Here is a 72,089-nt window from a genome sequence, read left to right as displayed (position 1 = left end):
TCTCGGTCGCTGTCCCCTGAGTCTTGTATTGCTGAAACATATGTCTTAACATTAGCAAGAATCCTTCACCCAGGCGTCCTTTGTCTTCCAAGCTTTCGTATCGCATCCTCTCGATTTTCTCCTTGATCCAGGTATCGAAATCATCATAACCACGCCTCAAGTTTTCCACCTCTTGAGTCACCCTCTCAAGAGTATCTTTGTTATTGACAAATTTAGCGTACACCTCTTGGGCCTCTTTCTTTACCTCTTGTAGCTCGCCCACTATTTTGGCTTCTCCGTCTGTTACGCTGCGAAAGCTACGCAGGGTTTGAGATGAGACGTTTTGTATGTCCTTCTTCAGCCATTCTTTGTAACCCTTGTCATATCCAGCATTGAATCGGTCAGAGGCGATGGTGTCTTTATCCATACACTTCGCATTTTTCCATTCTCTGAACATCTCAGTCGCGTCGTGCACTCTATCATCTCCAATATCGTATACATAAGCGCGAGTACGCTTCTTTGGGTACAGTTTGTCTCCTCCCGAACTGTCGCAAGACTCAAAAGGGTGCATAAGGGTGATTCCCCGAATACCTGGGAGAGGAAGAACAACTTGTCTGCGGCTTTCCACGACAACTTCTTTGGAGATAACGGTCAAGCATCCATTGGAGATCCTCTTCTCTCAATTCGGAGAAAATTTGAGCCTATCTCCCCCTTGTTCTCCGATTGTCCCAGTACAACATGTAATTTAAATCTCTAAGGGTGTTCTTGTTGTCAAGCGTATGCAGCTCCCGAGTCCCAGCACCCTTCGCTAAATGGCTAAGGATCCACCACTGAAGGATCAAGTTGCATCCTTGGAAGTATCGATGTCCCTCTTTACATTTTCCCAGGGCTCGATACATATCGGATAGGATGACCGGAGCTATAGGATAATACTTTGTTGTCCCTTGGTTCTCATACCCTTTGAATAAAGTATGCGCGAGTGTTATAACTCGGGTATTGATTCTCAGACTTGGACCATGTGGGAATACCATTGTCCCCAATAACGCTACACCAAATGTTAAAGGACGAATTTCATTCCACTCTCTATAGGAGATCTTGAACTCTCTATTGTAAGTGGCGTAGAAGCTTGCATGTTCAAATCGGGTATAAAGATCTCTGAACGCTATATGGGATTCATGGAACCAGTAGGCAAAGTCTTTTCCCAATTCAAACCAGTCCGCAATATTTTCTACCGAGGGCTTATTAGGGATAAAGATGTCTTCTTGTTTTCTCGCTCTCCTTTCTATCCCAGTGCCTACTGTGTCTATACAGTCTCTTATCTCCTCCAAAGTCGGGGTAATTTCAGCGGTTATGAAATGGAATCCCATTCTCTGGCTATCCCAATATCCCGTGAGGACCTCAACCAGTTCCGGTCAACCATTCTTGTTGATTAATTCCGTTAGAGCACTCACGTATTTGTTGAGGGTTCTTTTATGATCCCCGTCCAGATTATCATACCACATCGTGAGTTGCGGTGACGCTGATACGACCATGTCAAACTTCGAGAAATGGTCCATATCTACAAAACATAAGCTGATTAGTTTTACCCACCCCAAATTGATTTTCACACGTACATCATTTAAATGTCAGATAAAATAATGTGTCGTGAGGTCGAAGACCTTACACGCGGTTTTGGTGTTTTCTACTAAATGGACTTAATACACCTTGGGTATTAAGCCATCTTAGGCTAATGCTTAATTCTTGGTTTTGGTTTCGCTCTAGCCTAGGCTTACTAGAATAGGTTTCAAGTTGACGGTTACCCGAGTCGGACAAACATCGGGGTGAAGCTACCAAACAACGTCGGATGACCGCATTCCAACTATTTGTTTGATAGTCCCAAACGAACTTTTGTGTATTTTCTGAAAAAATCCATGGAAAGCCACGTAACTTTCATTTTTCTAATGTAAACTAGTTGCCAATTGGCGGAAATATGCCATGAAATGCAACTATTCAAAAATATAGGTAAGTAAACAAGTAAGCAATTAATACAAACAGCCAAATAAATTTAATTTTAAGGTTAGAATCCTCCTATATCCCCAGCGGAGTCGTCATTTTTGTTTTAATAAAAATATAAGTGAAGTAAAAAATGACTAAGTTTTGAAAAATTGATAATCTTATGATTTAAGAAAAATCGACCTTCCAAATTAAAAGAGTCGCCACATGATTTTTTAGTAAAAATCAAGAAAACTTAAAATTATTTTTTAAAAGATTTAAAACAGATAAAAATCAGTTGAAAATATTTACAAGGGTTCGGGGATTCAAATTAATGTTTTAGGAAGGTGTTAGGCACCTAAAACATCCGTTTAAAACGGTTATCCGGCAACTAACTATTTGATTAAAAAAATATTTAACTCGATTGAAGTTTATTGGGATATTATTTGAAAGTGAGTTCTTAGTTTTATCTTAAGCGAAACTTATAATTTGAAAATTTATTTAAACTTAGTCCGATTTTAAATTATTAAAACATTATGGCATTCTATGGGGATTTGGAGTTTTCTAACTTTAAACTAACGACAAATGGAAACAGATAAGCAAGTAAAGTAAAAGAGGGAAAGAGGGAGAGAGAGGGAAAGAAATTTGGGTCCAAATCCAGGTTAGCTGTCTGTCTTGACCGGAATTCGGACCCACCTGTTTTGGATTTTGACCCATTTGACTTTCGGGTTTTTCAACCCATTTTTCTTTTGTACCTATCCTAGTCTAAACAAATGATAATACAAAGTAAATACAATAAAGTAAAAGACAACAAGGGCTTATGCCCAAAATAACAATAAGAGATATAAATAAAGTAGGCTTCTTTCAGCCCTACTTCTTCGAATATTTCGACTTCTTGGATTGCTGCGAATTTTCCCACTTTAAACCTGTTTGTCAACTCCATGGTTTGGCTCGACACAAGAAATTTCAAGAATTTATGGCTCTCCGGCATGCAAAGGGGGAGATGAGAATTCTTGTTGAACTCGGACGAATTTCACATGTGAGACGACAAAATAAAATACATTTACGCTAGATTATGATAATAAATAGTGAAATAGTAAATCATGTAAACCTTCTGTAGCTATAAGTCTATAATGACACGACAAAAATAAAAATACAAACTATTGGTGGTAATGTCAAAATGGTTTACAGGAACAAACACTTACTACAGGAAAGTAAAATATGAACCATGTGACTCCAAAAAAAAAGAAAAAATAATAATAATAAATAAATAAATAAAAATAAAAAGAGTTGCAGATTGTGTAAGTGTCATTAGGATAAAATGTAGAATTAAATCCAAGAATAGCTATCTAATACTAAAGAATAAAGCAATTTGATGCTCATCAAGCATCCGACAATACAGAGCAAAACATCCGGCTTAAACAATCAAATGAAGTCGACTAAACAAAGGGGGCGGGGAAGCTCTTAACAAGTGCACATCCTAGTTGATGCTAGCAAAAGATGAGAATTCCCACATACTTCGGAAAAAAATATTCCAAATGTGATACCTAGCTCAACTGATATTAAGAAATCCAAATGAATTTAAATAATTAGTTATTGATGAATAATCCTTTAAGCAGAAAACATTATACAACTTAACTTGGTTTGATTAGGCGCTGAGCCAAAACAGAGATTTAAATCCAACCTCAATGCACATCAAAGTAAAAATAGGACATGTTTTGCTTACAAAACTCAACCTTGTGCTCCAAATACGATCACAGATATACAATCAGCACGGCTCCAGTTTAAAGAAGAGAAGAAATAGCAATGATAAGAAAGTGAAAGATTTAACAGGTTCCTATCTTCAGAATTTCGAATGAAAGGAAATCATGAGAAAACAGCGCCTCAAATGAACATATAGGTGTGATTAGATTAAGACTATGAGGGCTGAGAACAAAATTAGCTAAGTGACCACGAATGATCTTAAAAACATAAAGGAAAATATGTACGAGAATAAGCATACAATGGCTGAATTGGAGCTTGAAAAAAAATACACAGTGATATAGTCTATAGAAACAATATTAAATGTAAATAAAAATCCACATTAAGGCATGCCGAAAACAATCAAACTCGTAATACAAGGGAAGGTGAAGTTAGCAAAGCTATGAACGAAATCATCAGCCACAAATTTAAGACTACAAATACAAAACACCAAATGAACTCAAAAAGATGATGTCTTGCTTCATCCTTCAACTTGAAGTGAAAGAATGAAATCAACATCAAAATTATAACGCAAGATCATGCTAAAACATGAACTAATTGAGACTAAAATAGTCAACTAGCCACACGACTATACTATGGGAACTAAAACAGCAATGACAACCATGGTTTGATATCGACTCTCCAAACAATCAAACAAGCACCTTTGAATCAAAATTATTCTCAAAATTTTGGCCTAGCAGAGTGTTTGGGAAAAAAAAGGAAACCCAAATTTCATAATGTTCTTTTCCAAGGAAAGGAAAGCGAGATGCATGACTGAATCCCAATACACGCTCAAACAAGACAAAAATAGCCTATTCCGATTTCCGTCGAATGGCGACTATGAAGACACTAAAATGCAACAGAATGTAGATGCGAATTTCAAGTCAACATGCTTATCAACAGGTTTCAAATAATGACAAAATCTAGAAAAATCGATATAGGCATACTTTAACAAACAAGGCGCATTAATAGGTAAAACAAACGAGTTACAATGAGAAGGTAACAATGTCTAAAATAATTAGTTTTTTTTTTGTGATTCTTTACGAAACAACACCCACAACGACAGACCCGGCCTTAACCGAGTCCAAGGGCAGAACATAAGAAACGAGGAGACCAAAGTTCTCTTCCGAGGTAACAACGCTTCTAACACCACAAGAGATGAATGGTAATCCAAGAAAAGGATACAACACTAAATAAGCATATCATTACTTCCACAGACAGTCAACGACAAACTTCTGCCGAGAAGAGGAAGAAGCTAAGCACCTTAAAAAGCAAAAACGCAAGCAACTGGAAATTTAAACAGGGAAACAGAGATGACAGATTTTTACCTCTTCTTGATGCGGCGAACTGAAAGCTCAAGCGAGAGAACGATTAAACAAACTCTAGATATTTCGACGAACCTCAATGAATCCCAATGAATCAAAAACCACGAATAAAGTAGAGATAAATGTGTCAAAGGCTTATTTTTTAGATGACAAATTTCTATATCTTTTTTCAATTCCTTTCTCTGTAAGCCCCAAAAGTTTTTGAAAAAAAAATCTCTCTTCTCAAGAACCATAAGAATGTATTTATTAAAGAAGAAATAGGATTTTTGGCTTGAAGGAGAGAGAGGGCAAAATGGAGAAACCCTTAACCCAATTCAAAATTCAAATCCCATTGCAAAGATAGGAAAGTTGTCCTCCGTACCAAAACGCGTCCACATCCCACAAAAATCTAAATTTGGCAGCAACATGGACGGCTCAAATCTCCTTATTCATCCTTGAAGACAACGTGTCGTCATCTTCGGTCGCGCAAGGATGACGTTTCGCAGCTGGAAGGACGAAAACTGCAGGCTTTTCTGCCTTATGGTACGAGCAAAATAAAAATGAGTCGTTGGAGGAAAGCGAGCCGTAGTTGACACGTGTTCTGATTTTCTTTGGAAAGAAGACGGAGGTTTGGACCGCGTCTTTTTTTTTTTTTTTGAATTGGGCTGGCTGAGTGTTGGAGTGCTAGAGATTGCAAAATAGGAAGTCCAAAATTGATTTTTATTGGGTTTAAGGTATTTGGGCTAATAATTAAATAAGATGAATTATAAATTAATTCTTGAGCTTCTTAATATTGACAAAATAAGATAATCGACTTAAATTATATAAAATAATCAATCCAAAAATGTAAACTATAACAAAACTAATTTAGTAAAAATAATTTTTTTTTAAAAAATCTTTCTTTTGAGGTGATTTTTGAATAATCATAAAATATACTAATTATATACATAATCATGTAAAATACATATATTATTCAAAAATAAATAAATAAATAAATTAATAAATAAACTATTCAAAATAACGCAAACTTTATATTTTCCCTTAAAGTTTATATAAGTTAATGTTTTGAATTGTTTGAGAAATTAAGAAGCTCATGAATTAATTCCTATCTAGGAGAGTCAGAATTTGGTGTCAACAATTCGTAGTGAACACTTTGTCATTTACCTCTCTCTCTTGAATCTCGCTCACGACTCTCCCTGAATCTCGTTCACCACTCTCCTTAGGCTCTCTCACTTTATACTTATACAAATGTATAAATTGTGTTTATGTTTGTATAAAGCAGGAGAGAATTGTATATACAAATACAATTGCATATCTCTTCGTCATATACTTATGAAGTTCTCTTTTACCTTTCTCTCTTTTTCACTTTATACAAATACAAGTTATACAATACAATGTATGATTTGTGGTCGTATAAAGCGAGAGAGAGATTTAACATACAAATACAATTGTTTTAACTCGATTAAATTGTATATAAATTCAAATTTTATGCAGATATACAAACACAAATAACATATATATATATATATATATATATATATATATATATATATATATATATATACACAAGTGTAATTTTCATAGACACAGACACCCATTTATACAAATCGTTGTTATTTATACAAATCAGATGTCTGTGATTTTATACTATTAAATGTTGCTGTGATTTTATATATATATGATGCTCCATAGCAAATGCATATGTTTGCTATGGAGCACAAATAGTCAAATTGTAGCTATAGAGCGCTAATTTAATTTTTATGTTTTCTAAATCTAAAATTTACTCTATTTTTGTGTTGCAATTTATTTCTATCAATTTAAAATATATGGCCAACAACTATATTTTAAATAACATTCAATGTTAAAGTAATATTGTTTTAGATTCTCATTATCTAATAATCTCCAACTTTTATCATTTTTTTATATTGAATACTTGACTTTTAAAAGAAAAAAATAATACATAGTTATAAATTTATTACTACTAAAAAGTGGAGCCTCGGAAACTTTTGAGGCCTTAAACCCTTAACTTCACCACCTTTATCCTTTAGCCGGCTTTGTTTTTATTTTTCCTTCTCCCTTTTGAGTCATTCAATAATTTCTTGTTAATAATTTTGCTTTTCAAAAAGATTTATAAGAAAAGACCTCCTTAATGTGGATATGCCAAAATATTATTATTATTATTATTATTATTATTATTATTATTATTATTATTATTATTATTATTTTTCTTTTATGACCTTCAATATTTCAACATGATTATCATATACATGTTTTGAGAACGATAGAGACGTACCAATTTATATGGTTTGTAAACTGTGGCAATAACTAAAAATGATATCTTGGCCAAAGGGAATGCATAGAGTGATAATAATCTCTCATCTTTAATAGTAAGTTTATGAATTTGATCAATTAAAAAGTTAAAAAAAGATGAAATTTTCTANGGGGGGGGGTAAGAATAAAAATATAAAAAGATATGTTGCAAAAACAAAGCCTAGACACATATGATGATTACATTGTGAATAGTTGAAAATTCAACTATCATAATTGAGAAAAATAATGAATATATATGAAGTACTATCCCTTTTCTCTCTATTTCTTTACCGCTTCCTTCGTAAAGATAAACTTACAAAATGTAAGGTTAATCATAATAGCGTGTGACATAGAAAGTTACATAAAGAAGGTCTGATGGCTTGTTATAGAGCACATAAAGATAGATCAATATTGAAAAGCAAAGGCTCAAATGGCCAAACAAAAGAAGAAGAAAAGCTTACAGAAATCCGGGCTAATTATATTTTATTTCGAAAGTTTCTCCAATTATAAAAATATTAAAATTTTTATTGCTCTCGAATATATTCCTTGATTATTCGATACATTACAAATGATATACAAGTTAATGGAGGGATGTATCTGAGAGATCTATTCGAGAGCGGATATATAGATGTATTTGAGGGGGATAAGGCTATAACCGAGAGGGGATAAGGATGCATTTGGGAGAGAATAAGGATGTAACCGAGAGGGGATAATCATGTGTCCAATAGGGGATTTTTGTAATTTTAAAATTTTTTTAGAGATTATGATATTATCAATTGTGTATTAATGTAATTTTTCAAAAAAAGAAAGAAACAAAGAAAAAAGGAAGGTGTTTTTAGGCTCTCCTATTTCGAAAAGTGCTTAAATTATATATTTGCCTAGCATTTTATATATGACAAAAAAGATAAATTCAGTACAAAATATCGGACTTGTACTAAGAACTAAGAAAAGAAATAATCAACGTTCTACTAAAATAACTCTTCAAAAAAATTACGTTGTGTACTACAAAAGTACATGGAGATTACACGTTATAGTTGTTATGTTTGGAAAAATACTAAAATATTATTTTACATCGTGATCTCAGTTTTTATTAATTTTAAGCAAATCAAAGTGTCTCATAGAGATGAAAGAAATATATCGGGGGGAGGGGGGGGGGATAAAATGAAGGTAGGCATAGGAATTTGAGCAATGTAGTAAGAGTGTTAAGGGAATCAATTTCCTAAATGGTCACTCAAGTTAAGATGGTCACCCAAATTAAGAGAATTGTCTTGAAATATCATTTATATTTTATTTAGGAGCAAATTATCACTCAACTATCACTATTTTCCTCCAAATATACTTGGCATTTTAAAAATCATTACTCTCGTTGGCATGACATGTCATTAAAGCTTTTTTAATAGTAGACTAATTTAATTCATTCAACCTATTTAAATAAAATAGTAATCATATTGTTTTTACTTTATTTTTAATCTATTAAGAATAAATTTTCATACTTAAAATCTTTAACCAAAATTAAACTTTTTGTTTTTTATGTTATAAAGAATACAATTTAAAAATGTAGTATAATTTTATTATTTTTGAATACTTATAAACACATATATTCAAAAAAAATATTGGTATACAAATCACTCATTAAAGCTAATTTACATCAATTAATCATAAGTTGTATAATAATTCAATAACTATTACAATAATATTACTTGTATATTTTGCAATTCATGCTTCCGATGTTGTTTTTTTTTAAAAAAAAAAGAAGAAGAAGAAAGTGAATGATATGATATTTTTTGTCCATTAGAAATACTAAATACCTCAAAAATCTCCTTAAATTCTAGTTGATATGCCCTGTCATTAAATAATCATTTAAAAAAATAGTAGACCTATTTAATTCATGAAACTTATGTCTCTACAAAATAAATATATAAATTATATGAGAATTTATGAAGATTATAAGAAAAAGTAATTTAAAAAGTCTAGTAACTTTATATATTATCACCAAACAAAATTCACTGAGAAAATTTCTGTGTTCAATTATTACTTGATAATTTTAAAATTCCTAACTAAATTATTTAAAAATTTTAAACAATTTTTTAATAAAAGTATTAAGATAAAGTTTTAAGGTTGACAAAAAATTGTAAGAAAAAAAATTATAAATTAACTTTTTTTAATTTTATTTTTATTTTTATTCTTTTATTCTATATTATATTATATTATATTATAACTTTTCATACAATTAAACATCAATAAATGAACTAATAACTAATTGAATTTACTAATTTAATTCGATAGTATACATATTAATGAGATTGATATACTGATAAATAAAGATCAAAATTCACTTACTATTTTCTTTTACAAAAAGATATTGTAAGTATATATGGATTTTAAAGCACCCAAATAATTATTTTTTAATAATTAATCGATCTTTAATATTATTGATTTATTATACCATTTATGATTAATTGAAGTAAATTAGCGTTCATGAGTGATTTGTGTATCAATATTTTTTGAATCTATGTGTTTATTAGTATTTAAAATTGATGAGATTATAGTACGTTTTGCATAACATAAAAAAATAAAAAGTTTGATTATGATAAAAGATTTTAAGTATGAAAATTTATTCTTAATAAGTTAATTAAAAAAGTTAAAAACAATATGATCTTTTTTTAGTTAAATGAGTTTAATGAATTAAATTGGTCTATTATTAAAAAAAAAACTTTAATGACATGTCATGCCAACTAGGAGAGAGTGATGCTTTTGAGTTGTCAAGTATATTTGGAGGAAAATAGTGATAGTTAGGTGATATTTTAGTCCTAAATAAAACATAAATGATATTTTAAGGCAATTTCCTTAACTTGGGTGACCATTTGGGGAATTGACTCGAGCGTTAGGCAGAACCATGATTTAACTAATAAAGTTTAAAATGTATTTAATAAGTATAATATAATTTTAAGCATGTATAATTAGGATAATTTATGGGCAAAAGTAGGGGTATGCAAAAATCGAATTGATAGATAAATCGAATTGAAAAAAATGTTATTAGGTTATAGAGCCGTCAATATGGGCTAGGCATGTTGGGTCGGCCAGACATAACCCGAGATTTAATAGGGTTGGACTACGATTTTTGAAATCCATTTGAGAAAAAAGCTTTTTAGCCCGGTCTGAATAAATCTGCTGATTTGTGGGGCTTAAGATATATTGGTAGGACTGGCCCGTGGGCCAATAAAAATTAATTTTAAAATATAATATAATATTAAATTTAAAATTAAGGGAGTCCATACTCAAAAAAAATAATTAGGTTAATATTTTTATTTAGATATTTATACTTTTACTTGAAAAAAATTTAATAAATACTATAAAAATAATTTTATTTGTGGATTTGATTAAAAAGTAGTAACATTAACATCATGTAATATTGTTTTGTCGATATTTGTGATAATATTTTTAAATTATAATTTATAATTTAATTTAATAATTCTAAAAATAATATAATTTTTTAAAAAGTGGGCTGACCCAACAAGCCTGTAGCCCACGTACTTGTGGGTTGGGCTGGCCATTTTCTGGCCCACACAAAAAATGGGCTAGTCGGCCTGACCCATAAAATGTCGAAGCCTGTATTGGTTAGCCCGAATAGGGTGGGCTAGCCCATATTGACAGCTCTATTAGGTTATTGTTATGGGAAAATTGTATATAATAGCAAACTAATAACCTAAATTAAATGGAATAGCTAGGGTTTGATTTAATTGTGCTCCATAGCAAACGTTGGCAAAAATTTGCCAGGCGTCTCTCTCCCAAAAGTCTCGCTCGCCACTCTCCCATTCTCGCCTCTCTCGCTTTATACACAGAAGTGTATAATTTCTGTTTATGTTTTGTATAAAGCGAGAGAAAATTGTATATACACATGCAAAAATGTATATCTTCGTGTTATACACTTAATTATACAATTTACAAACATTTTACTTCAAAAATTGCAGAGAAAAAGGCCAAAGAATTATACAATTGCGAATTATACAATTGCAGTGAAATACATTTTTTTCTAGCCTTATACAACAGAAGTGTATATATTGTGTTTCTGTTTTTGTATAAAGTGAGAAAAACATATATATCTTCTTGCTATACACTTATAATTATGCAATATACATACATTTTAATTCGATTCAACTTTATGCAAAGCTAATTATACAATTGCAGCGAAATAGGCCAGCGAATTATACAATTTAGGCCAGCGGATTATACACTTGTATATGTATAGCGAATTATACAGTTTTTATGTTTGCTATGGAGCGCAATTATGCAAAGTTTGTTATAGCATACAAATATGAATTTTTTGTTTGCTATATGTGAAAGTTGCCCTATTGTTATTCGGTTATTGAGTTTTTAATGGGTTTATATAAAATTATTGAATTATTGGTTGGGTATTAGTTTTTATTATTGGGTTATTGGGTAAACCGATAACCCAATAAGACAATAATAATTTGTTATTTTACCATTTCTAATTATTAAATATTAATAATTTAATATATAATTAGACACTATAACTATATCAAATTGTTAGTATTCTACCAACTTCACACTAGACCGCTTTACTAGCTTAGACAGTTTACTCAAAACTTAAAGATTAAAGTAAGGAGTTCACAATTGTAGCTGTTTGATTTTAGTTTTAGTTTTAGTCTTCATCTCGTTGAACTATTTTATTTTAGTTTTAGTTTCTAATTGTAGGTCGTAGCATTTGCAAGTTTATAAAGGTCCGTAATCTGATAAACACAAAAAAATTCATTCTATATTTTGGTGGTAACATATAATTATAGCCTTTGTGCTATATTTTGTCTTATTGATGCAATTTCTTATTATATTTCTTGTTTCACTATATCAAAACATTTAGAGGAGTGAGAAGATATGTAATACTTTATCAATATTTTCTTATTGATAAACCGATAATATCTTATTAATTTATTATTGGATTAACATATTCAAAAATAAAAAATCGAGTCGATTGATGATAGACAAAAAAAAGGTAGTGTTGAGTGTATAACATATGGGGCTAAATACGAAATATAGAAACTAAAGTATTGGTAGTGTAAATATATATATTCATAGGTAGAGGAGTGAGTGTGACAAATACTCTTCTCCTCTTCCAGTCGTATCGTATAATTTTATAATTTTGAAAGAGAGAGAGAGAGGGGAAGAAGGAGTCCTCTTGAGCATCGCTTACTCCTCTGGTAAGAAGTTGCTCAATTATTTTGACCAACTTTTTTTCTTAGCTTTAGTATTTTTTATTATCTAATTTTGATTCAGACGCAATTGAACTAATCTGATCCGGGTCGGTGAAAGAAAGACTTTCTTGTAATCTCTATTGTTGAATTGTATTTTCAAGATTTGATTTTGGATTGTGGGTAATTTTTAAATTGTGTTATTTTTTATTTTTTTTGTAGAGAAGAATGGATTCTAGGAAAAAAATTCCTGGAAATGGCAAGTTGTTGAATGATATTGAAACTATAAGTAAAGCCCTATATTTGGATAAAACCCAACCTAGGCTTTTGATGTCTACGGCCAGTAGTCGTTCTAAGTCTATTGGGAAAGCACGTTTACCGGAGCCCAAGTCCAAGAATAAAGACAGTGCTAGAGATTTATTAGACAAGGATAGTAATAACAAGTCCATGTGGAGTTGGAAGAGCTTAAAGTCATTAACTCATGTTAAAAACCAAAGGTTCAATTGCTCTTTTTCGCTTCAAGTCCATTGCATTGAAGGGATACCTGCATTTTTTAATGACCTTAGTCTTGTCGTGCATTGGAGGAGGCGACATGGTGAGTTGATGACATGTCCTGTGTTGGTTTCTCAAGGTGTAGCTCACTTTGAGGAAGATTTGAGCTATACATGTTCTATATATGGCAGTAGGAATGGTCCTCATCATTCAGCTAAGTATGAGCCAAAACATTGTTTGTTGTATGCTTCAGTTTACGCTACTCCTGAACTTGACTTGGGGAAGCATCGGGTTGACCTTACCAGGTTGCTTCCTCTTACACTAGAAGAATTGGAGGATGAGAGAAGCTCAGGTAGGTGGACGACTAGTTTCAAATTGTCAGGTAAGGCTAAAGGGGCTACCATGAATGTTAGTTTTGGGTATCATATAGTGGGAAATGGGAACACATCTGGCACACTTCCTAGCAATAGGAACGTTCTTGAGGGGCAGAACAGTGGTGCTGCAAAGCTTCTTGCACAATCCCAGAGAAGTGATGAGCTGAGCATAATAAGGCGAGCTGGAAGCCTTCCTGCTTGGTCTTCTTATTCACCGCAGTCTGCAGAAGATGTAAAAGATCTTCATGAGATTTTACCGCTGCCGAGTTCTGACCTCTACAAATCTGTAGAAGTGCTGTATCAGAAGTTTGAGGAAGCGAAGTTGGAAGCTCCATTTGAGTTCAAACCAGAGATTGATGTGTTCTCTTATACTGTTGATAACCTCAAACCAGAATTGGCCTTGTTATCAGATCCTGTGAAGGGAAATGTTGAAAATGAGTGTGAAATTGGTGATTTTTCTGTTATAGAGCAAGGCATAGAACATTCCTTGAAGGAACTGGAGGGAAAAGAAGACGATTTTGTGGAATCTGTTGATGATGCTGTGACAGAAAGACTTGTACCTGATAGTACCTTGAAGATGCCCATTGAAGAGGCGGCCCAGCCTGTACTATTGGCCGAGGGTCTTGACAGTGAGAATGAAGACCTTGCAGTGAGTGCCAACAATTTTGAGACAGATGAGTCAGCAAAAGAATTAATTATGAGAGAATTGGAGTCTGCATTAAACAGTTTCTCTGACTTGGAAAACGAGGGATTATACTCTCGGGAACATGAGAATGAAGTTATAAAGAATGATGGTTACTTGGACGCTAAAGAGAACTATAAAGAGCTTAGGAAGGGAAAATCCCTCAGCATGGATTACGTTACTGAATCCGTGGCTAGTGATTTCCTGGATATGCTAGGGATTGAGCATAGTCAATTTGGCCCAAGTTCTGAGAGCGAGCCTGATTCCCCACGAGAACGATTATTGAGGCAATTTGAGAAGGACATTCTAGCTGGTGGGTGTTCTTTGTTTAACCTTGATATGGACATTGAAGAATTTGCTTTTGATGCTCCAAGTGTATCTCAATGGAGGAACATCTCTGAGAATTTCGGTTACTCATCTTCTGCACAATTGTATGAGGAGAAACCCAAGATAGCAATTGAGGAAACAAGTAACAAAACAAGAGCTTCCATGTTGGAGGACTTGGAGACAGAGGCTTTGATGCGTGAATGGGGCTTGAATGAGAAGTCATTTGAATGTTCTCCTCCAAAAAGCTCTTGTGGTTTTGGAAGCCCAATTGATATGCCTCTAGAAGACCCTTACCAATTGCCTCCTCTTGGAGAAGGCCTAGGAAATTTGCTACAAACTAAAAATGGAGGATTCTTAAGGTCAATGAATCCTGCAATTTTCAATGATGCTAAGAGTGGAGGGAGTTTAATAATGCAGGTATCCAGTCCATTGGTGGTGCCTGCAGAAATGGGGTCTGGTATAATGGACATACTGCAGCACTTGGCCTCCATTGGAATAGAAAAGCTCTCGATGCAGGCAAGTAAATTAATGCCTTTGGAAGATATAACTGGGAAGACAGTGGAACAAATAGCCTGGGAAAATGCACCGAGTTTAGAAGGACCTGAAAGGTTTGTTGTTCTGTTTACATGTTGCGTTTTAGAGTTGGGTTGCTGTTCCCTTACTGCTAATATACATATACTTGCACCTACTTATTTCTTTTATGAAATTGCTCTGCAGACAAAATTTATTCGAACATGAGTTTGAATTTGGGCAAAATTTGGAAAGCGTTCAAAGTAAAAAGGCAAAATCGCATGGACCAATGTCCAGTAAGTTGGAAACAAGTTCTACCACTCACATGGACACCGAATATGTATCCTTGGAAGATCTTGCTCCTTTGGCAATGGATAAAATTGAAGCCCTTTCAATTGAGGGTTTGAGAATACAGACAGGCATGTCAGATGAGGATGCACCTTCAAACATCAGTGCTCAATCTATCGGCAAGTTTTCGGCCTTTGAGGGACAGAAGGTCAATTTGGGTGGAGCAGTAGGTCTGGAAGGGGCAGGTGGATTGAAGCTTCTGGACGTTAAAGACAATGGTGATGACGTTGATGGGCTTATGGGCTTATCTCTGACCCTTGATGAATGGATGAGGTTGGACTCGGGAGAGATTGACGATGAAGATGAGATTAGCGAGCGAACCTCCAAACTGCTGGCAGCTCATCATGCTATCAGCACAGACTTGTTTCAGGGCAGGTCAAAGGGAGAGAAGAGACGCGGAAAGAGTAGGAAATGTGGTTTGCTGGGAAACAACTTTACAGTGGCACTAATGGTGCAGCTCCGTGATCCCTTGCGGAATTATGAGCCAGTTGGTACACCTATGCTTGCCCTTGTCCAGGTAGAGAGAGTGTTTGTACCACCTAAACCTAAGATATACAGCACAGTTTCTGAGGTTAGAAACAACAATGAAGATGATGACGATGAATCTGCACCTCCCAAAAATGACTTAAATGTGGACATCAAAGAAGAGAAAATACCGCAGGATGAGCCAATCGCACAGTACAAAATAACCGAAGTGCATGTTGCAGGTCTGAAGAGTGAACAAGGTAAAAAGAAATTATGGGGTTCCACAACTCAAGAACAGTCGGGCTCTCGTTGGTTGGTTGCTAATGGAATGGGAAAGAAAAATAAACATCCATTTATGAAGTCAAAGGCTGCTAACAAATCTTCAAAGGAAGCTGCTTCATCAGCAACAACCACTGTGCAGCCTGGTGATACACTATGGAGCATATCCTCTAGGGTTCATGGTACAGGCACTAAATGGAAGGATATAGCAGCACTAAATCCACATATTCGGAATCCAAATGTGATACTACCTAATGAAACTATCAGACTGAGGTAGTGGTGGAAACTTTGGTATTTATGGGAACGACGAATTTTGAATGTGACCACCCAAATGCAGGTGCAAGTTTAAATTGAACATGAAAGAGCTTGTGAGTGGTGCAGGAGACAAAGGAGTGACGTGCTCTGCCTAAATGTCTCTGTACGTCCATAGCGATTGTGCTGAACCAGTATATGTTTGTGCAGTTGTCAAGGAATATATTGTTATGTTATTGTTCTCTTCTGTAAATGTGTTTGATTTTGTACATGGTTAGCTGTTGTCATGTACTGAGAATCGTGTGATTCCTGGTAATAATAGAAGATCTGTTGTTGATGTTGTGATTTTCCTTTGCATCATATTTCTATTAGCATAATGAGTCATAACCTATTTCAGCATATGTTTTATGTTATTTGTGTTCAGGGAGCTACTCATTTGGTTTAAATACTAGAGACGAGTTGTTTTTTATTCACTCTTTTGCTTTATTCTATTCAAACAAAAATAATAATATTAGCTTCAATATTTTGTGTGCGCGCATTCTCATGATTATACTGTGTGTTTTAAAAATAAAACTTACGTCTTAAATAGTTCAACTAAAAGATGATTTATTATTTGTATCATTTCATTTAAGCACACGACACTCTTAATCGTAAGATATGTAATTCAGTATGTAAACAAACATAAGAAATAGTCAAATAAATTCATAAATGAAGATTATATTTACATTAGCGTGATTTTATTATTAGAAAAATATCAAGAATTTTTTATAAAAATAACAAGTAGCAAAAATTGTGAATATTATATACAGTACTAAAAATAATGTGAATATATATCGAAATGAAAATTGACGTATAAATTTTTTTTAAAGGAATAATTTTGTCATGTTTACAATTCCACCCAAAAGTAGACATAAATTATTTCAGTACTAATAATTAATCGTTGAGAATAAACATAAAGTCACCATTGAAGTTGTCTTGAATGTTCAAAAAACATTTTAACTTTGCAATCGTTTTATTACTCCACTAGATAATTTTCAAGAGATATTCTTACATCATTTTTTGTCCACTCAACATAGATAGTAGTGTGCAATCTCTCAAAGAGAGTGAACAATCTAAAATAACTAATATAGTTTTATTTTTATAAGTATTTTATTATAAACTATATTTTCTTATTATTTTAACTTTTTTTTCCTTTTATTTTCTCTTTCTTTTCCTTCTTCAAAAATTCATTATCATTTCCATTAAAGTTTCTCACTTTCAAAGTCATCATTTTTACCACAACTTCACCTTCCTTTTTTACTATATTAGTTTTACACTCTTTAATTTTAAAAAGTTATCTAAATATTTTCTTACATTTCGAATAATTTAATAAACCCATTAGATTTCAAGAAGATCAGGAAATATCATATAGTTGTTTATCCGATTTCAATTAAGTTCTTTCAATTTTTGAGAAATTCACTGATTCTTTTTAAATTATCATTTTTAATTTTGAAGTTATATGAAAAGTAGTAATTGATGATACATTCATAATTTTAAATTATTTTAGAAAAATAATTAATTTTGTTATCAATAATTCAATAAAGTTTAAAAAAATAGTAAGAATTTTATAAAAAATTTGACCGGAGAAGAAGAAGAAGAAAAAAAAAAGAAAATGGGAGTGGAGTTCAACTTGACATGGGGAGATTGGATGAGAGTGGGGAGGTGAAGAAAAAGAAAAAAAATAGCGGAATGAAGTGGGAGGTGGAAGATGAAGTGAAATTTAAGATGAATTTAAAATTAAAATAAGTCAAAAAAATAAGAAAGCGAGAGAAATAAGGAAAAAACTAAAAATGAATAAATAAATATTTTTAATTAAATTAACACGTTTCGTGTAACAATTAGTGTGTGAATAAACTTGCTTTATAAAATCTGGTTTTGATCGAAAAATAATATAATAATAAATATTCAAAATTGTTTAGTAGAATAATAGAACAGTTGCTAAGTTAAAAGTGTATTTTTAAAAATTTGGGACAACCACCGACTGAGCTTGTCTTTTCTAAGTTATCACATACTTTATAATCAAAATAAGGGACTGACTAACTGTTATGTTTGTTTTGTTGAGACAGATATCATGTGATGAGTAGTTTTCAAAGCAAACAGATTGTTACAGGAGAGAGACCTCTCTCCTTTTGCTTTATCATATTCTTATGGGGTCCATAGCTCCTGTTTAGATGGTATGTAAATGACTCTATACCAACAAGAGAGGTTCTTCTGAACAAATCAAAGTAGATTATTATATTACACAACAATTTTAAATGGACGATACATTTAATATAATTAAGTAGTTGATAGAGATAAAAGAAAGAGATATATGATGCTAAGGAACCAATACTAGCACCTTTCGCATCTCACGCTCAAACTCATCCTCCTCATCTTTATTTTACGTTACCTATTATTCTATGCTAGTCAACTACATCACAAGCTGTAACCACACAATCGATTCATACCAGCAAGATTAACACAATTTTTCAAAATCAAACATCAGGGTTCAACAGCTAAATTTTACACAAGTTAGCATTAATCACAGAAAGATTCTTTCCTAGCTACAAGAACATCCCTACCTCCTCCAATTTAGAGTCAAATGGAGGAGTACCCTAGCAATTTTATCTAGTACATTATCCAAAAAACAAAGAGCAACAACCAGATTTGGATGAACATGCCATATGTTGATGTACGTAATGTGACAGTATGCTGAGTCCTACATGAGACAAATATAATGGTGGAATTCAACAGGATGTCAAGGGCGTGGCCTCTTGTTGCTGCATGATGGACATTTGTACTGCTTTATATGCTCAGCCTTCGCAGGTGTGATCTTCACACAATTCCCATGGAACCACCTCTCACATAAGTCGCAACAAATCCAGAATTCATCTGAAGCATAGTTCTCGCCACATGCCCCACAGAGGGTATCACCATGCTCTTCCTCCTCTTCATCTAATCCATCTTCCTCATCTTTTACTTCAACCTTTGCGTATTTACCCTGGATTTCAATGCGAAACTATGTCAATACACCTAGTTGTAAGTTCAATGCATGCATAAAGATCTCTACTCAAACCATGAAACTGCCATTAAAGGTTTATTTATCTATGATAATCTGGCAAAATGTATGGCAGGAGACAGTCTAGTATCAAATAAAACGAACAAAACCTGGTGCATGTGGTGAACAAATCATAGATAAAGTGATGGGAACACAACATGAGGACTAAAGCTAAGGAAAAAGTAAAACTTACAGAATAAAAAGCAAACTTGAAATAAGTAGAACTTCAATTTATAAGGCACTTTGACCCGAAAATTAGTGAAGACCAAATTCAGCAAAATGAAAATCAGAGTTAAATTAAAATTTAAAAAGAATACTACCATGTATAATTATGAAAACACAACATTCAAACCAACTGAAAGTATTAAAATAGCTTAATTATTGAATACTTCCGTCTTGCATCTAAACACGGTGCCCCCTCTTTAAATTACGGGCATAAGCATACACCCCACACGGTGCACCCTCTTCATCATTTACTTATTCCTACTACATCACCAAAACCAGAAGCCCAACTCACTCCCACAAGTTGCAACTTACACAGCAACATAGAAACTTAAGCCTAACTGACTCCCACAAGAACCCCTGGTCAGCTTCCTCCGTCCATCTTACGGCCATCCTCCTCCACCTACGTCCAGATTTATCCATAAAGGAACAGATCTGTCCGGGACAGATCACCGGCAACCTTCAGATAACACCAGCAGCAAACTCTGGCGATTGCCAAAACCAGGTTTCCTGTGTCCTTCAAGCGCAAAACAGGTTCCGTCTCGACTCTCAACTATATTTATATTTAACACAATTGTCATTGCTTACTGCCTCATTTATTGAATAGCTTGTGAACCACCTTAGTTGCTTTATTTTGTTATATTATTTGATTTCATTTCCTGCTGTATTGTTGATTCTAGCCCTTAGTTTCAGTTCTTTGCTTCTTTAAAGTTCTTGTTCTCCTGGAACAACACAGTTTTACTGCATGATTACCTACATTGCAGTGTATTACTTTGATTTAGTATTCTGCTGTAGCACTTCAATTTAGTACTAGATAGCATTTGGTTCTTGCATTCTAGTTTCAATTGTTGTCCTCGTGTATAACCGATGTTAGTGGCTTCTGGAGTTGATGGTAGACCTGTCCTTGGTTGGGGTTGGGGTTGGGGGTGTGAGGTGGAAAGGGTACCAAGGGAGCTCCTAGGTTGAGAGTTGGATCCTGAAACATAGGTACTTTAACGAAAAATTCGATAGAATTAGTGAAGATTCTCAGGAACACGAAAATCAACATAGCTTGTGTTCAGAAACTAGATGGGTGAGAACCAAGGCGAGGGATGTAGACGGTTCTAAGTTGTGGTACGCAAGAGGTTTCAAAGGATATGAATGGTGTTAACATTTCAGTAGATCTCAGGAGCATGGTTGTGGTTAGGAAAGTGAACGATAGAAATGATGACTTTTAAGCTAGTTGAGGGTGGGGCGACTATAACATAGTGAAGTGGATTTGAACGAGGATGTTAAGAAGCGTGTTAAGGTCCCCTGATATGAATCTGGTTATGGGGCGCTGTGTAATATTAAATCTGATGTTTTCTTCCTACGACCTATGGTGCTGGTTTGTTAAGAGAGAAACTGGAATCTCTTGAGTTTGAAGTATTCAGACTTGAATAATTTTCTGCTTATATTTTGTCAGACAACAGATAATTTAAATACAACACTTATAAAGTAACTATCCCTAGAAACTAGGACATGACTTTCTTACTTAGCAAGAATGAAAATAACTGCACTATTACATATAACTGCTACTAAAGAGAAATTACTGCAATAACTATTGGATAACTAAGGAGTGATAACATTACTCTCCTCCTTCAAATCGCGCTTGTCCTCAAGCGCTAAATGCGGAAATTAGTATTTCCCCTTTCCAGTAAACTCTTCCTCATCGTCTATAAAGTCCATCCAAAATAATTTCTTGCATTGATGACCTCGGGTGAATAGTTCATCACAATTGAAACAACGTCCCTTAAGTCGCCTTTCCTCCATTTCAAGTCTGGTTAGTTTCTTCACAAATCTGGCATTTGTAGAGGTGAGAAATTTGTTGTCTTGGATATGCAAACATCTAACGATTGCAAACAAACAGATTGTTCCTTGCGTTCATGAAGCCGCGATAAACTCATCGTTGTAGCCAAATCTGGAGGATTATGCAACTCAACCTCAATTACTATATAATCAGCAAGACCACTGATATAAAGTTCTATTTTTTGTGACTGTGTGAGTGTACCAGCCTGCAAAATTAATCTTCACGGACCCAATCTGGCGCAACTTAGCCAATTCTACTAACTTCTAACTTCTGATTGGTGGCCCAAAACGAAGGTACAATAACGTTTGAACTCATTCCAAGACGGTTCAAGCAGATCTGTCTCTAGTTGAAGAAACCAACGTTGTGCATTGCCCTCTAAATGAAAAGAAGCAAGACTAACTTTTTCTTCATCTGGAGTTTTTTGGTGTCTAAAAAAGTGATGTTCCCTTGGCCAGTAAACCGTGGAAAATCAAACTTTGTATACCAAATGAAGGAACTTCCTCCTGCATCTCAGTTGATTCAATATCAACCTTCGAATTCGCTAGATCCTTTGTGAGTGCATCTAAGCAAGCATTTATTGCTTCCTGTCTCGCTATATTGGCTGCACCTTCTTCTTGAAATAAGTTCACCAATTGTGCCAATTGATGTTGAATGATATCATGTTGTTAAGGTCCCCTGATATGGATCTGGTGATGGGGCGCTGTAATTTTAAATATGATGTTTTCTTCCAACGACCTATGGTGTTGATTCATTAAGAGAGAACCTGCGATCTCTTGAGTTTGAAGTACTCAATGACTTGAATAACTTTCTGCTCATATTTTCTCAGACAACAGATAGTTTAAATACAACATTTACAAAATAACTACCCCAAGAAACTAGGACATGACTTTTTAGCTTAAGTGGAATGAAAATAATTGCTACTAAAGAGAAATTACTGCAGTAAATATTGGATAACTAAGGAGTGATAACAAAGCGTTTCTAAGAAGAGATGGATTAGGTGGTGAGAGGTAACCCACACAGCGAGGAGATTTTTGTGGGAGCTTATTTCAATGGACACATAGGGAGCACTTTAAGATAGTACGAAGATGTTCATGGTAGTTTAGAACGGGGGAGGGGGGGGGGGTTGCATTTTGGATTTCATGAAAGCTTTTGACTTGGTCATTGCAAACTTGAGTTTCCAAAAGGGAGCGGAGCACTTGGTTACCTACTATAGTGGGTGACTAAGACTCGTATAAATTACCTACTCTTTAGGGCATCTCCAACCCCATCTTCTATTTTACTCTCCGAATATAGAGTTTTCTATTTTTTTCAGACAATCAACTCCAACCCAATTCTCTATTACACTCTCTAAAAAAGAATCTTTTTCTTTCTTCTCAATATTTTATTATTGTTTCTATTTCATTTTTATTTTCTTATTTTGTAATATAAAGCATTTCTTCTTTATGCAAATAATCACTATAATCTTTATCTAATACAAAATTTTATTTTTTTCAAATTCTTCATTTAGTACAAATTATATTTTTAATCTAAATTTCTAAATAACACATTGCAATAAATATTATATATAATATATATATCAACGAACAATTCAAATATAAGTAAAATCATTGATGAAATATAATTACATCATATATTGTATCGTCGTAAAATTTATTTTATATTTTACATAAATACTCAACTTTCTTAGTTTCAAGAAAAAAAACTCAACTTTCAAGACTACTATTACTCTCATAAATGTTCTATTAATGTATTACGGAGTTCAAAATGAGCAATTTTTGTCCGTATTTTTCAGGTGTAGCTAAAAATTGTTTAAATTAACAATTTCTTCTTGTATCCAACTATTTTGTGTACTACTTACTTCTCCTATTCCGTTTTGAACTATTGCATCAAATATTTTCATGTTCATTAAAAAGTATAGTTTAATAATTTACCACTATAACATAAAAGTAGATTGTTTGAATTATCATATAAATACTTCATAATGAAAAATAATTATAATTTAAATTACATATTTAAAAAATAAAAAAAAAATTTTAAAAAATTAAATTAGAAAAATTGTTAATTCGGGAAGGAAGGTATTATACTTATCAATAATATGTCTTAGATGTTATATTACTTAGAAAATAATTACAAATATTAGAGACCTAATTAATAGTCTTATATGATATAAATAATATTAAAATAACTTTAAATTACATATTTAAAGTGACAATTTTTTTTAAAAAAAATAAAAAATTATTAATTATGGTGGAAGTAGTAACTTGTTAGTAATATATTTTTAGATGTTTTACATTTAGAAAATAATAACAAATAAACACTTAATAAGTAATATAATAGAAATAATATTTAAATAATCAAAAAGTAAAATAGAGAGGTGAATAGTAATTCTTTAAATTTGAAGAACTACTATTCACCTCTCTATAATTGAAGAATAGGGAGTGAAATAGTGAATGCTTGGAGAACTCAATCTCTATTTTATTCTCCAAATATAGAGAATAGAGCATAAAATAGATATAAATTGGAGATGGTCCTAGGAGGAGTGGTCAGTGTTTTGGACGGTGAGAGGTGACAAAAGGCGACAAGGGCCTGCCTGGCCACGCGGCGAGGCGAGCGGCTAGGATCTTGCCTTTTTGAATTAAGGCGCCAATTAATACCAAAAATTAAAAATATTATATTGCATATATAATATCAATTAATATATTATTGAATTGCATATATAAATACTAATTAATAGATTATTGAATTGTATAATACTTCCAAACTCAAGACAAGTTTAACCTCTCAACAATACAGAGTTACAGACCAACCAACAATCTTCACAAAATGCGTACTGATCCTGAAGTTGAACAGAAGTAGAGAACTCACGAGAAGTAGAGGATTTGAAAAGAAGAAGAAAAAAAAGAGGTAAACCTGGGTCCTGGCGGCTGGCAACAATTCAAGAGGAAGAGACGAAGAGGAGCAGCAACTCGAGAGGAAGAGACGAAGAAGCGCAGCAACTCGAGAGAAAGAGACGAAGAGGAGCAGCAACTCGAGAGGAAGAGATTAAGAGGAGTAGCGACTGAAGGTGGAGTCGTGGTGAAGAGAAAACGCGACTTTTGCTGATGAAAGTTTGAAAATAGAAAAAAAAAACTAATTTTGACAATATTATTAAGTTAAATTTTTTTTTAAAAAAAAATTCGAAATGGCGACGCCATTTACGTCGCCATCAGGTCGCCTTGGGTCGCCTATTTGAGCTTGCCTCGCCATATCGCCTTTGGCAAATGGCTCGCCATTCACAACACTGGGAGTGGTAAAGGCTTATGCAAGGAGTGCAAGGTTATTCGGAGTGAGAACCTAACTATTCCGTATAAGCTCAAGGTTATGGATTTACATTCAAGATGAAGAGGAAGAAGACGATTGTTTATGGCCAACCAAGGTTTAAATGGGAAGGCTTGACCATTCCTAATGTGCGAGAGTTGGGGAAGAAGTTGATGGCTATGAGGGCTTGGGAGAGTAGTAGGGTTGCAAATAGTATGTGGACTAGGACAATCGACTGCATTAGGGATGGGTCTCGAGGAGTAAGTTAGGTGGTCTTAGAGGAGAATGGTGGTAAAATGGAGAGGTCCAAGAGAAAGAAGAGGACAAGAAGGATGCGTATAAGGTGTCGTGGGAAGCATAGACAAGGAGGACTATAGCAAGAATAGGGAGAGATATAAGATGGCTAAGGAGCAAAGTTAGCGCTTACGGCAGCTAAAATGCCAGCATGTGAACAGTTGTATAAGCTCGTCAAGACGAGACAGAGGAGAGCTCATGATCTGGACCTAGCAAAGTTTTAACATGTATGCAATTATATAAATTACTCAAAATACAAATAATATATATATATATATATATATATATACATATATATATATATATACATATACATACATATATATATATATATATATATATATGTATATATAAAATGTCATGTGGTGATATATTTGTCTTTTCAATTAGTAAATGTTAAACAACTTACATTTCAAAAATTGTATTAATTTGTATTTAGATTTATTTAGCAACAAACAATTCTCACTAAACAATAAAATTTGTGAGCTGATTTATTTAAATAAATTTTCTAATACAAATATAAACATAAAATTAAGAAAATAAATAAAGTGATAAAAAGGATTTGAGGGATATTTTTGCCTTCACATAGTTAATTCCATGGTATTAAATCATATGAATTACTAATACCACCAAATGTAAGGTATTAGTTATGCATCACATAGTACCATCTAGGGTGTATAACTAATCCATGAATTAGTTATACATAAGTCCAAAATTTCTACCAAATATAGTACTAAATAATACCATAAATAGTGCATGAATTATTTCTCCTAATACTTCCTACCAAATGACACCTAAAGGTTTTGGATTAAGCAGGACTAAGACGGAGTACCTGGAGTGCAAGTTTAGTGACATAACTCAAGAGGCGAAAGTGGAGGTGAAGAATTGATACACAAGCTTTCTTAGGAGAGGGAATTTAAAGTATCTTGGGTCCAAGGTACATGAAAGATTGACGAGGATGTAGTGCACCATATTGGAGTCGAATAGGCAAAATAGAGGCTCGCTTCCAGAGTTCTGTGTGATAAGAATGTGACACCAAGGCGTAAAAGTAAGTTCTACAAGACAGCTACATTGGTGTTAGGGGCAGAGTGCTACTAGTTAAGAATGATCATGTTCAAAAGATGAAGGTAACGGAGATTAGGATGCATAAATGGATGTCTGGCATACTAGGAGGGATATGACTATGAATGAAGATATTTGGGGCCGAGTTGCCTCCGTGGAGGACAAGATGATGGAAGCTAGGCTGAGATGGTTCGGGCATGTGTAGAGAAGTCGTAAATGCACCAACTAGGAGGTGTGAGAAGTTGGTCATAATGGGTGCTAGGAAAGGTACGCCAAAAAAGAACTGGGGAGAGGTGATTGAACAAGACATGGCTCAACTCCAACTGTCTAAGGACATAACCACGGATAGTAAGGTTTGGAGGTCGAGGACAACACTTAAAGGTTAGTCTCTATCGTAGCATCTTAAAGGGGGAGAGTCAAAGGCTTAGTCTTCTCTACTACTTTTTTCTTTATTTGTAGAATTACTATTTAGGGCCCGTTTGGCCATAGATTTCCCAAATAATATTTGGGAAAATTTTTAACAAATAGTGTTTGTTTATAGAATTTACCATTATTTGATTAATATTTTTGGCAAATATCCCAAACTCCCTAAGACTAGTTTTTTCAAATATTTGGGCCAAATCTCACTATTTGGGATCTTTTGAAAATTGAAATTTTACATCAAACTTTTATCTTTTACAAAAACACCTTCTATAGTAGTTGTTTGCGTTCTATTACATAATTTTTTACGTGGACACCAAAGTAGTGATAAAATCTTGAGTGAATATAAATGATGAAAATGACGAACTATCGGCTCAGGTAACAAAATCATGTGTTTTGTCTACTTCACGATGTATAGGAATGATTCTTGTTGCACTCACTCCAATCTACCACATTACTCTAGTGTCATATACACTATTTGTTATTGTTGCAACGAAGATCCAATTGACTTGTAATAAAAACTTATAGTTAGTTTTGATAGTTTTTAAAACTTATGGTAATAAACCATATTTTTCTAAAAAAGTGAAATATATTTCCCGATAGTGAAATTCACCCAAATTTTCACCCAAATAATATTTGCCAAGAATATTTAGAAATCTATAGCCAAACGCTAGCCTAGAATGTGAGTAATGTCTTTTATTTCATTTTATAGTCACAGTTGGTTCATTGTTTGCACCTATTTTGCCTCTTTTGCTGCAACTATTTTTAACTGCTTTGGTATTGCTATTGCTATTTTGTTTTCATATTGTTCTTGCAATTATTTTTGATAATTCTTCTACTGAGTCGGGGGTCTATGAGAAACAACCTCTATACCTCACAAAGGTCCCGTAAGATCCAACCTTCCCCAGATCCCACTTGTGGGATTACATTCGGTATGATGTTGTTGTCTTTGTAATGATCGAATTACAATTGGAATAAGTAATGCTAGTACCCAAATACACAATAATATCAAGATTACTCCAACTCTTCAATGTTGAGATTCAAAGCACCAACTGTTTCAAGTTGGGATCATCTCACCATTGTTTGACGCACACTTTTATGAAATGCATGGCTTCACCCTAAGCATAACCCCTTGTTTAACATTGCTTTAAGCCACAAAATGATGGCCTTAAACAAAATAACACTGCCTAAACACAGTTGATACTAGACATAGCAAATCAAATAATCCTCCATGCTTCAAATAGAAAGAAAATCAATGTTTTAACATCTTAAAAGCTTGTGTAGATTTCCCCAACTACATTGGATAACACTATGTTACAGGAATCATCCAAAACCACTTATCCACTCACGTCGTTCAGACACGATTTTGGTGTGACTTGTGAATGTCAGATACACACCGAATTTGGTCAATAAACACGGGTGCTTACAATACATATACATATAATACAATTTGATGTGTATTTATTGCAATACTTTAAAGCCATACAAGTCAGATATATGCTCTCTGGCACATTTCCCAAAAATTATCTCTGCTTCCTAGGGGAGAGAGAGAACCCTGTTTCCGATAGGTCACCTAGGAACTACCATCTCTCTTCTTCTTTCACAACTATCTCCTTCTGCCATAGTCTACTTTCTTTCCTTTTCTATTCCTGCTATACGACAAATATGGGAGAAACAAAATATATTTCAATTCGGGATTCAAATTATTTGACATTACAAATAGAGTTCAGATGGATCTGTTTGGTATGAATGGGTGGAGACGAAGCGAAGGATTATGAGAAGATCAATTGTTAGCAGCAATGTGATGGACTGGATATGTTTCTTTAAAAGAGAAGCATCAACTGATCAAAAGAAGAGCATAAGGAGGTGGAAGTTTGCTGAAGGAAAAGAAGAGTACTTTTTGTATGAGGAAACATAATGCATATGGGAGATATATAAGTTATAACCAGTATCTTCTTAAATGCTGGGGGAAGATCGGTAATTATTATTCCAGAACAAGTCTTGAATGATGGATGGTACGATTTAACTTTTAAGATGGAGAATTTAATTAAATTCTCAAAAAGACAGCCAATACGTCCAGACTAGAAGAAATCCAATCCTCCATATTCAAAGACTCTGTATGATAGTAAATGGATTTCAAACAGAGATGGAAAGCACTTAAGATAGGCAACAGGATGGCCTGTTGAAGAGGTGCCTCGTTGGGTATCTGGCCAAGGCAATTAAAGAAAAACCTTAGCAGAAGATGATCATCATCCGAGTGGAAAAAGACCTTAGGAGTCACCATATATGAGCTATATGGAGATATGTTCCTTTTTGAATTCCCCAATAGGTTCATGGCAGAACAGACATTGCAAGGCCAATGGAAGTGGAAAAACCTAGGTTTTAACCTAGAATGGTGGAGTCTGGTGCTTGGCTGCTTTCCAAACATCACGATAATCAAGGAAAATTGGATCAAGTTGTGGGGTGTTCCTCTACACCTTTGAACGCACCAAGTTCTCGAGGAAATTGGACAACTTTGTGGTTGCTGGATAGCTACTGCAAATGAGTAAAGTTGAAGAACCACATCACATGGAAGAGGTTTGGTTGCAAGCAACGGCAGAACCATACCACAAGAGGTGTCAATAGCACGAGAAAGAATAAGATGTCACTTCCCTGAATGGACTGGAAGCAAACTGAGTTGCAAAATGTCGCTGGAAAAGGCATGTTGTACTACTGGAGAAGATATTCTACTGGAAAATCTAGGTCAAACTTTGGACAAGAGGGTAAAACAAAATTACGTCAATCTCTGTGATTCAGTACCAAAAATCCTAAATTTAAGGGATTTTTGTATAGAAGAACATATGGGGAAGGTAGAGATTATAGCTGGAAGGGGGATTCAAATAAGTCATGTGAGAGTCACATGCCTTCTTTAATGAAGAGCTCTTAATTGGGCCTAGAGAAGCTCATGGAAAGGGTATTTAATTGAAGTGGAAAATGGGCCTGATCAGACAAGCTTTGTTATTTGTAACAAAATAACAAATTCAACTCAGTCAATACTCAATAGAGATAGACTTCTACAGAACAAAATACTAAACAGGAGATGATGGTGGTGAACCGAAGTGAGGAATTGGTGGAAAACCCTCTGCAAATTGCGCAAGATACAATTACACAAGTTTTGAGGAGCGATAACATGCAAGAGGATAGATTTGAAGAGAATCTAAACGAAGGGGGAAATTTAACGGTGATCAAAAAGCACAACTCGATTACTATTTCAGATAGCTGGGAAGTGGAAGAGGTGGCACCTCTGCTTGTACAACAGGATCAAAACAAGGGTGAGAGGGAAAGAGACAACTCTGTTTGGATTCAACAAAATTTAGTCAAACTGAGCAAAACTTTTGGGGGTTGATTTCCAAGGACATGAGGAAGAAGCCTTAGAGCTGCTCTTATAGGTAGATAGTAGCAGGCATGCAAGAAAGATGGAGATGGATAGTGTGCGTAGAAAAGGAAGGTTCAAGGGTGCGCAATAACTCAAAAGCTTAGTTTCTTTTGATGCTAAATATAAAAACAATGAAAATAGAAATAAGGGGAGGAAGATGCTAGCTTTGGATCTATGCAGTTCAAACTAGTTTCCTAAAATTCAGGGGCGGGGTGAACAACAGAGATAAGAGGAGTATTGTACAGAGTATGGTGGTGGACTGAAAGGCTAACATCATTTGCCTCCAAGAAACAAATTTGGAGGGGGACATTTTTGACGATGTCAAACAAATTTGGGGTCGTAGATGGATTAAATTTGCTCTCCTGGAGACTAGTGGCACTCAAGGGGGAATCATAATGCTTTGAGATAGTAGAATATGGAAAGGGGAGATTCTAGAAATAGGCACTTTAACTTGCAAATTTGAAGCTCTATTTCAGTCTTTTGAAATGGAGTTTATGGCTTTATGCTCCTAACTGTTATGTGAAAGAAGGAAGGAAGGTGTGGGAAGAAATGGCTAATGTTAGAGGTCTAGTGGAAGTTCCATGGGCTATTTGTGAAGATTTTAATACTACTAGATTCATATTAGAGAAAAGGAATGCTGGGAGGAGAAATTTGTAGATGGTGGAGTTTTCAGGCATTATAGATGATCTTAAGTTGATAGATCTACCGTTACAAGATGGGAGATACACTTGGTTCAAAGGGATACTCAAGATGCAGCCTCCAGATTTCAGAAGAGTGGGTACCATCTTCAATAACATAAAACAAAGTACCCTACAAAGATTGGCATCAAATCATGTTACTGTTTCATTACAAGGGGGTCGTTGGATCAAGAACAACAGATACTTCAAATTCGAAAACTGGTGGTTGACCACCACAGGTTTCAAAGATGAAGTCCAAGATTGGTGGAGCTCACTCTCTTTCTCTGGGAAGCTAGATTATATCCTTGCCTGTAGTAGGTCTGTTGAAGGGATTTGAGAATGCAGAGACAAAGTTTACTTGAGAAAATGGCAAGATTAGATGACAATCTGGAAGACAAAAGAGAATATAGGGAAAAGGCTACAGTTGGAAGAGCTGATCAAGATGGAAGAAATATCATGCAGACAGAAGTCTAGAGCTCTGTGGCGGATAAAAGGTGACAAAAATACTAGGTTCTTCCACAGGATTTCCAATGCCCATAAAAGATTCAATAATATTGATTAATTGATGATACAAAGGGAAGTCTCAGAAGGTCCAGTCAGAATTGAAGAATCATTGAGTTCTATCAAAATCTATACATTGAAAGTTCTCAATGGAGGCCTACCATCGTGTGTCATGATTGTCCAGTTTTGAGTAATGATGAGAAAGAGAACTTACAAAGGAGGTTTGATGAAGAGGAAATACCCATGTGCCCGAAAATATGTGCTATCGATAAGGCTCCTAGGCCAGATGGGTATACAATGGGCTTTTTTAGCAGTTGTTGGTAAGTAATGAAACATAACATTTTGGAGGCAACTTGAGTCATAGACAGCCCCTCCTTAAAGTTGTCCGCATAATACACTTAGGCACCTTAACTACGACTTGTACCTTTGCAAACTTAAGTTGTTCAAAACATATATCTATTAAACACAAAGTGCTTACATGGCAAAATAAGTGTACCTCACTATTGTTTAGCGGGTGAATAGGTTCCTATTTCATTTTTTAATTTTGTTAAGATAAATTTGTAACTTTTTGTCACACCTGACATACATTAAAAAAAAAGCTATTAATAAAGAAAAAGAAACAACCCCACCCCTTTACCAGTCATCTTCTTCATTCCATTTCAAGAATCTCTTGCACTTCATTTTGTTTCTACTTTTTTTTTCATCTTCTGTTTAAATGAAAAACTAAATTTGCTAGTTAAATTATTGGCAGTAGTGTCATCCCCAATTAAAATTTTCTATGTCATATTATCTAAAAAAATTACCGGCAAATTTCTTTGCCACGACCCCCGCCACACCCCTTTCCCATACACTCCATAATTTTTTTTCTAGCTTCATTCCACCATTACCAATATTATCAAAAACTAAAATCAAATTCGTCAATAATAATTCCGGCGAAACTCCATTTTTTCTGGCGAGACTAATACGAATCTAAAATTATTTTCTTTCAAATTGTTAAATATTCAAATCTTAAAGCTCACAAAATAGAAGAAGAAAAAAAATACAGAAATATGAATTAATGATTGAAAAAGAAAGTGAGATTGAGAGAAATGACAACTACAATGTTGATGGATATCGAAATAAACGAGAGGGGCAGGTGTATGGGTGGAAAAAAGATCGGTTGAAATAAAAAAAGGTGGAATGAAGATGATTATCTGTGGTTTTAGTCGCGGCGTCTCTGTGCGTGTTCCGGTAAAGAAGTAAAGCGGAAGGCTGGATGTGGGGTAGGTTGGGTGCTCTGGCAAAGAAGAATGAGGAAGGTAGGTTTTTTATTTTTCTTCTTGTTAAAAACATAGTTTTTCTATTATTTTCCTTTCTATTTATTTTTTACTTGGTATTAATTACGAAATGCAACATGTCTTTTTTTTATTTGTTACTATGTCACATCATTTGCGAGTGTATGACACTCTCTCTCTATTTTTAATTCATTGTCACAAAATGTTCAATAGTTTTATTTTTTTTAACTAATGAAGGTGTTCAATTAGAACAAGCCCAAGATAAAAAGTCTAAGTGAATTATGCAGAAAACTTGAACGGGCCCTGCATAACTTAAGCCTTATGGAGGCATTCCACAATTTTCACAAGCGTAGTTTCTTCAAAAAAAGTTTTGATTCTTCTTTTATTGCTCTCATTCCCAAGAAGAAAGGAGCCATAGAACTTAGAGATTTTAGGCCCATCAGCTTAATTGGCAACGTATATGAATTGCTTTCCAAAGTACTCACAGAAAGGTTGATAGTGGTGATTTTGAAACTAGTAGATGAACACAACAGATGGCATTTTTCAAGGGTAGACAAATCATAGATGGTGTGCTTGTGGTTAATGAAGTAGTGGACTCCAGGCAAAAAGAGAAGAAACCTGGTCCTTTCCTTTGTAAGGTAAAGGTTTATTGACTAAGTACCAAGAAGGTACCAAAACCAAAAGTTACAAAAAACTGCTGGGAATATCCATAAAGTGAATTACAACATCTCCATAGCAGTTCCAAAAACTCCATATATTGATCGATTATATCAAGGAAACTACTTTTACACCAACAAAACAAACTATGTAAACACTTGTTTTTAACTCTAGAAATATGATCTTTTTGCCCATCAAAACAAGCTTTATTTCTTCCTAGCCAGATAGTCCAGAATATGCACAAAGGTATAGTTCTCTAGATTTGCTTCAAAGCTTTGTGTGTTCTCTGGTGCTGCCAACTCTCCAATAATTCCTTCACACGTTGAGGCATGATCAAAGAGATCCCGCAAATACTGAAGAAAAATTCCCAACATTGTCTAGCTCTTCTCTTCTCTCAAAAAGAGAAGAAACCTAGGATTCTTTGCAAATTGGACATAGAAAAAGCATATATATATTTTGAGAAGGTAACAGTCTTGTATTAAATTCCAAAAAATCAAACCTGTCACAACTTGTTACAGGTTTACCAATTACAAAATAAGGAGAGTATCAGGTTGATCTTCAATCCTAAGTAGCAAAAATTACAAGGTGCCTAAAGCATTCATTACTGAATTCTAATCTTCCATATACTCCTGTTCACACCAAAAATGAAATAAAGCCCAACAATTCATCTTCATCTTCTAGATGTTGTTACTTTTGTTCCGTAAGCATCTGAGGTTCCTCTCTTTCCACACAGACCACCAGATATAGGTGGGGATGATCTTCCATCGTTCTTTATGACAAGAAATGTAGGCAAAGCTACTCCATATCTTCAGGGCCTGGACAATATTTCTTGGCATCATCCAAACTAGGCCCTTCTAATTGATGAAAATGCTCCACAAATTATTAGTGATCCTACAGTGAAGACACGTAAATTGGAGTTTCCTACTCAACCTTCTCGAAAATAGAGGTTTTGGACACAAATGGCTTTAGTGGATAAAGTTTTGCATATCCACAGTCTGTTTCTCTGTCCTAATAAATGGTGCACCAACAGGTTTTTTCAAAGCTCAAAGAGGTCTAAGGCAAGGAGATCCTTAGTTCCCCTTCTTGTTTTTGATTGCAACGGAAGGACTTAACAGCAGGATTAAAACAGCCAAGACAAATGGATGGTTAAGGTAATTTGAAGTAGCTAGGTCAAATCTTGAGAGTCTTGAGGTGTCCCAATTGCAATATGTTGATGACACTCTAATCTTTTGTGATGCAGACCAGTTAAGACATCTTAGAGTTATTCTGATCCTCTTTGAAGGTCTCCCAGTACTACTCATCAATTGCAGGAAATGCATGTTATATCTTATAAACGAAGTGACTAGTTTGGATATACTTGCTGCTATATTGGGAGGAGAGCTGGGGGTCTTCCTATTGTGTACATGGAAATGCCCCTGGGACCAACTCAAATTCAACAAATATATGAAACAATGTTTTAGAAAGAAGTGAAGAAATTGGCTAGATGGAAGTCACAGTATTTGTTTGGGGGAAGACTTACTCTCATAAACTCAACTCTTAATGCCCTTCCAACATACATGTCCTTGTTCCCTATTCCTGCAGGTATCATCACTAGGTTGGATAGCATCAAGAGAGATTTTATGGGATGGTAACTCTAAAAGAAAGAAGTACCATTCGGTCAAGTGGAGATAAGTTATGTATGGAAAAAAGACTGGAGGTATGAAGATTAAGAATCTGAAAGTTCACAGTGAAGTCCTCAACATGAAGATGAAATGGTTATGGAAGTACTCCAGAGATCAAAATCAGTTGTGGGGCAGAGTTATCAAATCTAAATATGAGCAGGAAGATAACTGGATGACCAAGAAGGTCACCACTCCTTATGGGGTAACCTATGGAAATCTATCCGAGTCGTGTGAAGTGAAATGCAAGCACACTCCAAGATAAAAGTGTCTAATGGGAATAAGACTAGCTTCTGGGATGATAAATGGCATGAAGTTGGCATTTTGAAAGTGGTCTTTCCAGATATGTACAACCTAACTAATCATCTTCTCAAAACACTGGCAGAGATGTGGTCAGCCAAGGATGGAATATCAGTTTCAGAAGACAGATGAATGACTGGGAAATCAACAGAGTTACTGATTTTCTCAACACTTTGAACTAGTTCTCAGGTCTCCAACAGGAGAGAATACTCTATGGTGGAAAGGTAATATTGAAGAGGTATACAAGGTCAATGTTGCTTATCATCAATTGAATCAGTTCAACTACCAGATTCTCAACAGGATATGGAAAGTCAAAATTCCATATAACGTCTCCTGTTTTATATGGCTATTAGCAAGGGGAGTTGTGCTTACACTGGATAATCTAATGAAGAGGGGAATTCACATGTCTTCAAGGTGTTTTTTGTGTAAGGAGATTGTCGAGCCAATCAGCCACTTATTTCTTTTTGCAAGTACACAGGCAGGTTATGGAGCATTAATTTAACCTTAAAAGCCTAACATGAATCATACCAAGCAAGGTTTCTGAAGTTCCGAGAAGCTGGGATGAAGTAGGAGTAATAGCTAAAACTAGGTGTAGGTGGAAACTCAACCCAGAATGCATCTGATGGACAGTGTGGAAGGAGAGGAAGTAGAAAATGAAGTGCAGAAGACTAGCTTATAATTATATATTACTAAGTTCTCTTATTACATTTTAAATAAATAATTTAATGCGCGGGCACGTATACTAGTGGGAATAAGACTAGCTTCTGCGATGATAGATGGCATGAAGTTGGCATTTTGAAAGTGGTCTTTCCAGATATATACAACCTAACTAATCATCCTCTCAAAACAGTGGCAGAGATGTGGTCGGCCAAGGATGGAATATCAGTTTTAGAAGACAGATGAATGAATGGGAAATCAACAGAGTTACTGATTTTCTCAACACTTTGAACTAGTTCTCAGGTCTCCAAATTGGAGAGGAAACTCTATGGTGGAAAGGTAATATTGAAGAGGTATACAAGGTCAATGTTGCTTATCATCAATTGAATCAGTTCAACTACCAGATTCTCAACTGGCTATGGAAAGTCGAAATTCCATATAAAGTCTCCTGTTTTGTATGGCTATTAGCAAGGGGAGTTGTGCTTACACTGGATAATCTAATGAAGAGGGGAATTCACATGTGTTCAAGGTGTTTTTTGTGTAAGGAGATTGTCGAGCCAGTCAGCCACTTATTTCTTTTTGCAAGTTCACAGGCAGGTTATGGAGCATTATTTTAACCTTAAAAGCCTAACATGGGTCATCATACCAAGCAAGGTTTCTAAAGTTCTGAGAAGCTGGGATGAAGTAGGAGTAATAGCTAAAACTAGGTGTGGGTGGAAACTCAACCGAGAATGCAACCAGATGCTATGAAGGTGAAGAAAAGGAGGTGCAGAAGATCAAGCTTAACTTTATCTTACTGCTCTTGGTGTAACCAGTTAGGTTCTATGTCTATTATTGATGTACTTGATTCATCATAGGCAGAGATAGAAGCATTCTAGAGTACATTTTGTAATTGTGGTTTCAGTACTACCGAAGTACTATTCTGGATATAATACAAAATTACTGTTTATCAAAAAAAAAACTATCGTACCTCAACAATGTACTTGGACTCCTATTCATACCCTCCAAAATCTAAGATAAAGGTTATGAAAAAATTCAAATTCTAGATTCACACCCACATCTAATATATGCACTCATATCCATGTAACATATGATAACTAGGCAGAGACCTAATTAATAATCACTTCATCACGATCCTTATGATCATTCTTATGCTTGTTGACTACTAAAAATCACTACAAAATTGGCTTTCTATGACTTTAAGTGGTATGCCCTCGTGATATTCACTTGATTTTTGTTCCAACTTGTTGATTAATTCGTGTGACCATTGAGGTACTTTTTTGCTGATATCTTTTATTCCAATAGGTTTTTTCTAGATTTTGTCCCATTAGGCTCAATTGATTGATTACAAAATTTACAAATTTAGTTCTTTTTCCTGAATTCACCTATCAACTAACAAAAGCAGATCTAAGCTGAAGATGGGTGCACCTCTACTAGCGATAGGAAGGAACAAATCTGGGAATTGGATATCATACTTGCAAGTTCAGAGATGACAAACTAATTAATATTTGAACACTATCAGAATGGAGTTGGACGGAAGAGAAAAGACAAAGAAAATTTGATTGTCTTTTTCGAGAAAAAGTACTTTTATATGTCAAATATTAGAACTTCTAAAATTATCAAATTACGTAAAAGTCATTTATATATCAATGATTATGACATAGGAAAGATGATAAATGCACTTGTGAGAAAAGAAAGGATGAAAAGAGGAAAAAGGAATCACATATTGGAAAATAGAAAGAAAGAAACAAAAGAAAAAGAAGCAACAACATACCCCGTGAATAATAGAAAATGAAACAAAAGAGAATAATATGTAATAAGGGAAAAGATAAAATAGAAACAATATCATCTAAAAGAAAGACCACAAATGTTATTTGTTGTATACATCAGTGCATCTTATAACATGTAACCATTTCTAACCAAAATATGTATACATATTCTACAGATCTAGTCGAGCATGGGTTCCAGTGCACCATATTTTACCGAGTGGTTCTGCCACTGTCATCTAACCCTTACTCTCAAACTAGTTGGGGTGAGCCATATATTATATCCTCTATATCAGTTCCACTCGATTCGGCCCTATTTCACCAATATCAACTATAGGAGAAAAATGCATAAATGCTTGAGTCATCCATATTATCTATCTAATACAACAAATTGTGCTAGACACTATAATTGTTCTCTTCGGACTACTTACAAGGCATTTGAGCCATCATACACAATACAAGTCCCCAATTACCTCAGCTGAAGTAAATAATTCACAAACATATAAACAAACAATATTAAGTAAAAGATAGATCTAATATCTATGGGTCAAATCCCAACTCCCATAGCTGATAACTGGACCAATACTTTCAGGCCACAACCCCCTTCCTTTTTTCTTTTTGGGGATATGTATTTTTATACTACAATCTTAAATTTCAAGGTTAATATTTAGTGCCCTACGGTCCGAGAGTCCAAGGATTTTGTGAGAAACTACCGCTTGCCTATCTATCTTTTAAGTGAATACTGCAAAGCAATGGATATCAAAGAAATTTTATTTTGGTAAAGGGTTTCAGAGTGATAGTGTCGTACCAATTTAGAGTTTGACTTGGATTTGTTGCTGCTATGATTAGAGACTGATGATGATCTATCTTTTACTTGCTTCTTGGCAGCTCCAGTGACAATTTCATAAATTGTTGGCAGCTCATTTATCATATTGAACAGGCGTTTCCTGAATCATAGAGGCCAAAAATGTTTAGGTAAAACATGAAGCTTTTCAATTTAGTAAACTGTAAACTAAAGTAACTGTTTTCTGTCATGAACAGAACATGCACATGCACATGCATCTCCTGAGTCCTGTTACCATTCACATTCAAGGGCTTTACAGAGTTACAACTTACACTGCTTAGCTATTTAACAGAATAACCAGCTCCTGGTAGGCTATATGTCCACAATTAATAAATATAAAAGATGAACTGCAATAACAAATTCATCAAACGAAGATCATTTTATTTATTTATTTTGATAAGGGATTCATCAAAGGAAGATTGAATACACACAGAAAAGGAAGGCAAAAAGCAATGCAACTGTTTCTGTGAAATCTATTGAGAAAAAACAAAGTGTATGGTACCTATCAGCTTTGTCAAAACCAAATCTGGCACCAAAATAAAAGGCAACAGAGAGCAACCATGCATCACTGTGAACAGCAACTAGGGCCAACCAGTCCTTTTCCTGCATCCCATCTCTGGCAAAGTTTATACCTAGTGCTGGCTCTGGAAGCTCAGGAGGCACCTCCTCAGCTGGCAAATTGACTTCCCATTGCTCGCTTGGAAATCCATAGAGGCAAAGATTTTCCTTTTCTGCAAGGTTTTAATAAGCGAGAAAGAGAGAGCAAAATAAAACTTCAACATTGAGATGTCACCAAGAAGTTTCAGATGACCTGATCTATTCTTCCGAAAGTTGAGCAAGAAAATAAAATGTTAAATAAACCACGAAAATCCTTTTAAAAGAAAACATAAAAGTATTTGAACATCTGTTTTGCTTGTCTAAGGTAGATATTCCAGGATCAGAAGTCTAATTAGGCTAAAAGATATTCCAGGCTCTGTCTGAGAAACAACGTTGCGTTCTTTTCATCGAATTCATAAGTCAGGATTATGAAAAACTATAAGATTTTCCAAAATCATAAACTGTCATGGGAAATATAAAACAAACAGTTCCATGTTGCTTACGCCATTAAGATGATAAATAGAGCACAAAACATAGCAGTCAAGCCAAAGATATTAGACAGATTTTACGCCCTAAATTCATGGACCAATCAACATTTAAAGCCATAACCTAGCCCAATATAAGAAAGTTGAAGAATTAGCCTTCCAAGATATTGCAACTTAAAACACCCAAACATTGGAAGCTGGACTCAAGTTTGTGACAACAATTGAGTGATGGCAGCAAGGAAACAATTGACACATCTTCAGACAAGCTCAAGCAATGTATAAGTATAAAGTCTAGCGGACGGGCAAATTTTGCAGGAATTTTTTTTTTGCACTTACGTGTTCAAATATACCTTCTACTGTTAATCTTTGTGTCTTGTTTTATTACGGTTTTTCCTCATCATACTAGTAACTGTCAACTGGTTCACATTACACTCAACCTAAGGTTAGAGGAGGTCACCATTCTAAGAAAACAAATGAGAGGGGTTGGGGTTTTGTGAGGCTCTTGAACATCCCTTTCAAAGTCTCAAAAAACAGTAAAGGAGTTGAATTAAAATGTGAACAGATGGTTCTTCTACAATAATGACCTGAATAATAAATTATCATCCTTCAAAAAGATGTGTTTGGAAATATAGTTAAGACGAACAGCTTGGAAAAATGAGCTATGACCTATATAGCCACTTAAAAAGGACCCATCCCCTCTTCCAGATTTCCGGCTGCAGATAACATCCTTCCACTCAAAGAAAAATGTTTTTTTTTTCAAATAGTTACTGACAGAGCAGGAAAGATCAAAAATCTAAATGGGCATCAGGCTTATCCCTTGGGACATCAATAAAAAGGTTTAATTGAGCAAAATCATTGCAAAAAGAAAAGAGAAATCCGGTGCACAAAGCATTCCGCATTAAAAGGGTCCGGGTATGAGTCGTATTCCCTAGGGTGCGCTGTAGACAAATCTACCCTAATGCAAGCATTAGTGGCTAGTTCCACAGATCGAACCCGTGACCTATTGGTAACACGGAAACAACTTTACTATTGCTCCAAAGCTCCCCTTCAAATAACTAATCAGTACAATGTGTCTACATATAGAACCCATCTATTAAATCAACTGCACATAATTCCATATCATCACACTTCAATTCAGAATTCAAGAAAACATAAGAGCAACTACATAAACAAGCCCGCAAAACGAAAAAAAGCGGAGGTTAAAACAACAATAATGCAGTGAGATTTGGAAGCAGAAAATTAGCAAATTAATTTCTTATTTTCAAAGAGAATATATTTAGTAATTATAAGCCTGCACCCATCATCACAAAGGAGCCCCATGCATCAACTAAAATATTGGACCCGTTTCTGAGCAAAAACAGTACCAAATAAATAATCAGGAAATGCAAATTCTATTTTAAACAGGCTAAAACGTAAAGATCCCTAACTCACCAGGGTCACACTGTTGATAAAATTCCTCCACATCTGCAAGAAAATGGCCAAATTAAACCTCTAAAGTATTACAGCGTACAATAATACAACACTAACAAAACTCAAAAATTGAAATGGAAAACTCTAAAAGCGAAAGAACAAATTGAACTCTGAACACAGAAAAAGAAGAGTTTTGTGTGTCATGAAAAAAATAGGATAAACATGCAGTTGGTAGATAAGGGAATGCAGGTGTGTGTGCGAGAGAGAGAAAGGAAAAAAAAAAGTGAAAGTATACCAGTGGTAAGGGCTTTGATCAAACCGGCACGACGGCCTTTCAAATCCTTCAAAACTTCCTCCACAGTGCGAGGATTATACTGTGCGCCTCCTTCCATGGCCGATTTCTGTGCACACAACGACTGCTTTTCCCCTGCTTCAACTTCAGTGTTTTCAACGACTTTTTTGGATACGAAAAGAATATAAAAAGGTGCTAATTGGAATGACAGGGGTACCGTCGTAAATGTAATGCACTTCAACACAATTGTTGCTCACAATTCCCATAAAAATCTATTCAAATAGAAAATTTGAATTAAACCGATTAAATAATCAAATATTATTTGGTTGATTTTAGATTTTTTAAAAATCAATATGTTTAGTTTGGGTTGGATTTTGTCCGAAAAAATTAAGAAATAATCTAGTAGAACCGACAAATTATATACATATATTTTATTATTATGCATACCTAATATATTGTTTTTTACAAACAATTTTAAAGATCTTACATACATTTTCATCAAATTTTATTTTCCTATGTGGGACTAGAAATGTCATTGTTTATTCCTTCTAGGCAAAAATGGTGAATTTTGGAACTTTATTCACTGTACATTTAGTAATTGAAAATTCTATAATGTAGTCATTCTAACTATTTTTCGTTTTGATATATTGTTGTCACTTTTTTCCGTTTTGAATGAATCATTGCCTTTATTTTAGTATATGGTGAATAAACGTATAACCGAATCAAATCAAACTGTAACCAATAACAGCCAAATCGATAAATATATAAATTATATGTAAGGTCTCTCAAAATGAACTAGGGTGTCTAGAGCCTCACATCTGCCTAAAAAGGTTATTAATATGCTAATTAAGTGTTTAACAGTATGGTGAATAAACGTATAACCGAATCAAATCAAACTGGAACCAATAACAGCCAAATCGATAAATATATAAATTATATGTAAGGTCTCTCAAAATGAACTAGGGTGTCTAGAGCCTCACACGTGCCTAAAAAGGCTATTAATATGCTAATTAAGTGTTTAACAGTATGAATACTTGATTTGAAGTGATTTGAAGGTCAAACGTCCAAGAACGTTCGAGAAGTTGGAAAGCTAGCCTTGAGACGTGCTAGTGTGTTCTAGTGTGCCTTGGTATGTTTTACATGTTGTTTGATGCTCAAATTGATTGGGAAGGTCCTTAAAATGGTTATGATCGTAATTAGGTTTGAAACGTCTGGGCACGACTCCCCAAGGACCACCCAAGGGGTCCTTGAGGAGGGCCCAAACACTGCCTAGACACTGCCTTGGCAGTGTCAATCCACGCCCAAGGAAACGACGGACCGTACTCCATTCTACGCCCCGTCTATTGGGGGCGTGGCTCAAAACTTAGACGTGTGAGCTCAGCCCCTAAGAAGGGAGTCTCATTCACCATCGAGGGAGTGTAGGATGGCCCGTCAACCATCGACGTCGTTTGAGCTTGCATTTCTGGTGCAGCGTACTGTCCACTTAAGAGGTGAATGAGAAATTCACCCCACGTCCTAAATAGACCCTAGGCAGTTAGTTTATCCATTTTTGGGTGTATTGAGTTAGTCAAAAATATCAAAACCCCAAATGGACATCATTCTTCAAATTTCACCTTTCCTCTCACAACAAAACCTCTCTAGAAACCTCCATTGGAGATGAAGCTCAAGAACAGCTTGGTTGATGGATTGTGATGGTTTCTTAATCAAGATTTCGTGGTCTTTTCATGTAATGAGGCATGGTGATCCTTCATCCTTAGTTACCCATTCATCTAAGGAGTTCCTTCAAAGGTTTTTAAAGAGATTTCATGATCAAACTCTATATCTTTCAATCTAGCCATGGGTTCTTTCTCAAATTGATTGAAAATCATGCTTATGATGAATTGATGATTAGCTACTATTTATAATGTTGATTTCAATTCAATTTCATAATGAACCCATGATCCTCCAAATTTCTCAATTTAGACTATAATATGGGAATGTGATTTTGAGCCTATGATGATTGAATTATAGATTTCATTTATGTTATTGTACCTTTATCTACTGCCTTCTATATGAATTGTTGATGAATTATTGGAAAATTGATCAATGGTGATCAAAGCATGGAGAATTGATAAGATTTTTGTAACATTTCGAAAATTCAAGACTTGTCTTAAAGCCTAACATAGGTGTCTTGAGGTCTAGACATTGTTTTTAGGACAATAATAACGAATATAAGTCATTTAGGAGGTTTAGAAATCAAAACGTCCATGACGTTCGGAAACTAGTTCTAGTGAGGTATAGCATGCCTAAGCCTATTTGATTCGCTTTTAGAAGTCGGAAATTCATGAAATGAGGTGGAAGGGTGTATAACACGTGTTTAATATGATTCGTGGTCGGAATGTACGGGTACGATTCCCCAAGGACTAACTAAGGGCCCTTGAGGAGGACCATTGCACGTTGGTGTCAACACTGCCTGGGCAATGTGTAACCACGAGACACAGTCGATGATCCGTTTGTGGGTCGACGGGGCGTCGTTGCCAATCATCGACCTATACTTAGAGTTTTTGTTAAAGAACTCCAATTGCATTGTCTCTGACAAGAACGAAGGTTGTGAAGCACGAAAGGGAGGCCTGGCCGTCGATGGACCAACGATTCGTCGGTCGAGGTCTCGTCGATGGGCCAACAACTTTCCTGCACATTTTTAAGTTGGTTTCATTTAATTAATTAGGGTTTTAGGTGATTATTTAGGGGTTTAAGGTAATCTAATTAAGTTAATTACGCCCCAATATAAAGACCCCCAACCCTCATTAGTCTAAACACACCTCACAAAATAAACTCTCTTCCTTCTCTCTTCTTTCTCTCTCTATTTGGAAGACTCCATTGAAGACAAACCAGGGGGAGGTTTTGGGGGATGAAAAGGGACGATTTCACCATCAAATCTTCATCAAACGTTGAGGTATGAGCTAATTCACCTTTAATATTTGTTTCCTCAAGGGCTCCTTCAAAGTATTTCTAAAAGTTGGATTTGCAAGCGGGTTTCATTCAATTACGAATTTGATGTTATGAATTGAGTTGTTATGATTTCTTTAGGATATAATGAATAGATTAAAATGTATTTAACCAGATTATGATAATTTGTGATGGTTTGATCTAAATAGAAGAACGTGATCCTCAACCTTTAACCCTAGGTTTGATCTTGATGTGAATTGGGTTGTGATTGATTCAATTGACTTGATTATTGGTTAAATCACTATTAGATGATGTGTTACACTAATCATGAGCAAATTAGGGTGATTTGTAGCCTTTCATACTAGTTCTTGAGAAGTGATCTAGGTTACGAGAATTGACCTAAATATCTTGTCTTAAGCTTTGATTTAATATTGAATTATGGTGTAGTGACTCTTCTAGCCTTGTTATCATGTTGATTATTGAATTCTGATGTGGTACATCTAAATTGGATTGAATAGAAAGTTTATGGTAAGACCTAAATGATGAACCATGAAGGAGACTTGGTAAGTCTTATGATCTCTATCTTTACTTCCAATTGTGATTAATTGTGGTCAAGTCATGATGTTATATTGGAGTACACCTTGTGTTAGGATTGATAGGATGGTATTATGTTGAATTGGAATGTCTTTATTATGTTGTGAGGTTGATTAAGGTGTATGTGTTATAAGGATGGTGATGACTATCAATGTGCATTATTATGATGTGAAATGCTAATGTGCTAACCTCACTTATATGAATTGTGATGAAAGGACTATACTCATGCAATTCTTATTGAGCTATGATGATGATGATTATACAAGGTCTAGACCCTATGACCTAAACTAATTTATGATTGTTAATAAAGACTTAAAAGACATTTCAATAAAGGGACTTAGCTGAGCACCAAGTGAACTTGATAATGGGAGGTAATGACTTCCCAAAGAGGAAGGTTCACCCTATAGTTCTACATGAGATGTTGACTTCCCAAAGAGGAATACTCATCCAATAGATTCCCATGAGAGGAGGCCCCAATTGCCAAGTGGTATGAAGAAGGAATGCACCTATCTCTTAGTTCTTGAACTATGTTGCCCCCATAGGAAGACTAGCTAGTGGATCCACCTAGAAAGCTACATTTATGTTTGGTTTTAATTTGGCTGGTAGATCACCTTCCATCGGTGTAAGGTTTTATAACACCGGATTCCACACTTAGCTCTTGTGGTCTATGTTGGTTAAGACAAGTGTTCCATAAAATAAAATAAAGTAATGAAGTATAAACTAACTAAGGTGACTTGAGAGGTTTTGACTTTGCTTATGTAGGGGTATGGGACTCTACTTATGCATTGCACTAAGTGGGCCTTGATGGAAGCTTTAGGGAGTTGATATTATGTATGCATATGATAATGATTTATATGATGATAATATGTTGATGCTATAATATAAATGGCATTATATGATGATGATTATCCTTATGAACATGTATTTGGATAATGTTATTAAAGTTGGACATTGGTTATGATTTCTTGTTGAGGCTACTTTATTGAGTAAGGTTATGGAGCCTTACTTGGTCATTGGACTTGTTGGCTTGATGAGGATTCATGAGTAATTGTCTTGCTTATTATGATATGGTTAACTCTTATTCATGCTTGTGATGTCATTCCTTGATGATAGAGTTGTAGTAGATTATGGGTTCAAGTATGATGATATGCATATTACTTGTTTGATTTAGTAAGCATGTTTTGTTACTTGGTATGACTTGCTTGACTATGCATAAGACTTTTAAAGGGTAAAATAGCATGGTTTAACTAAATGTCCTGTTTAGCATGTTTTGAGCTTATGTGTGCATGTGGTCTCATACTTAGTACAAATGGCGTACTAACCCCATTTTCTCCCTTTTCCACAAACATTTTAGGTTGGGGTAGTTGAAGGCTCATTCGAGACGACTTGAAGAAGACTTGGATATTCTCTACCATCCAAGTGGGTAGGTCCTCACTTTCCGAGGGCGATGTCAATATCTTGCTTATGAAGTTGCTTTGCTTTTCTAAGACTCTTATGTTCATTCTATTTTCATTTGAGTACGATTTGTATAAGCCTATATGTGGCTTCTTTACATTGATGTAGGGCTATGCCCAAATTGCTATGATCGTTCAGATGGTATGAGATGAGACAATCCTTAAGACTATGTTCTATCTTACATATATATATGTGTGCAGTAAAAGTAGAAGGCTATGTAACCTTCCTATACGAAGGGTCTATGTATACTCGATATATATATATATTATGCGTATGTGGGGTCTATGTAAACCTCCAAGTAGAATTAATAAAAGTTTTAAATTTTTCGCTAAATTTGACTTATGGATGTGATGATGTAAACAAAGAGGCTAGTCTTAGTCCTCGAAGAGAACGACGATGCCAGTTACGTCTAGGAGGTAAATTCGGATGTGACAATTTCCCTATTTCTTCTATTTTGTATAGAATTGGTAGCTGAATTGGCCTTGAATGACATTGTGTGGTATGGTCCACTTATGATGGCGATGTTTACTTTCTTGTCAATCTCTATATGTGTTGATCATTGCCTTGAAGGAAAGTTCATGAATTATAAAGTGTGGTTATGATTATCACAATATGAAGCATATGCCTAGTCTCTTAATCTAGTATCATGTTCTAGGTGTATTGTTGATATCTTCTCCATGTGAATGAGAATGTTAGGGTTAGTATTGGTCTATATGATTATCAATGATGAAGTGCTATTGATGAATGACCCCTACCTATGTCCCCTATATGAATGTGTGATCTTAGCCAATGTTAGGGGTCTTGGATACAATGTTGAAGATGTCTTGTCTCCTATGATATAATGTGGTGTGTGGTCTATGTATGAATATGTATTGTGGTCTTAAAAGGGTTGCTGCCTCAATGTTATGTTGATAGGCTTTATGTGATGATGTTGTCCAATGTACACACACACCTCATGTGTGTCTATAAGTAGTATAGGTTCATGGTGTCTAATGAAAGGATAATTCTCATATGCACTAACGTCTACTACTATGCATGTAAAGTATATGTCCATGAAGTATGATATGTATCTTAACTAGGATGACTTGATAGGTGTACTAGTGTAGGCAAGGGTATGGGACTTTACCTATACATTGCACATGTCTACCTTGATAGAATAGTTCCTAGACTAATTACTCTAAGTACATGGATATGAATGCATGATTTAGCTATGAACATGGAAGTAAATTATGTTATGAAGTATTCATATGTATAGTGTCGAAATGTGGTATGTGAAAGGTTTCCTCATATATGAACATGTACACACACATGAAAGCATATCTATGAATAATGTATGATAATCTAGTAAAGTAGGGTCCTTTGAAAGGGTTTCTCAAATGTACTCTAAACTAGACTATGCTTGAATATGTTATGTCCATGTGAATGGTTTTCTCACATATAAACTATGAGTTATGCATATGAGGAGTTAATCTCCTAAGGCTTATTTTATGAAGTAAAGTTAATAAAGACTTTTTCAATAAAGGGAACTTATCTAAGACCCGAGTGAACTTGATAAATGAAAGATGTTGACTCCCCTTGGAGGGAGATTCACCCTATAGTACCACATGAGGTGTTGACTTCCCTTGGAGGGAGATTAACCCTATGGTTTCTCATGAGGTGGGGACTATAATGCCTAAGGGCATAAAGAAGGTTTCAATATATACCTCCAAGTTCCATAACTATGTTTTCCTATTGGATCTAGCAAGTGACGTCACCTAATATGCTAACATGATACTCATGTCTTACCTTGGCAAGTAAGATACGCTCTTTTGGTGTGAGGGAATGACACCGGATACCATGTTTAGCTCACATGGTCTTATTGTTGGTTAGTACTAGGCTTTCACTAAGGTAAAATGGACAATGGAAGTAATGCAATGAACCCTAACTAGGATAACCTAAGGGGAGTTGCCTAGTGTAGGTTAGAGTAATGAACTTACCTATGCATTACACAAGTAGCTCTTGAAGAAAGTTCTAAGGAGGTGTTCTATATGTATATGTATATGTCTCTTATGCATGTCATTATGATATTGAACTAATTGTATGATAATATGCATGGTATGAGTCCTATGGTGTCTATATGATGAGGTCTTACCTCATTTGCATGATGTTGGTCTTAGTGACTATATGATGAAGGTTTTACTTGGTATGTATGAATTTGTCTATGCTTGCCACATTGATGTATGAAGTAAATGATGCTTGTGGTATCCTTATGAGTTTACTTAGTACGTGTGAGGTTATGGAGTTTCACATTTACATTGCACTAGTAGGCTTATATGTGGATTAAAAGTAAGGTCTTGTGATGTCTTTATGAAGTGAAGTCCAAATATGCTATTCTTGACTATTGCCTCTTATGATGCTATTGGTAGTGTTGACTTGCATGTTATCTTGTAATGAATCTTATATGAGGTTCATGCATTATGTAGAATGAATTATATGTGAAACTTGTATTGTCATGATATTCTATGCCTATGTGTATATGTATATGTGTTGGGTGTTAATAAAGGTTTTATGAATGTTCACCTTGGTGACCTTAAGGTGATGCTTCAGTGTAGATGGTGGAATGAGACACTATTCATGCATTGCACCAAGCATTACTAGAGGCTTACTTGGGGGGTAAGTGAAGTAAGGTAAAAGAAAGGTAATACTATGAATATGCTAAATGTGCCTTGAATAAAGTATGTGGACTTATGTGATGTTATTAATAGTGTCCATGCCGATATGTGAAGTATATGAGTTATGTTGTACTCATTGTATCTAGGATTTATGAAGTTTTACTAAAAGACATGATGCATGATTTTCAAACCAAATGTCCTCTTTAAATGCATGTTTTTGCATGGTTTCCATACTTAGTGTATTCTTTTACTAACACCATTCCTCTTCATCTTTTTACACAAAGTGTAGGATGACTAGAGGATGTCTCTTAAAGTGAAGGGCTTGGATAGCTTCCCCAAGTTCAAGGAAATGGATCCTTATGTTTCAAGGATTTCCTGTGTTATGTTTTATTCAAAGTATATGTAATAGCTTAGTTAATATGTTATGTTAATAAGGGTCGTGTCCCTATTATACTGTATTGATGTTGAGTCTAAGATGGAAAAAGACTGAGTGTCTTGATATGTTGATTGTGCATCTTGATATGTTAGTTATGCATTAGACTTCATGGGGTAATGTAAGGAGCATGCTTGATGTCACTTTTAAGGTGTAATGGTTTATCCCCACAATGAAATTTGAGTCTTCTTTGAATGAAAAATGATGAGTCTCTTAAAAAAGTGTGACTTTTATAACTTGAGAAGTATAAATGTAGGCTCACTCTTGAAAAGTGATGGTATGTTTAGCTAGTGCTCTTGATGTGTGCCTATAAATTGCAAGAATTTCCTAATTAATGCATGCTTATGAAGACTATTCTCATGCTAGAAATTGAAATTTTGTTAAATGACTTCCTATTGTTGTGATGTGTGTGGTGTAGTTTACCATTTTGACTTCATTAGGAAGAAAGTATGAGCATGTTTTGGTTAAAATTGATAATTTCCCTCTAAAATGAATTGACCTTTGTGCCTTGCTTGTATATGAAATCTATGATAACATGTGAGTATGTTAAGGAGAAGGACATTCCTCCTTAAACATAACTAAACATGGTAATGTTAAGTATTGCCTAAATGGTACAATGACTAAATGATAAAGATCCTTGTTGATCTATATTACTCATGATCCATGTGCATTGAGTATGAGTTACTTGATTTTTTCTTGAGTGATGTTGAACCTGCCTATGTGTGACTTAAAGGTTGTTGCATAATGAGCTCTCAATTAAATGCGATTTAAAGACCATGTTATGATTAAGAGAGGGATGTTCCTCCTATGAACATGAAAAGAGCCTATGTGTTTGATGCATTAAAAAGTGAGTGAATGAAGGTTTTACTTGCTTGTGTTGCATTTAGTGATAAATGGTTTAAAGTTGGTGTTCCTTGTAAGTATGGTGCATTGACTTTTATGTGATGATGTGCTAAATGTTGTGATCTTCTCCATTGTTCGTTGAGTTCTTGAAAGTGTTTTAAAATGTCCCAAGTGTGTCATTTGAAGATAAATGTTCCCAAGTGGGGGATATTGTAAGGTCTCTCAAAATGAACTAGGGTGTATAGATATGCCCAATCTCTTGTGCATAATCCAAGGGATGGAATGAGTCGTTTTGTGACGGGTATCACCGATCTAGTGAGGGAGGAATGACGTACAGCGATGCTACATGATGATATGACCCTAGCTAGACTCATGGTGTATGCCCAATCGATTGAAGAGTCTAAACTTAAGAGGATGTCTAGAAACTTGAAAAGAGGTGTTCTAGTGACCAAGAGCAATCTAGGTTTAATAAGAGGGCTCAAACTCAAGAAGAACTTAGGAGTGCTAAGGTGAAATCGGATAAAGGAGGTGGTTCTCAAAATGTCAAACTTACATGTGTCACTTGTGTAAAGAGGCATTATGGTGAGTGTCTAAGGGGTATCGGGAGTTTCTTTGGTTGTGGTAAGAAATGAAATAAGGTGATAGATTGTCCTACCATTGCCTCAAGCGGAAGAGAGGGTAAGAAAGTTGCTCCAAATGTTCCAAAGTATGATGTTCTAGCAACGAGACATTTCTATGCACTCCGGACTAGAGGAGAGAAGCCGTATGGTGGTGAAGATGATGAGGATAAGTCCTTGCATTTATTTTTAGTGATATGAGTTCCTTCTAAGTGGGGTAGTATGGTTAGTAGATGAGATAGAAAGTCATAGAATCTTGTTGCATGTGCATGATGTGTAGGAGTTTTGTTGAAATTGAATTTCATTAACTTATTTAACCATGTGCCTACATGGGATGTGTCCAAGTTCTACCATTGGCAACTAGAATAACCTCATCAGATTAGGTTAGAACTTAGGATTCCATGCTTTTCTATCATGTTGTATGTTGGTTATTTCCTATTCTCATCTTATGGGATACTTACTAGCATTAAAGAAGTTTTATGAAGTTTAGGTGGTGGTATGAGACACTATCTAGACATTGCACTATAGGCTTTGAAGGTGTTAGTTGAAGTTCCTAGGTCTTGTTCAAGTCCATTATTTGAATGTATCCTAAATTAACTAATGAATATAATGACTTAAGTAAGAAAGTATGTTAATTGAATAAGTACTTATCTAGAGTAGTTAAGGGTTGACTAGTTAAGGTGTGAAGGGGGCATAGTAATGGTCACTTCGTATCTTACCTAGATATGTCTTAAGAATGACTCTAGTTAGGGAAAATGGTTGATTATGTGGACATTACCTAAACTTAGACAGTCTTAAAGATTACATAGTAGTCTTGAAGAGGTCAATCATGGACATTATCTTCTTGATTTACTTATGTAAGTCTTTTGATAGCCTTTGGAAAGGGAAATGTCATATTGCCTATGTGTTGATGTTTAAAGAGAGAATGATTCTATCATGGTAGTCTATAGGATCTTTTAATTGTGTGTGCAAGGGATTGTATGGGCAGTCGCTTCACAACTCACTCAAGTGAGACTTAGAATCACTTTTGGTAGAAAAAAACATATGTTTGATGTCTTTGTGAATGTGTATGTGTCTAATTGTAAGTAGTATTGAGGGTCATTTAAGTATGCTTAGGGAGATTGTATGGGCGGTCTCGCTTTGTGTCGCTTAAGTGAGTCTTAGGATATCTTTTAGTAGGATAATTACATGCTAGAATTTGTTAAAAAGGAAGAGAAAATACTTCACTGTCACAGTGAAGCAATTCACTGTACAGTGAGTTTAAGTTACTGTAATGTTGCTTTAAAAATGCTATAAATTGCTTAAATGTTATCCTATGTGTTTCTAAGTTGATAAATGTTATTCTTATGATTATGATATGATTTTTAAATGAAAAGATGCATATTTCCAATAAATGTCTGTTTTAATGATTTTTATGCATAATGCCATACTTAGTACATGTGGTTGTACTAATCCATGCTTTTATCTATCTCTATAGTTGTTGGTAGGTGAGGAGCATTTGGGAAGCAAGAATTGGATTGTTGCATCATTCAAGTGAAGTTGAAGTATGTCCTCAATTGACTCGAGGGCATATATAGATGTATTTTATGTTTCTGATTGAAGTATTGTGATAGACTAAGTACTTCTATTTTCGTATTGTTATGGGCTGTGTCCAAAAGTATTCTAGTGTCTTAAGTTAGATAGATTGAGACTTAGTATTTCCTATGATTTTATATGAAAGAGTTTTTAAAGACTATGAAATGTTTCGTCAAAAGTTTTAATTATGTACTACTATTCATTATGCATTGCGATGAATGATATGTAAGGGCTTGTACAAGACCTCCAAGAGATCAAGTACGCCGGTTGCAATCCGAGATTTACCCTAACTTCTAGGGTGTGGTTTTCGGATGTGACACTTCATCACATCATACCCTTAAAACTTTAAAATTGAGGAAATTCAAGACTAAACCTCTATACACCTCACATAAAAATTATTTTACACCATTGATGACTGCACTCCTACCCTTATAAAAAAGAGTTTACTAAATCAACATCAATAGCTATCACCCAAGCACCACTATTCCTCCATGTCCATAACTTAAAGAAACTCAGAAGAATTCAAGTTCGGTTATACATCTCAACCACATATGGTGATAACTAAACCCAAAAGTTCACCATATCTCATTTCTCAAGTAAACACTTAGCCCATTTCAACCCTTATAATCACTTTTGGTGGAGTTATCCAAACAACGATGCCTAGGTATTGTATAAGTAATCCTCTCAAATTACCACACTTAAGATCAAGCTTAAAAGACAACTAACATCTTTAAAGTGGGTCAACATCAATTATCTTCTTCTCCCTATGATTAAAGGGGTACATGCATCCCTCTAAGTCAATTTAGAGCCAATCATAATCCCAACTTATGGAATAAAATTCTTCTTCCCTTTTTCCACTCTTAGGATAGGTTCACATGTGGGAACTCATCAATTAGTCACACGTATTTTCCCATTAACTAGCATACTTCAAAATCACCTTTCACGGAAAAACACACTATCTTCCCTTCTTAGGAGTAAGCTCATACTAGAATTCCAATCCAACACAAGGAAAACCATGAAACATTACTCATATAAAAGAGCAACTTTCCACTCTTACCATTTATATATCACATTCCTCCAAAACTTCCCAAGTCTACACCATAACTTTCTACTATCTTTGCACATAACCATAAATTAACCTATTATCCTAGAGAGGATTTCACTCAACCATAAAAACTCTTATCATGCTAGAACTGCATCACAAAAAAACATTCTAATATAATTACTCAAATCTTGTATGTCACATATAGCAATAATTGGCATCAGAACCATATCTTCTAAATCCACCTTCACACATACTCATCTAGTCACAAAACCATAATAAGCATCAAAACTCACCTTTTTATCCTTCAAACCTTGCAACATCACCCTTTCCAAGCAATAACATCTTGAAGAACACCGGGCAAGGGAATTAATAGAGAGATCATAAAGAGTTAAGCTCTATGGCATGACACAAGACTAATGAAGAAAGTGAAACTTCTATCTTCCTATAGCCTCTCGCTCATAGATACGTCGCAACTCACACCGATGAACTAGACTGTACAATGCATGGATCATGAGACTTTAAATCCTAAGACCATTTCATAACCTTATGCTCTGATAACAAGTTTGTAATGACCCGAGATTACACCTCTCAGAGGTCTTGTACAAGCCCTTAGCATACCTTCATCACATTATCATTAAAATAGCAGAAAATTTAAAACTTTTTCATACCATAACACAAGACTAAACGTCATCTTATATATAATCTTTTTAAAATAAAATGGAAGTACTAAATCTCAATGTAGAGATCTTACAACACGACTACAACACAATAGGGAAATGACCCTTAAAAATACAAAAGCAACTACTATATAGTACATGAACTTAAAGAAAACTCTTGACATAATGGTCCTTGAATCTGTAAGGACACACCCGAACTTTGAATAGTAATTCAAGCTATTCTATGAAAGGTCCATAAGCCACCACCACCTACACTTTATGTGATGTATGCTTAGCTTGGGTAGTTCTATAGTTGCCTTCCATGATTTGATTGACTTAAGATTATAGTTCCTTGTCCATATGAAGTAGGTGTACTAGTGACACCTAAAGCTGATGAAAGGGAATAGGGTGACTTTAAGATATGCTTAGTGTGTAAGATAGAATGACATGCCTCACATGCATTGCACAAGGGTGCCTTGAGGTGATCTAGGGTCATAGTGCTCATATAATATGAAGAACTTAGGTCTTAATTATGATAGTAGATTATGATGAAGAATGACCAAACAGAGGTACTTAGCTTAAGTACTAGTGTGTGATGCTATCTTTGCCTTGCACAAGTATACTAGGAGGTGTCTTGTGAAGTAGTTCATTTGAGTAGGAAAGAGAATGGTCTAAGTATGAACTTACATATGCTTATGTGATGATTAATTATGCTTATATATTCATGTTATTTTCATGTTATTATCGCTTATGATTACGTTTATTGTTGACTAACCTTTGAGACATCTTATGTTTGGTAAGATTGTTTCCATACTTGGTAGATTTCGTACTAACACATATTTTACCTACATTCTAATCTAATGTAGGGTCTTGAGAAGATTGAGTTGATTTGAAGTTAGAGTTTCTAAGAATTTCAAGAAGTGAAGAATGGTGAGTCCTCATAGCATCCGAAGAGAGCACCCATATATTGTCTTTTATGTTCTTTACTATATTTAGACTTTTGTGGGCTATGTCCCAAGACATTTGTACTCGTGTTGTCATAAATGGTTTTTGAGACATATGTTAGAAGGACTTTCATTTTATTAAATGACTTTCACATTATGTTTTTGAATTTTTTTTTTAATCCGTGATACTTTCCATACATATGCAATGAAAGATGTCTAAGGACTTGTATAAGACCTTCGAGAGTTCAAGTACACCATGTACCTTTTAGGGTGTGCTCCACGGTCGTTAGAGAAACCATGCATCATGCCTTTATAGAAAACATCATGAACATTGATACAATAGGCACAACATACACATGGAAGGCATTTATCACAATTGAGATATATTGAATACACACCATACATTACCTTCCTTTTTATGTTAACTCCTTTCCTTAAGCAACCCTTAAGTTATACCTAGTAAAAATGTATCACCTTAAGCTAACCAAAGGTGAAGTTTCATATAGCCTTCATCAATCCAACCACGTATATTCGTAAAGTCATAAGCACATCATAAGACATAATCTTTACATAAGAAACATCACCTAAGACAACCCCAAGTCACACTAGTGCAATGTGCAAGTAGAATCCCATAATACTACTCACATCAAGTGTTACTAGGAAGTCACGCTAGAGTAGGCACATTATATTCATCAAGTCATAACATCTTCATTTAACATTATACATAAGACCAACATACTTCATTAATATGTATTGATATTAAGTTCAACCTAAATATGCATTCATACTAATCATACATATACATATGTCTTTCTTTCATAAGAGACTCTAATCCTATCCACTCTTAAATTCTACTTGTGTAATGCATGGGTAGGGTCCATGGTCCTACCTATACTAAGTAAACTTCTCAAGGAATCATGACTAGAGTTAATATTCATATCTTAGTTCATTATAAACTCTTGGGAGACATTTCCATAACCTACATTGACCATGTGAGCAACATGGAATCCAGTGTTCTACCCCCACACCGAAAAGAGGGGGTACTACTAGTCACGATAAAACCTTCATACATACTAGCTATCTAGTGAATCCACTAGCTAAGATCTACGGGGCGTAGTTATGGAACAAGGAGATTGCTAATAGAAACCTTGACTTTCTAGACGTGGAGGTTTCCATCTCATGAGACAACATCTATGTTTGTAATCCGGACATACTAAACATGAAGGTTCTCTTGTGGGAAGAAGGACTTGCTAGACATGAAGCCCCCACTCTCATTTTCATGTTCACTCGGTGCTAAGCTCAAACTCTTGTTACATACTTAAGCCTTTGTTTAACGTTAGATCATAAAGTAGCTTTTAGGGACTTAATTCCCTTATACATCATATATATCAAAGGTTGCTAAGATGAGAATGACCTTTCAGCATAGAACCTACATTATGTGAGAATGTTCTTTCATATAATCATAACATATTCATAACATAGTCTAGTGTAGAGTACAACTGATGAGACCTTTCAAGAGACTCTCATTCACAAGATAATCATTAACATACTTCATTCATACATTCATGTGTGTATACATATGTGAGAACGCCTTTCACATAAACACCTTAAGACAACACATGTTCATACTTTATTAATCATATACTTTTCATGCAAAATAATATATAAAGGTGCATATGAGAATTATCCTTTCAGTGGACACCATAAAATATGTCATACTCATAATTGTGCATGGAGTGTGTCTACATATTGGTCCTCATAATCATATAATGGCGATAACATTGTTATTTAGTAAACTACCCTTCAAGGATCACAAAACATTATATTATCCCCAATTTATTAACAACTTACATATAGATCATTTAAGGGCTATAGACCACACATACACATTTCATCGTAGGAGACAAGAGCACATTTAACATTGAATAAACAACCCCTAACATGTAAAGTATCACACATTCATATAGGGTTATATAGGTAGGGGTCATTCTACTTGAATACTTATCACAATCACGCATGTAGCCATACCTTACCCTAACATCCATATTCACATTATACTTCACATTATCAATACACCTAAATCATGATATTAACATTGAGGACTACATACATAAACTTCATACTCATGATCATCATAGTAACAACTTACTTTAAATATATTTCCCTCAAGGCCATGATCAAAACATGTATTGATAAAAAATAAGTAAACACCGCCAGCATAAGTGGACCAAACCATACAATATCAATTCCAATACTATAGACTAAAAGTTAGGTCAAGTTACCAATTCTACAAGACATGATCAATCATAGATCAATCCTCAAAAATTCAAAACCATTAGTTAATGATAGTAATAACATTCAAAATTACATCACAATCTAAGTTTAATTTAATTAATATGCAATTAGGATCACAAGACCCACTTTATAGGATAAATAGAAAGCTTAGGGAGATCATGGATTCTTCGATTAATTCCATAGGAAATATTTAATAAAATATAAATTCAACTTTAATTCATCATTATAATGACTTAGAAAATCGTTTTTCAATGAACTCATGCTTAGATTTAAAATTGGGAAATTTGATCATAGGAACTCTTTGGAAAATCTTTGATAAAAATCCTTAAATGAAAGGTTATTCAAGAATAAAGAGTTACCACACCTTATTTATTAAAGACTCATCTTCTAGCTTTAGCTTTGAGTTTAGCCTCCAATGGAGTTTTGACAAAATTTGCAAGAGAAGAGGGTTTTGGGTTTTTGATTACTCATTGGGTATTGTGTTTTGATATGGGAATAGTGGTAAATATGACATAAAAACTGTTTATTATAAATCTCTAAAATTTCCTAAAATACCCTTACATCATTTGGACTTCGAAATAACCGTCCAATTTAACTTTAACCGAAGCAGGTGACGTTAGGGAACAAATTCGTTGTGTAGAGGTGTTCCATTAATTCAAAAAAATAATAGGGTCAGACAGAAGAGTCCGCGACAGACTCCGCAATGCGTAGGCAAAATTTGGCCTTGGGGGAAAAGGTAGCGATGTGGACTTGTTCCCTTGAGCTGCTGCCCAATACTACCGTTCCTCTTAGAGGACCCTTAGAGTGGTCGTTGGGGATTCCTAAACAAATGTTTTGACCCTACACATGTTTATTAGGACATTAGTGTCACCTCCACTTTTTTTAGACATAAAAACAAGGAAAACATACAAGGACACACTAGCACACAAAGACTAGTTTTCGGACGTCTTGGTCGTCCTTTGACGTTTGAATTCCAAACTCTATAATATTAAATTCAAAGGATATATTTCATCATTTTAACAAGTAATTAACTCGTAAAACCCATGTGAGTCTCTAGTTCATCCTAGTTCATTTTGAGGGTCGTTACAATTGGTATGGTCCACTTATGGTGGTGATGTTTACTTGTTTTTCTAATTGTGATCATGGCCTTGTCGCCATTATTATGTGAATTGTAGTAGTATCATGTTAGGATATATGTTAAGGTATAATGTGAAGTTGGTTAAACGAAGTAATGTGACTATGTGCAAGGAGTTATGGCTTATATGAATGTATAAAGTGAAGTTATTATGTGACATATGGGTGATGTTGTGAAATGTTCATAATGTGAAGTTGATCATGTGATCTTGAGGTGATTTTGTATAAAGATATGTGATATAATAAACGAAAGCATGTCCCTCTAAATGTTGGTATGTGATGATCATGGACTATGAAGGGTCTTTACATTTTGATATTTTGTCTTGTTTAGGTAGACCTAGTTGACCCTACTTGATGCATGAAAGTTATGTAAATGTGATCTCTTGACATGGTAGGCCTAGGCTGTCACATCCGGGGAGCACCCCTAGAAGTAACATGGCGTACTTGACCTCTCGGAGGTCTTATACAAGCCCATAGTTATCATTCATCGCATTGACATAGTAAATTTAGCGAAAAATTTAAAACTTTTCATAGAACATCATATGCTAGAAGCTTTACTTCATATATAAAAAAATATCATATTACATACTTAGACCTTAAGTCTCTTTGCCATCTTACACTCAATCAACATTAGAATACATTAGGGACATGGCCCTTAAGACATAAACATAAGTACAATATTTAAGACTTTACAGTAAACCATAACATAGGAAATCCTTGGACTTAAGGATTCCTTTCCTTGAGCTTGGGAATCACATATCAAGCTCATCTATCATATAGACATCCCTTTAAGCATCCATAACCTACACTTTGTGTAAAAATTACAGAAGAATGGGATTAGTACAATGCACTAAGTATGGCAACTATGCATTTAAAAGGGACATTTTCTTGAAATCATACTTCATGCCATTTAGAGTAAAATCTTTTCAAAACCCTTATACAATATCATTTATGTAATTCACATACTTCATAGAGACATGATCAAAGTCTAAACCTCATATAAAATCATACATATAATTTATACCATAGTTGAGGTCACTTTACAGTGAGCTATTCCCCATAACAATGAACTATTTTCTCTTTTATTCATTAACCTGCCAAGTAACCCTCTAGTGATACTTGGTCCAATGCATCACCTTAAGGCCACAATGAAACATACATATAACCTACATTATCCAACACATACCATCATAGAAGTATAGTACAACATAGACACATTCAAGTCAAAACCATAAGGCATTACAGTAAGCTAAGCCTTATTCATAACCCCAATCTTAGTCTGCTAGTGGAATGTACATGTGAGTCCCTATAACCTCACACATACCTAGTAAACCCATCACGAGACCACAAACCTTAACATTCAATTCATGCATCAACATATAATTGAAGACAACTTCATGTCAACAACCTTCATCATGTAGTCATTTAGACCAACATAGTGCATATAAAGATAAGATCACATTATCTAGATTCATACCATGCACATCTTCACAACAAGTAGATAGATACTACAATGTCATGCAAAATGACATAAACATAATTATATACATTAGGTCACCTCTCTAGGACTTCCTAAGGAGATACTTGTGCAATCTCCACCTATCCTAAGTAACCTCCCTTAAGTCATCCTAGTTAGGATCCTAGTTATTTATTTCCATGGTTCATTTTACTATAGGGAAACTATAGCGTTAACCGACACTAAGACCATGGGTTCTATACATGGAATTTGATGTTGTAGAGCCTTACACCAATATTTTTCCGATCTAGCCAAGGTAGAATATTAACATATATCCTAGCATCCTAAGTGAATTCACTTTGCTAGATCCTATGTGGCAAGCATAGTTTATAGAACTAAGAGATATGTTTTCCCTTTTCATACCTCTTTGTAATTGGGGCCTCCTTCTCATGAGAAAACATGGGTGAACCTTCCTCAAAGGGAAGTCAACACCTCATGTGGGTCCATAGGTGAGTATTTCTCTAATGGAAGTCAATACTTTAACAATGGTGAATCTTTCTCCAAGGGAAGTCAACACCTCTCAATGTCAAGTTCACTCGGTGCTAAGCTAAGTCCCTTTATTGAAAAGTCTTTATTATATTTTTCATAAAACATAGGCTTAGGATATTAATTCCTCATATGCGTATAGAATATTCAATCACCTATCTAGTTTTAGAGTATTCTTGGGCACCCCTCTCAAGGCCTGCCTATTTACTAGATCATCATTCATGTGTGTGTGTACATATATGTGAGCAAACCTTTCACATAACACATAAGGGTCACACATGTTCATATATCAAGGAATATGTCTATAGGCATAACTATATGAGCAATATTTTCATATAAACCCACTAAGACTCTGTCACACCCGGATTCTGGAATCCGAACGCAACCGGCGTCGTTAACCTCTCAGAGGTCGCACACAAGCCTCTTCTTAACTTTCATCACATTCATATTGTTAAATTTGCAGAAAATTTAGAAATTTTTAATTACTTATTGAAGTATACATAGACTTCATATATATACTGCATAAGAGTGATATTTTAATGATCTCAAACTAAATCAACTATCTATTAAATATTAAACAATCGAAATAGATAATCATAATAATAATAATAGTTTGCCAAATCGGCCTTATTACAAATGCTTGAACAAATATTTGAAATGGAACGCTAGGGACTACATCCACCAGCTATGTCTAATGTAATAAAGCTAGAATAATAAAGTGTAGCATCCTCGAACTCAAGAGGACCTACCAAAGTCTTGAGATCGCTAATCCAAACAGCTTTGTCGAATCTTCAGTCTTCTCTAGAGCCTGTGCCTATAAAAATAGTAATAATATATGGGTTAGTACACACTTGTACTTTGTATGAGTGTATGCACATAAACACATAAGGACTAGGCGTGATCAAGGAAATCTCTTCCTAAAGCAACATGCCATTTCTGGAAAGTTAAGTTACTTTACTTCTTAAATCGTTATTTATGATTCATGCTATGAATATGACATGTTCTCATGCAATTAAGGCACACAAGTCATTTTCTATATGAATATAAGACCTTGGAATCATGAACATAATTTTAGAACAACTTAAGCAAAATTTTATGATTATTGCTCCCTTAGGCCGAGAGCTACTATTCCCAGACTTAATTTATTTTTCAGTCTTTTCTTCTTTCTGTTGTGTAGTTCAATGATCTCCTTAGATCCTATGTTTTACTTATAAGTGCAATGATTCATTGTAGTCCCATACCTACAACGAATTGAGTAAGTAATTCACAAGACTAAACTCTACTCATGAGTTATACTTCTTATTCTTTGTTAAATTGGGCATGAATAAATTTATAAGCCACTATTTATTGGCTATGCCCATTAATTGGTTGTTTACCTAATATATTAATCTTTGAGGCACATATTCATACTCCAATATTGGCATAAACCACTAACTTGTTAAAACTTCATTCTTATCAACATTAATGATTGACATTCTTAAGCTCTTGCTTACTTATCTCACTTTGAACTTATGTTTCTACTTCTTTGATCTACTATTCAATTTGCTAGTTTCATTCTTTCTCACTTTCTTTAAAGAAATCTTTAGCATTAACTGAAGTTAATTATGCGAGCTAACATGAAATCCAGTGTCTCCCTGACACCGGAAAGTGGTGGTTCATTAGTTAAGGTGAAATAAGTCCAGTGTCTACCCCACACCGAAAAGGGGGGGTTCATCGGCTAAAGTGAAACCAATTCAGTGTCTTTCCCACACCGAAAAGAGGGGTTCACGACTATAGTGAATCGAATACTTTCCTAAGCTTTAACCGACATAGATCATGTGAGATAAACATGAAATCCGGTGTCTTCCCCACATCGAAAAGAGGTGGAATCACTTACCAAATGAAACCAAAACTGCCTAGCATTCTTAGGTGGAGGCATCCACTAGCTAGTTTCCTATGCCGACAAACATAGTTCGAAGACTAGGAGATATGCGGAGACCCTGGTCCACCTGGGTGGTGATCTCTTCTCATGAGGCTTACATGTGTTGGCACAAGCTCATTACTAGTCTATCGGTGCTAAGCTCAGATCTATTTTACTTTATTATCTTTTAGAGTTGACTCAAACATTATGTACGCTTGCTTCCAGTTATGAGGTTTACCTAACTCTATGGATGACTGGTCATCCCTTTCTTTGCTTTATGAATATGAACTTAAGTCTTATATTATCATCGTGGTGCGAGTGATACTTATCTCACGGATACTAGCACCCTCTTATGTGAGTATTTTTGACATAATCAATTAAGTGTAATTGAGACTTGTATCACTTCTTTTAACACTCTATATTAGGTCAATTTCATAACTTAAGCTTTTAATTATTTCATTACTCACCTTAACTCGTTTACCATTTATTGATAGTCTTCTACGATTCTTTATGAAAGTTATAACTACTTATACAATGATGTTACGTTAACAAGTTCGTGCGCATAGGGTATGTTGGGACTTTTCCCATTGATTGGCATACCCTATGTTATGAGTTTATTGATGTAGAGATTGGTATGACTTTACATGATTTGGAAGTAATATGATTGGATATAGTTTTGCTAGCCAATTTGTTTGCATAAATCATTATTTCACTAGATATTTTCATAATATTATCACTAGCCAAGTCAATTATATCATGAAAACATTATATTAATGTAACATGTTAAACAAGCCAAATTTTAACGTTTGATTATCCTATGAAACAATTCAATCCACAACTTATAACGATTTCATCTCTGAACACAAGTAGGCATTACAACATTTAACATTCATGTAGATAACACCTTATGTTTGAGGATATAACATGTAGGCTTCATTTTTTACATTATAAATTATGAAAACATACTCATAATGATCATTTAACACCACATACAAACAACTTTTATCGAGATTTACATCATACAAACTACAAGAATCGGAAATAGGGAGAACTAGGGAGATGAATATGCGATTCATTGGGAACAAACCTAGTTTAGATATTCTTGATTTCAAAACGTTTGGAAAGCCTCTTGGAGAAGGGAATCCAGGAGACAAAACCCATACCTTACTGTAGAATTAAATCTACGAAGATCACCTTGAACATTGCACGAAAACCTTGAAGAACTTGCTTGAAGTCGCCTAGGGTATGCTTACACTTTCACTTGTTTTTAGTTGTAGCATTTTTGATGAATAACGTGAGTCTAAGTCTTTATGAATTGAATGTTTACTAATTCAACTTAGACTATATAACTTAACTAAAATAACTTAATTATCTAATTACCAAAATGCCCTCCTAAATTGACTAGAATTAGAAGAAAACTTGACTTAACCAAAATCTGGAAATTGCTTAGTGGTTTCGGTTTTTACCAATTAAATTAATTAATAAAGTTGCTAATTTAATTAACTAAGTAACCTAGGGTAATTACTAAAGTACCCCTATGTTGTTAGGACCATAACCAAACCTTTGGACCATCCTAGGTTAGGTATTAGGATGTCTCTTAGTTAGTTACTTGTCTAAATGTCACCCGGTCAGGTCTTAGGTTGTCGGATCCCTTAGTTAGTTATTTTTTGTTTGTCCTAGGTTAGTTAGTTAGTTAGGTCAGTTTGTTAGAGTCTAGGACCGGTTAAGAAGCTTGGCCCGATGTGGTTGGACCCGGAGTTGCGCCTGTCCCCAATCGGTCTAACCGAATCGGTTAGCTTGTCCCTTGGACGGTTGCACGTGTGCTTTCACATGTTCATACTAATGTGTTGTGTGCACTTTCCTAACTAACTATTTTGGAAGGTTCATTTGGAAAGTGTAACATTTCAAAAACGTAAGACGTGTCGTTAAGCCTAACCTAGGTGGAGGGAAGTCTAGACACTGTTTAAGGTTAGTTTCATGAAAATAGGTCACTTATGAAGTTTTGGAATCAAAATGTTTAAGAACGTCCGAAAGTTGGTCCATAGAGGTGCTAGTGTGCCTTGTCCTACTTGACTAGATTTTAAGAGTCGGAACTTAACAAAATCTGGTAAAAGTATGTGTAACACGTGTTAGGGATATTTCAAGGTTGAAACTTCCGGGTAGGACTCCCAAGGACCAACCAAGGGCCCTTGAGGAGGACCCTAGTGTTAGAAGCAACATTGCCTGGCAGTGTGCAATCGACGGCAAAAGAGACGACCGTGTGTGGAAAAACGACGCGTCGATGCCTCCGTTGTCCTATACATATCCTGTTGAGGAATCCCCTCGCCTTCATAGTCTCTGAACTCAACGACGGAGTGCAGGACGAGAGGGGTAGAGCCCGTCGACTCACAAATGGCCTGTCGTTCGGGGTCTCGTCTGTGAGGGTCGAGTTTGCTGTCTAATTTAAGATGGTTTCATTTAATTAGTTAGAGGGTTAGTTGGTTTAATTAGGGTTAAGGGAGTTTAATTAAGTTTATATAAGACCCAATATGAATACTGCCAACCTTTATTAATCTAACACAACTCTAAAACAAATCTTTCTACCTTCTCTCTACTTTCTCTCTCTATTGGAAGACTCCATTGAAGCTAAGTCTAGGGGGTGATTTGGGGCTGGAAAAGGGTGAATTCATATTCAATTTCTCATCAAGACAATAAGTTATGGGATCTCTTCACCTTTGAGATCTCTTTCCTCAAAGGGTTCATCCCAATTGATTTTAGAAGTTAGTGATTTCTAATGGGTTTCATCCAATTCCGAATTTGATGTTATGAATTGAGTTTTTGATGTTTCTTTTAGGATAATATGGGTTGATTAACATGTATTCTAACTTTATTGAAGTAATTGATGATGGTCTTGCCCAAATTGAAGAACATGTTTCCAAGTTCTTAACACTAGGTTGTGTTTTTGACTTAGATTGTAAATTGTTCATTCAATTGACTTGTTTAGGGATTGAATCACTTGTATATGTTGTTGATATGCTGTTTATTAACCAATTAGGATTATAATCAGTCTTTCATGCTAGTTCTTGATAGGTTATCTAGGGTATGATGAATTGACTAAATCCTAAGCTTTGATCTACTATTGAATTATGAAGTAGTGACTCTTCTATACTTGTGATTACTTTGGTTATTGAGTTGTGGTGATTTGATGAACTAATTGGGTTGAAGTAAGGGTTTATGGTAAGACTTGATGAAGGTAAAATTGTGAAGAAGAGTTGGTAATTCTTGTGACCTTATCCTTTGTTTCAATTATGGTTAATTGTGGTTAAGTCATGATGATTGTATTGGAGCATGTTTGTAAAGGAATCATAGGTTGGTATGATGTTGAATTGAAATGTCTTGGTATGGTTATGTGGTTGATTAAGATGTAAAGTAATAAGGATGATGATGATTGCCAAATGTGCTTTATTGTTTGAAGGCTATAAAGTGTTAACCTTACTTATGAGAGTTGTGATCAAAGGCTTTTACTCATGCAATTCATATTGAGCTATTATGATGATGATTATACAAGGGCTAGACTCTATGACCTAAACTAAGTTATGATTTATAAATATAGACTAAAGACATTTCAATAAGGGACTAGCTTAGCACCGAGTAAACTTGACAATGGGAGATAATGGCTTTCCAATAGAGGAAGTGTTACCCTTTGGTACTATATGTGATGTTGACTCCCTATTGAGGGATACTCATTTAATTGATTCCCATGAGATGAGGCCCCTATTACAAAGAGGTATGTATAGGGAATTCCCTATATCTTAGTTTTTGAACTATATTGCCCCATAAGAAGACTAGCTAGTGGATCCACATAGAAAGCTACGTTTACGTTAGGTATTACCTTGGCCGGTAGACAACCTTCCATCGGTGTAAGGTTATGACACCGGATTCCACATTAGCTCATGTGGTCTATGCCGGTTAAGTAAAGTTTTCCCCAAACTAAAATGAAGTAATGATTTATAGGCTAACAAAGGTGACTTGACGGGTTATACTTAACTTAGGTATGGGTATGGGACTCTACCTTAGTATTACACTGGTTTTCCTTGATAGAAGCCTTAGGAGGTCAATATTATGTATTTAAATGATTATGAAAGATATATGACTTTATATGATGATTTTGATGCGTATGAACGTGTAATTGGTTCTTGTTGATTAAAGTATGAACTTATATATGTTGAAGGTTATGTTATGAGAAGTAAGTTACTATATGTGATTCTTATTGGGTTACTTGATTAAGTAGGGTTATGGGGATTTACTTGGTTATTACCATGTTACATTGTTAAAAATGAATAGCTAATTTCTTTTCTGTCTGGGTATGCTAACGTTTTAATGATTGGTCCTACTTATGATAGATAATATGTTAATTTCTTGTGTATGTGAATTCTCAGTATCAGTTTATGATATGATAGACTACGGTTATGCTATGTTAAAGTCAAAGTTGCAGACAAGCGTCTAAGTATGAGGGTGCCGATTAATTTCTGGATTTGGGACTTGGTCAGCCTGAAATGCGGTCATTTAGCCTAGGGTGGCGTATAGACTGCTTGGTGGTCCGTCCAACAAGATGACTTGACTATTTGCATAATATCCACAGACTTAAGCCTCTTGCATGTAAGATCCTATGTCTTCAGATCTCCACTTTAACTGTTTATTAACTTATCTTTCAGATTTCCAAATTATCTGTCTTAAGTTAATCAATCTTAGAAACTGTGCATGCCTAAGACAGTCCTCTTTTGTATGAATAATCACATAATTAACTCTGTTAATGTATCTATCTCTAAGGAAGAAAATAATTTGTAAAATTGGTCTATCCCGAAGGAACCTTTTGAAATTTTTTACCAAATAGGTAATTTTAATTTGTTTAAAAAATACAATATCAATACTTGTGAATCTACTTCTACTATTAATAATTCCTTAGAAACTATGAAATTATTGAATGCTGCAGATATTGGTAAATATAGAAGAGAATTTAATTTCTTCATATAGGTCTTGTTCAAGTAGCCGTCAAACCTTTTTTCCGTAAAGGTCTGAATATTCCTATTTGTTTGCTCCTTAGAGAAGCACGTCTGCATAACTTTGATGATTCACTGTTAGGTATTTTAGAAAGTAACCTCGCTAATGGCCCAGTTTACTTCAACTGTTATCCCAACTTCTCGGTAGATATCCATGATCCCTATATTATAGATACCTTGACGCTTAACGTCAAAACAAAGAATATTCATAGTAAGATTCACACCAGAGAAATAGTTGTGATATATCATGTATATTACAAGCTCACGAAAACCACGATAGCCCTAAAGGCTATCAACTCTAGTGTCAAAGGAGTTACTATGCTCATGGAAGCAAACCAAGAACACAGTACCACCTTCGTCCCTAGATTATTAAACTGGGACGAGATTTTCCCCGATGAAGATTGGAAATTTGAATCTATTATCGAGCCCCTTCCTATCCAATCTTCTAGGTCTTCTCTAGAAAGTGTCATCCAATTCTCTAACGGATCTATTAACCTTAAGTTTTTAAGATCCAATTCATTTAGCACAGCTTCTTCAGGTTGAAGAAATTCCTCGGCTAGACCTTCTTCTTCAAAAACCTGGGAGGATGATGATGCTACTGAAGCTACTGAAGCTTTAGAGCATGGGAAATTCCACGACGTAGATTTCTCCAACACCATTCTAAAGGTGTATTATGAATATATGACACCTGGAAGTCCTACTCCTAGCGACATGCAACCGCTTAAACATAAGAAAAAGGATTTTATTGGAGTCCTCATAAATGAAAGGGATTTCACCCCTGACAAAAGGATCGTCAAAAAATGGTGGGATGATCCTAAACATAAAAGAGAAAGGAATGTTATAAGGATTCCTACACTTTAGAACAAAGAATCTCATTCAGAGATAAGTGGTATGCCGATATGAAAAGATTCGGCACAGAAATAGAATTCTTCAAATGGTTTGAATACTCAGGCCAAATTGATGACACCAGTCATTCCTTCAAGTTTCGGTAAACAGGTGGTACACTAAAGAGGCCACTATCGACGTTTTACCCCTCCTTTAGAAGGATTAAGCATTCCTTATAGAAAAGAAATCCTTAGAGCTACTCCTTTTAAGAAACCCATCGAAAAGGAATCAGCGTGAGTTACGACCAGTGACATAAACAAAGTTCTCGAACAGAACAATTACACCAAAAGTTCTTCATGTGGTTTCACTACAAATTGAAGACGCCAACAAAAATTGTGGAAGTCAAATTGGTTTCAAGCCAAGTTCATCCAATGAAAACCTTTAAATAGAGACAAGCCCTATATTTAAGATCCCTGAATTTTCTCCTGAAGCTTTCCCGAAGCTTTCCCGAAGCTCTCTACTGAATTTAATTACTCAAAACATATGCTTCATCAATGAGTTTCATTATTGACTGCTCTTCATTGTTAGAATCGAGATTAGACAAGGCCACTTGTAGTCTTTTCTTTAGATCATTTTTGGATAATGATCTTTAGGGAGATATTCTGGAGATCGGGCGATTGATAACCAAGCTTCTTTTGGAGCTGGAGACCATCTTTTGATTAGAACTTCTTTCGATAGATATTTGATCCTGTCAAATTTTGCAATACAGAAAGTCCAACTAATAATATATGAAATTCATTTTTGAATAAAATATTTACATAATTTAATGTTCTCTGGGATAGTAGAGATGTCCTGCTCTTGCTGGAACTGATTGTATTATTCAGCAAAGATTTTAGGTAAAACCTATTTGTTGCTGCCAAAACAGCTCCACCACTTGTAGAACCATCTGGGAATAACCTTTTTGGCCACTTCTGGACTATACTTAACAAACCACGTATTAGTAGTTGGTCGTAGGTAGATGAAATTGAACCAGACCGATCAGTAGTCATGCCAATTGTATGTCTGAGGACTGTGTTCCCTCGTCACATTAATCTTAGTATGCAAGTGATCAACTTTCTACTCAAAAGGAGACAATATTTTCTTGATAGTAAACTTAGAATAAGCAATACTATCAGGATCGTAATTATCACTGAGCTTGTGCTCAATTTTGATTGAGCCTGTGTCTACGAGAATGAACTCATAGTATTTTCTGGTTTTTAATGGATGATCAGTATCGTCGTAATTTCTATTAGAAAAAAGGGTTTTAACAAGATATTTACCTCATAGTTTTCTTACTCTTTATCAAGGGCCAATATGGGAGAGACCTGTAAAGAGATTATATTAAAGATTTCTTTTTCTTTTGGAAGTCTTACCGTTGTTGAGGCGGTTGTTGGAGCAACTGCTTCTTTGAAGCTTTCTGGAGATTTCATGGTGTAAGAATCTTTGGTTTGAGGAGAAGAGTATCTAGGTACTCGTAAAGGCGAATGCTGTAACACCCCGTAGCCGAAACAGACCAAAAATTAGTTTTTCAAAAAAATCTGCAGGTGCTACCAACGGTGGCATCAACGGACCGTAGCTTGAACCACAGTCCGTCCTGCACAACCGTCGATGGGATCAGAAACTCCCATAAATTTCAGCCTAGAAAAATTGGTTTAGTCTTGGACGACGGACGGACTTACGGTCCGTAGGTCAAACAACGGTCCGTACTCCGTGACCATCGATCAACACTGCCTTCAACCACTCTTTGACAAGAGCTATGGATGACCAACATGGTTCGTAGGTGGACCTACGGTCCGTAGGTGGAAAATTGACAGCCAGTTAAGGGGAAATGCAGTTGGGTCAACTTAATATGACCATTACTCTTAGCACAAAATGAATTAGGTCTCCCATGACCTACCCACAGATAGATAATTGAATTATCTTTCCATAGCCACCGACCGAGCTAAAATCAGACCTCCGAGTAAAAAGTCCATAAATCTCATGAAAAGTACCTAAAGATTCATAGTTATGCCCATTTTAGTAAAGGCCTGTCGAACAGGCCCTCACGACGGACCCAACGACGGGGCGTTGGGCGCACGATGGATCGTCAGTCCTGGCCGTCGTGAGGCCCGACAGCAACCTTCCCAGGGGTCTTTTTGACCTTTCCACTCCATTTAAACCTTAAGTTACGTCGTTTTGACCCTAAATCATCAGATTTTAGTCAGTTTAATCCTAGAAACATAATTAAAACATATCCAAGTGAAATCATTAAATCAAAACTTAGAAAATTAGAAGCAAGAGAGGAGAAAAAAGCTCAAGAACCCTAGTTCAAGAACGCCACAAGCTCCAGCATTTCCAGCCCCGAAACTTAAGTATTTTTCCGTGGATTTCATCACAAGGTATGTGGGATTTCACTAGTGGGTTCCTTTCACCCATTGGGTCCTTAGTTTCAGTCAGTTTTTGATTCTCTTATCATGATTAAACCTAGGGTTTCTAGAACTTTGATATAACCTCATGAATTTATTAAATATATGTTCCAAATCAGATTATCATGTTATTAATCAGATTGTTGCATGAATTTCAGAACCCTAGCATTGTATTTCTTTAGTTCTTGAATTACACATGCTAGGTCATATATTTCAGACACTTCAGATATACATGCCTCAGTTATAAATGCATAATTACCAGATTAATTGTTGCATTCTCAGTTTGCATGTTCATTTTCGAGCTATCCAGTATTTACAAAAATTCAGATATAATTAGTTAATTTACAGAATTCATTGGAAGTAGCATAATACCGAGTTGTACTAGGGGTTAACATACCCAATAGTCCCAAAACTACTAGCCAAGTAGGTTGTAAGTCCCCTCTGTGGGCAATCAGTTTAGTGATCACGCCAGCATGCCTTTATACCTTTTAAAGGGTATATTGGGTGATCTCGATGGGGCGTATACATCAGACTCCACATTTAGCTCATGTGGTTTTATTATCGGTTATTAGTAGATCCCACAGTTCAGTCAGACTCTCTGCATGACCAATTATCAGTATATTCAGTATTCAATTTTAGTATGTTATAAATTGGTCATTGCATCCAGTTAGCTCAGAAATTAGCACATCACGTTCAGATTATTATACTTGTTTTTGTGCTTGTTCAGTTATGTTTTATTTCAGCTTTACTCTATCCTACATGTTGAGTACCTTTCAAGTACTAACACATACGTGCGCTACATCTTCTCATGATGTAGGTTCAGGTTCTCAGCATCCAGATCACGCATAGATCGATTTCCCGATCTCCACTTCAGCAGATTCAGTGGTGAGTCCTCATTCTCCGAGGACAACAGTCATGAGTTTCAATTCAGTCTTTAGTCATTTAGTTTCTGTTTTTGATAGATTTTGCGGGGGATTGTCCCAGTATTTCTAGTCTAGTTTAGAGGCTATTTTCAGACATAGTTAGATTCAACTTAGTATTGAGTTAATATTTCTTTTGTATTAAACTCATTTTTTTCAAATATCTCAGTTATAGAATATGGGTATTCCCCATCTTTTCATTTTAAGTATGATTTAGCTTCCACAATGGTTTATTATCTTTAGTATGATCATGATCATGCCAGCAGGGTTAGCTTGGGATCACTTGTGGTCCTAGGTTCCGTGTCCGCGTCTCTGGGGTAGCTCGGGGCTTGAAAAAACTTGGTATCAGAGCACTAGGTTCAAGAGTCCTAAGATGTCTGAAAAAGCCACACTAAGTAAAGTCCTTTCATGGGTGTTAAGTGCACCACATCTAATGTTAGGGAGGCTATAAAGTGTTTTAGGAAAAAATTAACTTTCTTGTTACTCTTATCGTGCGTAAGGTATGATCTTATTCCATTCTAACTTGACGTTCTATGTTTTAGATCATGCCTCTTCGTAGAGATAACGCTAGGAATGCGAATGTCAGGAATGCAAACACAACTCCTCCAATCCCAGATCAAGAAGTCTCCAATGCTGAGTTCAGGAATGCCATACAGATGTTGGCTCAGAGTATGACCCATCAAAACAATCGGGTTCATGATCCTATGAATGAAAATAGTGGATCAGCAGCAGCAAGGGTCCGTGACTTTGTTAGAATGAATCCGCCTGAGTTCTTAGGATTGCAGACTAATGAAGATCCTCAAAATTTCTTGGACGA

The 72,089-nt window shown here is 35.0% G+C and overlaps 2 protein-coding genes across 2 annotated transcripts; one reads left to right on the top strand and one right to left on the bottom strand.

Moving 5' to 3' along the window:
* The first annotated feature begins 12,412 nt into the window (after nt 1-12,412).
* Nucleotides 12,413-16,585, top strand: LOC107020622 (protein PLASTID MOVEMENT IMPAIRED 1-RELATED 1-like). The gene is made up of 3 exons (XM_015221061.2): nt 12,413-12,520; nt 12,734-14,994; nt 15,104-16,585. The coding sequence occupies exons 2-3, from the start codon at nt 12,740-12,742 to the stop codon at nt 16,263-16,265; spliced, it is 3,417 nt and encodes a 1,138-aa protein (XP_015076547.1). The 5' UTR covers nt 12,413-12,520; nt 12,734-12,739; the 3' UTR covers nt 16,266-16,585.
* Nucleotides 16,586-18,704: 2,119 nt separating this feature from the next.
* On the bottom strand, nt 18,705-41,149 carry LOC107018567 (PHD finger protein ALFIN-LIKE 4-like). Its single transcript, XM_015219076.2, has 5 exons — nt 40,976-41,149; nt 40,702-40,734; nt 38,691-38,919; nt 38,153-38,291; nt 18,705-19,259 (listed from the first exon to the last, which is right to left on the bottom strand). The coding sequence occupies exons 1-5, from the start codon at nt 41,070-41,072 to the stop codon at nt 19,017-19,019; spliced, it is 741 nt and encodes a 246-aa protein (XP_015074562.1). The 5' UTR covers nt 41,073-41,149; the 3' UTR covers nt 18,705-19,016.
* Nucleotides 41,150-72,089: the final 30,940 nt, after the last annotated feature.

Source organism: Solanum pennellii, chromosome 5, assembly GCF_001406875.1.
Source record: "Solanum pennellii chromosome 5, SPENNV200".
NCBI lineage: Eukaryota > Viridiplantae > Streptophyta > Magnoliopsida > Solanales > Solanaceae > Solanum > Solanum pennellii.
This window is presented reverse-complemented; position numbering and strand designations above follow the sequence as displayed.

What these genes read in the sequence shown, in the direction of transcription:
- LOC107020622 (XM_015221061.2), top strand. Translation starts at nt 12,740, where the DNA reads ATGGATTCTAGGAAAAAAATTCCTGGAAATGGCAAGTTGTTGAATGAT. An exon ending in AGTTTAGAAGGACCTGAAAG is followed by an intron (nt 14,995 to 15,103) that starts GTTTGTTGTTCT and finishes ATTGCTCTGCAG; the next exon opens with ACAAAATTTATTCGAACATG.
- LOC107018567 (XM_015219076.2), bottom strand. Translation starts at nt 41,072, where the DNA reads ATGGAAGGAGGCGCACAGTATAATCCTCGCACTGTGGAGGAAGTTTTG. An exon ending in TTATCAACAGTGTGACCCTG is followed by an intron (nt 38,920 to 40,701) that starts GTGAGTTAGGGA and finishes AAAACCTTGCAG; the next exon opens with AAAAGGAAAATCTTTGCCTC. An exon ending in CCAAGTCAAACTCTAAATTG is followed by an intron (nt 19,260 to 38,152) that starts GTACGACACTAT and finishes ATTGAAATCCAG; the next exon opens with GGTAAATACGCAAAGGTTGA.